Source organism: Triticum dicoccoides, chromosome 7B, assembly GCF_002162155.2.
Source record: "Triticum dicoccoides isolate Atlit2015 ecotype Zavitan chromosome 7B, WEW_v2.0, whole genome shotgun sequence".
In the NCBI taxonomy this organism is placed as follows: domain Eukaryota; kingdom Viridiplantae; phylum Streptophyta; class Magnoliopsida; order Poales; family Poaceae; genus Triticum; species Triticum dicoccoides.
Window position 1 is genome coordinate 468079758 of NC_041393.1, and position 72089 is coordinate 468151846.

Genomic DNA, 72089 nt, shown 5'->3' on the forward strand with positions numbered 1-72089 from the left:
TATCCTTTTGTCATGCCATCTTTTAACGTTTTCTTTAAATAGTTTGGCATTCTCATAGGCTTGGGTTCTCCATTCATCAAGTGAGCTAATGTCAAATAGCCTCTTCTCACCAGCAAGTTTGAAAGCATAGTTGAGCTCTGAATGGCCCAATATGCCTTATGTTCTAGTTTGAGAGGTAAGTGACATGCTTTTCCATAAACCATTTTATACGGAGACATACCCATAGGATTTTTATATGCAATTCTATAGGCCCATAATGCATCATCAAGTTTCTTGGACCAATTCTTTCCAGATCTATTAACAGTATTTTGCAAAATTAATATGAGCTCTCTATTACTCAGTTCTACTTGACCACTAGACTGTGGGTGGTATGGACATGCAATTCTATGATTAACATCATACTTAGCAAGCATTTTACGAAAGGCACCATGAATAAAATGTGAACCACCATCAGTCATTAAGTATCTAGGGACCCCAAACCTCGGAAAAATAACTTCTTTAAGCATCTTAATAGAGGTGTTATGATCAACACTACTAGTTGGAATAGCTTCTACCCACTTATTAACGTAATCAACATCAACTAAAATATGTGTATACCCGTTAGAGGAAGGAAACGGTCCCATATAATCAAAGCCCCAAACATCAAATGGTTCAATAACAAGCGAATAGTTCATAGGCATTTCTTGACGTCTACTAATATTACCAATTCTTTTACATTCATCACAAGACAAGACAAACTTAGAAGCATCTTTGAAGAGAGTAGGCCAATAAAAGCCAGATTGTAATACCTTATGTGCAGTTCTATCTCTAGCATGGTGCCCTCCATAAGCCTCGGAGTGACACTTGCATAGGATCTGTTCCTGTTCATACTCAGGTACACAACGTCTAATAACACCATCTACTCCTTCTTTATAAAGGTGTGGGTCATCCCAGAAGTAATGTCTTAGATCATAGAAAAACTTTTTCTTTTGCTGATATGTGAAACTACGTGGTATAAATTTAGCAACAATGTAATTAGCATAATCAGCATACCATGGAGCAGTACGAGAAGCATTTATGACAGCTAATTGTTCATCATGAAAGCTATCATCAATAGGTAGTGGGTCATCAAGAACATTCTCTAACCTAGACAAGTTGTCTGCAACGGGGTTCTCATCTCCCTTTCTATCAATAATATGCAAATCAAATTCTTGTAACAAGAGAACCCATCTAATAAGTCTAGGTTTAGCATCCTTCTTTTCCATAAGATATTTAATAGCAGCATGATCAATGTGAACAGTTACTTTTGAATCAACAATATAAGGTCTGAACTTATCACAAGCAAATACAACTGCTAAAAATTCTTTTTCAGTAGTAGCATAATTTCTCTGGGCACTGTCTAGAGTTTTACTAGCATATTGAATGACATTTAATTTCTTATCAACTCTTTGTCCTAGAACAACACCTACAGCATAATCACTAGCATCACACATAATTTCAAAGGGTAAATTCCAATCAGGTGGCTGAACAATAGGTGCAGAAATCAAAGCTTTCTTAAGTATTTCAAATGCTTCTACACAATCATCATCAAAGACAAAAGGAATATCTTTTCGTAAAAGGTTGGTCAGAGGCCTAGAAATTTTTGAGAAGTCCTTAATGAACCTCCTATAAAAACCAGCATGACCAAGGAAGCTTCTTATACCTTTAATGTCCTTGGGACACGGCATCTTTTCAATAGCATCAACTTTAGCTTTATCAACTTCAATACCTCTTTCAGAAATTTTATGCTCCAAGACAATACCTTCATTAACCATAAAGTGACACTTCTCCCAATTCAAGAAAAGATTAGTTTCTTCACATCTCTGCAAAACTCGATCAAGGTTGCTCAAGCAATCATCAAAAGAAGTTCCATATACAGAGAAATCATCCATGAAAATCTCAACAATCTTTTCACAAAAATCAGAGAATATAGCCATCATGCATCTTTGAAAGGTAGCAGGTGCATTACATAAACCAAAAGGCATACGTCTATAACCAAAGGTACCGAAGGGCAAGTAAAAGTGGTCTTTTCTTGATCCTCTTTTGACATAGGTATTTGAGAGAAACCAGAATAACCATCTAGAAAGCAAAAATGTGGATGTTTGGATAATCTTTCTAGCATTTGATCAATAAAAGGTAAAGGGTAATGATCCTTTTTAGTAGCTTTATTTAGTTTACGGAAATCAATTACCATCCTATAACCTGTAACAATTCTTTGTGGGATCAATTCATCTTTATCATTAGGAACAACGGTAGTACCTCCCTTCTTGGGGAGACAATGGACAGGACTTACCCACTGACTATCAGCAACGGGATAGATTATACCTGCCTCCAGAAGTTTTAGTATTTCTTTTCTTACCACTTCTTTCATCTTAGGATTTAACCGTCGTTGGTGATCAACAACTGGTTTAGCGTCTTTCTCCAATTTAATTTTGTGTTGGCATAAAGTGGGACTAATGCCCTTAAGATCATCAAGAGTATATCCAATAGCAGCACAGTGCTTCTTTAGAGTTTTCAATAATTTATTCTCTTCATGCTCTAAAAGGTTAGCACTAATAATAACAGGGTATATCTTTTTCTCATCAAGATAAGCATATTTAAGAGTATCAGGTAATGGTTTAAGCTCAAACACGGGATCACCCTTGGGTGGAGGAGGATCCCCTAGGATTTCAATAGGAAAGTTGTGTTTCAAAATAGGTCCCTATTTAAAGAATACTTCATATATTTCCCTTCTTTCATTCATAAACATATCATTTCCATGGTCGAACAAATATTGTTCTAAAGGATCATTAGAAGGCACGGCAATAGAAGCAATACCAATAATTTCATCTTTACTAGGCAATTCCTCATCACGGGGTTGTCTACGAAATTTAGCAAAATTAAACTCATGAGACATATCTCCCAAACCAATAGTAACAACATCCTTTTTCGCAGTCTATCCTAGCATTAATAGTATTCAAGAAGGGTCTACCAAATATAATGGGACAAAAGTTATCTTGTGGGGAACCAAGAACAAGAAAATCAGTAGAATATTTAACTTTCCCGCACAAGACTTCAACATCTCTAACAATCCCAACTGGTGAAATAGTATCTCTATTGGCAAGCTTAATTGTAATGTCAATCTCCTCTATCTCACCAGGTGCAGTATCATGCATAATTTCTTTGTATAAAGAATGAGGTATTGCACTTGCACTAGCTCCCATATCACACAAGCCATGATAACAATGATCTCCTATTTTAACAGAAATAACAGGCATGCCTACAATAGGTCTATGCTTATTTTTAGCATCGGGTCTAGCAATTCCAGCAGCTTCATCACAGAAGTAAATAACATGCCCATCAATATTATCAGCCAAGAGATCTTTAACCATAGCAATACTAGGTTCACCTTTAATTTGCTCAGGGGGTTTGGGTGTCCTAATATTACTTTTGTTGACCACAGTTGAAGCTTTAGCATGACCCTTTATTATAATAGGGAAAGGTGGTTTCTCAATATAAGCAGTAGGAACAACAGGATCAACATTATAAGTGATAGTCTTTTCTTCAACTTTAATAGGTGCAACTACTTTTACTTCAATGGGAGGATTATATTTAAACCACTTCCTTAGAGAGATCAACATGAGTAGCAAAGGATTCACAGAAAGAAGCTACTATCTCAGAGTCAAGTCCATATTTAGTGCTAAATTCATGGAAAACATCGGTATCCATAAAAGATTTAACACAATCAAACTTAGGTGTTATACCTGACTCCTTACCTTCGTCGAGGTCTCAATCTTAAGAGTTGCGTTTAATTTTTTCCAATAAATCCCATTTGAATTAAATAGTCTTCATCATGAAGGAACCAGTACAAGAAGTATCGAGCATGGAGCGATTATTGAGAGAAATCCGAGCATAAAAAATTTGAATAATCATTTCTCTTGAGAGCTCATGATTGGGGCATGAATATAACATTGACTTAAGCCTCCACCAAGCTTGAGCGATGCTTTCTCCTTCGCGAGGCCAAAAATTATATATATAATTACGATCACGATGAACAAGATGCATAGGATAAAACTTCTGATGAAATTCCAATTTCAATCGGTTGTAGTTCCATGATCCCATATCATCACATAGTCTAAACCATGTCAATGCCTTTACCTTCAAAGATAAAGGGAAGATCTTCTTCTTGATAACATCCTCGGGCATACTTGCAAGCTTAAATAATCCACAAACTTCATCCACATAGATTAGGTGAAAATTGGGATGCAATGTTCCATCTCCTGTAAAAAGATTAGCTAGCAGTTTCTCTATCATACCCGAAGGAAATTCAAAGTAAACATTTTCAGTAGGTTTAGTAGGTTGAGGAGCAACTTTTTTCTCTACTGGTCGGGGTGAAGATACCCCGAACAAGCCACTCAAAGAATTACTTTCCATAGTAACAAGTGACAGTAAATTTCAGCACACTATATAAATTTTTCCTCACCAAATTCCACCTACCAAAGGCGTAGTGTTTCTCGCAAAAAAAACCAAAGGCGCAGTGTCCAGCGAATCGAAGTTTTTGTTTCGGTTTTATTGATTGTAGGACAACCGCAATACCAAGAGGGTCAAGGTGGTTAAGTGACGGCGTGAGAACACTCCAACATAAAACACTAGCCTTCCTACACCTACCTGTTGGGGAATGTTGCATAAAATAAATTTTTTCCTACGTTCACCAAGATCAATCTATGAGTTCATCCAGCAACGAGAGAGGGGAGTGCATCTACATACCCTTGTAGATCGCGAGCGGAAGCGTTCAAGAGAACGGGGTTGAGGGAGTCGTTCACGTCGTGATCCAAATCACCGGAGATCCTAGCGCCGAACGGACGGCACCTCCCCATTCAACACACGTATGGTCAGCGTGACGTCTCCTCCTTCTTGATCCAGCAAGGGGGAAGGAGAGGTTGATGAAGATCCAGCAGCACGACAATGTGGTGGTGGATGCAGCAGGGTTCCGGCAGGGCTTCGCCAAGCGTCTGCGGGAAGGGAGAGGTGTAGCAAGGGGGAAGGGAGGCGCCAAGATGCAGGGTGCGGCTGCCCTCCCTCCACCCATATTTATATAGGGTCCCCGAGGGGGGGCGCCGGCCCTAGGAGATGGGATCTCCTAGGGGGGCGGCGGCCAAGGGGGGAACTTGCCCCCCAAGGCAAGTGGAGGCGCCCCCTCCCCTAGGGTTCCCAACCCTAGGCACAGGGGGGCCCAAGGGGGGGCACACCAGCCCACCAGGGGCTGGTTCCCCTCCCACTTCAGCCCATGGGGCCCACCGGGATAGGTGGACCCACCCGGTGGACCCCCGGGACCCTTCCGGTGGTCCCGGTACAATACAGGTGACCCCCGAAACTCTCCCGATGGCCGAAACAGCACTTCCTATATATAATTCTTCACCTCCGGACCATTCCGGAACTCTTCGTGACATCCCGGATCTCATCCAGGACTCCGAATAACTTTCGGTTTGCTGCATACTAATATCTCTACAACCCTAGCGTCACTGAACCTTAACTGTGTAGACCCTACGGGTTCGGGAGATATGCAGACATGACCGAGACACCTCCCCGGTCAATAACCAACAGCGGGATCTGGATACCCATGTTGGCTCCCACATACTCCTCGATGATCTCATCAGATGAACCACGATGTCGAGGATTTAATCAATCCCGTACACAATTCCCTTTGTCAATCGGTACGTTACTTGCCCGAGACTCGATCGTCGGTATCCCAATACCTCATTCAGTCTCGTTACCGGCAAGTCACTTTATCGTACCGTAATGCATGATCCCGTGACCAGACACTTGGTCACATTGAGCTCATTATGATGATGCATTACCGAGTGGGCCCAGAGATACCTCTCCGTCATACGGAGTGACAAATCCCAGTCTCGATTCGTGCCAACCCAACAGACACTTTCGGAGATACCCGTAGTGCATCTTTATAGCCACCCAGTTACGTTGTGACGTTTGGTACACCCAAAGCACTCCTACGGTATCCGGGAGTTGCACAATCTCATGGTCTAAGGAAATGATACTTGACACTTGGAAAAGCTCTAGCTAAACGAACTACACGATCTTCGAGCTATGCTTAGGATTGGGTTTTGTCCATCACATCATTCTCCTAATGATGTGATCCCGTTATCAATGACATCCAACGCCCATAGTCAGGAAACCATGACTATCTGTTGATCAATGAGCTAGTCTACTAGAGGCTCACTAGGGACTTGTTGTGGTCTATGCATTCACATGTGTATTACGATTTCCGGATAACACAGTTATAACATGAATAATAGACAATTATCATGAACACAGAAATATAATAATAACCATTTATTATTGCCTCTAGGGCATATTTCCAACAGTCTCCCACTTGCACTAGAGTCAATAATCTAGTTACATTGTGATGTATCGAACACCCATTGCGTCGTGGTGTTGAGAGGTTTAGTCAAAGGATCTGCTACATTCAGGTCCGTATGTACTTTACAAATATCTATGTCTCCATCTTGAACATTTTCACGGATGGAGTTGAAGCGACACTTGATGTGCCTGGTCTTCTTGTGAAACCTGGGCTCCTTGGCAAGTGCAATAGCTCCAGTGTTGTCACAGAAGAGTGTAATCGGCCCCGACGCATTGGGTATGACTCCTAGGTCAGTGATGAACTCCTTCACCCAGATTGCTTCATGTGCTGCCTCCGAGGCTGCCATGTACTCCGCTTCACATGTAGATCCCGCCATGACGCTCTGCTTGCAACTGCACCAGCTTACTGCCCCACCATTCAAAATATACATGTATCCGGTTTGTGACTTAGAGTCATCCAGATCTGTGTCGAAGCTAGCGTCGATGTAACCCTTTACGACGAGCTCTTCGTCACCTCCATATACGAGAAACATGTCCTTAGTTCTTTTCAGGTACTTAAGGATGTTCTTGACCGCTGTCCAGTGTTCCTTGCCGGGATTACTTTGGTACCTTCCTACCAAACTTACGGCAAGGTTTATATCAGGTCTGGTACAGGTCATGGCATACATGATAGACCCTATGGCTGATGCATAGGGGATGACACTCATCTCTTCTTTATCTTCTGCCGTGGTCGGGCATTGAGCCGAGCTCAATTTCACACCTTGCAACACAGGCAAGAACCCCTTCTTGGACTGATCCATATTGAACTTCTTCAATATCTTATCAAGGTATGTGCTTTGTGAAAGACCTATGAGTCGTCTCGATCTATCTCTATAGATTTTGATGCCTAATATGTAAGCAGCTTCTCCAAGGTCCTTCATTGAAAAACACTTATTCAAGTAGGCCTTTATGCTGTCCAAAAGTTCTATATCATTTCCCATCAAGAGTATGTCATCCACATATAATATGAGAAATGCTACAGAACTCCCACTCACTTTCTTGTAAACGCAGGCTTCTCCATAAGTCTGCATAAACCCAAACGCTTTAATCATCTCATTAAAGCGAATGTTCCAACTCCGAGATGCTTGCACCAGCCCATAGATGGAGTGTTGGAGCTTGCATACCATGTTAGCATTCTTAGGGTCGACAAAACCTTCCGGCTGCATCATATACAGTTCTTCCTTAAGATGACCGTTAAGGAATGCCGTTTTGACGTCCATTTGCCGTATCTCATAATCATAGTATGCGGCAATTGCTAACATAATTCGGACGGACTTCAGCTTCGCTATGGGAGAGAATGTCTCATCGTAGTCAATCCCTTGAACTTGTCGATAACCCTTAGCGACAAGTCGAGCCTTATATATGGTGACATTACCATCCGCGTCCGTCTTCTTCTTAAAGATCCATTTGTTTTCTATCGCTCGCCGATCATCGGGCAGGTCTGTCAAAGTCCACACTTTGTTTTCATACATGGATCCTATCTCGGATTGCATGGCTTCAAGCCATTTGTTGGAATTTGGGCCCGTCATCGCTTCTTCATAGTTCGAAGGTTCACCGTTGTCCAACAACATGATTTCTAAGACAGGGTTGCCGTACCACTCTGGTGCGGAACGTGTCCTTGTGGACCTTCGAAGTTCAGTAAGAGCTTGATTCGAAGTATCTTGATCATCATCATTAACCTCCTCTCTTGTCATTGCAGGCACCACAGGAACATCTTCCTGAGCTGCGCTACTCACCGGTTCAAGAGGTAGTACTTCATCAAGTTCCACTTTCCTCCTACTTAATTCTTTCGAGAGAAACTCTTTCTCCAGAAAGGACCCGTTCTTGGCAACAAAGATCTTGCCCTTGGATCTTAAGTAGAAAGTATACCCAATGGTTTCCTTAGGGTATCCTATGAAGACGCATTTTTCCGATGGTGTCGTCTCAACGGATTTAGACGGTGCCCTATTTAAAGTGAATGTAGTTGTCTCTAGAGCGTATCCCCAGAATGATAGCGGTAAATCGGTAAGTGACATCATAGATCGCACCATATCCAATAGAGTGCGATTACGACGTTCGGACACACCATTTCGCTGAGGTGTTCCAGGCAGCGTGAGTTGTGAAATGATTCCACATTTCCTTAAGTGCGTACCAAATTCGTGACTTAAATATTCACCCCCACGATCTGATCGTAAGAACTTTATCTTTCTGTCACGTTGATTCTCTACCTCATTCTGAAATTCCTTGAACTTTTCAAAGGTCTCAGACTTGTGCTTCATCAAGTAGACATACCCATATCTACTCAAGTCATTAGTGAGAGTGAGAACATAACGATATCCTCCGCGAGCCTCAACGCTCATTGGACCGCACACATCAGTATGTATGATTTCCAATAAGTTGGTTGCTCGCTCCATTGTTCCGGAGAACGGAGTCTTGGTCATCTTGCCCATGAGGCATGGCTCGCATGTGTCAAATGATTCATAATCTAGAGACTCTAAAAGTCCATCAGCATGGAGCTTCTTCATGCGTTTGACACCAATGTGACCAAGGCGGCAGTGCCACAAGTATGTGGGTCTATCGTTATCAACTTTACATCTTTTAGTATTCACACTATGAATATGTGTAACATTACACTCGAGATTCATTAAGAATAAACCATTCACCAACGGGGCATGACCATAAAACATATCATTCATATAAATAGTACAACCATTATTCTCGGATTTAAATGAGTAGCCATCTCGAATTAAACGAGATCCTGATACAATGTTCATGCTCAAAGCTGGTACTAAATAACAATTATTGAGGTTCAAAATTAATCCCGTAGGTAAATTTAGAGGTAGCGTGCCGACGGCGATCACATCGACCTTGGAACCATTCCCGACGCGCATCGTCACCTCGTCCTTCGCCAACCTCCGCTTATTCCGCAGCTCCTGCTTTGAGTTACAAATGTGAGCAACCGCACCGGTATCGAATACCCAGGAGCTACTACGAGCACTGGTAAGGTACACATCAATTACATGTATATCACATATACCTTTGGTTTTGCCGGCCTTCTTGTCCGCTAAGTACTTGGGGCAGTTCCGCTTCCAGTGTCCGCTTCCCTTGCAATAAAAGCACTCAGTTTCAGGCTTGGGTCCATTACTTGACTTCTTCCTGGCAACTGGCTTTTCGGGCACGACAACTCCCTTGCCGTCCTTCTTGAAGTTCTTCTCGCCCTTGCCTTTCTTGAACTTAGTGGTTTTATTCACCATCAACACTTGATGTTCCTTTTTGATCTCCACCTCCGCTGATTTCAGCATTGAATATACCTCAGGAATGGTCATCTCCATCCCCTGCATATTGAAGTTCATCACAAAGCTCTTGTAGCTTGGTGGGAGCGACTGGAGGATTCTGTCGACCACCGCGTCATCCGGGAGATTAACTCCCAGTTGAGATAAGCGGTTGTGCAACCCAGACATTTTGAGTATGTGCTCGCTGACAGAACCATTCTCCTCCATCTTACAACTGTAGAACTTGTCGGAGACTTCATATCTCTCAACCCGGGCATGAGCTTGGAAAACCATTCTTAGCTCTTGGAACATCTCATATGCTCCGTGTTGCTCGCTTTTGGAGCCCCGGTTCTAAGCTGTAAAGCATGCCGCACTGAACCAGGGAGTAATCATCACTACGCGACTGCCAAGCGTTCATAACGTCTTGAGTTGCTAGGAAAATGGGTGCTTCACCTAGCGGTGCATCTAGGACATATGCTTTCTTGGCAGCTATGAGGATGATCCTCAAGTTCCGGACCCAGTCCGTATAGTTGCTGCCATCGTCTTTCAGCTTGGTTTTCTCTAGGAACGCGTTGAAGTTGAGGGCAACATTAGCGTGGGCCATTTGATCTACAAGACATATTGCAAAGATTTTAGACTAAGTTCATGATAATTAAGTTCATCTAATCAAATAATGAACTCCCACTCAGATAGACATCCCTCTAGTCATCTAAGTGATCCATGATCCGAGTCAACTAGCCCGTGTCCGATCATCACGTGAGACAGACTAGTTATCATTGGTGAACATCTTCATGTTGATCATATCTTCTATACGACTCATGTTCGACCTTTCGGTCTTCCGTGTTCCGAGGCCATGTCTGTACATGCTAGGCTCGTCAAGTTAACCTAAGTGTATTGCGTGTGTAAATCTGGCTTACACCCGTTGTATTCGAACATTAGGATCTATCACACCCGATCATCACGTGGTGCTTCGAAACAACGAACCTTCGCAACGGTGCATAGTTAGGGGGAAAACTTTTCTTGAAATTAATATGAGGGATCATCTTATTTACTACCGTCGTTCTAAGTAAACAAGATGAAAAACATGATAAACATCACATGCGATCAAATAGTGACATGATATGGCCAATATCATATTGCTCCTTTGATCTCCATCTTCGGGGCGCCATGATCATCTTCGTCATCGGCATGACACCATGATCTCCATCATCATGATCTTCATCATCGTGTCTTCATGAAGTTGTCACGCGAACGACTACTTCTACTTCTATGGCTAACGCGTTTAGCAATAAAGTAAAGTAGTTTACATGGTGTTCTTCAATGACACGTAGGTCATACAAAAAATAAAGACAACTCCTATGGCTCCTGCCGGTTGTCATACTCATCGACATGCAAGTCGTGATTCCTATTACAAGAACATGATCATCTCATACATCACATATATCATTCATCATTCATCACAACTTTGGCCATATCACATCACAAAACACTTGCTGCAAAAACAAGTTAGACATCCTCTAATTGTTGTTGCAAGTTTTTACGTGGCTTCTATAGGTGATCTAGCAAGAACGTTTTCTTACCTACGTTAAAGCCACAACGTGATCTGCCAACTTCTATTTACCCTTCATAAGGAACCTTTTCATCGAATCCGCTCCAACTAAAGTGGGAGAGACAGACACCCGCTAGCCACCTTATGCAACTAGTGCATGTCAGTCGGTGGAACCTGTCTCACGTAAGCATACGTGTAAGGTCGGTTCGGGCCGCTTCATCCCACAATACCGCTGAAGCAAAATAAGACTAGTAGTGGCAAGAAAGTTGTCAACATCTACGCCCACAACAAATTGTGTTCTACTCGTGCAAAGAGAACTACGCAAAGACCTAGCTCATGATGCCACTGTTGGGGAACGTTGCATAAAATAAAAAATTTCCTACGTTCACCAAGATATATCTATGAGTTCATCCAGCAACGAGAGAGGGGAGTGCATCTACATACCCTTGTAGATCGCGAGCGGAAGCGTTCAAGAGAACGGGGTTGAGGGAGTCGTTCACGTCGTGATCCAAATCACCGGAGATCCTAGCGCCGAACGGACGACACCTCCGCGTTCAACACACGTACGGTCAGTGTGACGTCTCCTCCTTCTTGATCCAGCAAGGGGGAAGGAGAGGTTGATGAAGATCCAGCAGCACGACGGCGTGGTGGTCGATGCAGCAGGGTTCCGGCAGGGCTTCGCCAAACGTCTGTGGGAAGGGAGAGGTTTAGCAAGGGGGAAGGGAGGCGCCAAGATGCAGGGTGCGGCTGCCCTCCCTCCCCCCTCTTTATATAGGGTCCCCGGGGGGCGGCCCTATGAGATGGGATCTCCTAGGGGGGCGGCGGCAAAGGGGGGAACTTGCCCCCCAAGGCAAGTGGAGGCGCCCCCTCCCCTAGGGTTCCCAGCCCTAGGCGCAGGGGGGCCCAAGGGGGGGCGCACCAGCCCACCAGGGGCTGGTTCCCCTCCCACTTCAGCCCATGGGGCCCTCCGGGATAGGTGGGCCCACCCGGTGGACCCCCGGGACCCTTCCGGTGGTCCCGTACAATACCGGTGACCCCCGAAACTCTCCCGATGGCCGAAACAGCACTTCCTATATATAATTCTTCACCTCCGGACCATTCCGAAACTCCTCGTGATGTCCGGGATTTCATCCGAGACTCCGAACAACTTTCGGTTTGCTGCATACTAATATCTCTACAACCCTAGCGTCACTGAACCTTAAGTGTGTAGACCCTACGGGTTCGGGAGATATGCAGACATGACCGAGATGCCTCTCCGGTCAATAACCAACAGCGGGATCTAGATACCCATGTTGGCTCCCACATACTCCTCGATGATCTCATCGGATGAACCACGATGTCGAGGATTCAATCAATCCCGTACACAATTCCCTTTGTCAATCGGTACGTTACTTGCCCGAGACTCGATCGTCGGTATCCCAATACCTCGTTCAGTCTCGTTACCGGCAAGTCACTTTACTCGTACCGTAATGCATGATCCCGTGACCAGACACTTGGTCACATTGAGCTCATTATGATGATGCATTACCGAGTGGGCCCAGAGATACCTCTCCGTCATACGGAGTGACAAATCCTAGCCTCGATTCGTGCCAACCCAACAGACACTTTCGGAGATACCCGTAGTGCATCTTTATAGCCACCCAGTTACGTTGTGACGTTTGGTACACCCAAAGCACTACTACGGTATCCGGGAGTTGCACAATCTCATGGTCTAAGGAAATGATACTTGACACTTGGAAAAGCTCTAGCTAAACGAACTACACGATCTTCGAGCTATGCTTAGGATTGGGTCTTGTCCATCACATCATTCACCTAATGATGTGATCCCGTTATCAATGACATCCAATGCCCATAGTTAGGAAACCATGACTATCTGTTGATCAACGAGCTAGTCTACTAGAGGCTCACTAGAGACTTGTTGTGGTCTATGCATTCACACGTGTATTACGATTTCCGGATAACACAGTTATAGCATGAATAATAGACAATTATCATGAACACGGGAATATAATAATAACCATTTATTATTGCCTCTAGGGCATATTTCCAACACTACCACAAAAAAGTGCTCTTCGTTCTAACCCAGTGGATGGGCACCTAACCCAGTGGCAAGAGCACAGTTGTGTGCCTTGGCAGACCCAAGCTCGGATCATGTGGAGCGAACTTTGTCTCACACCTTCCTTCTTAATAATAATGTCACGGGTCTCCTCCCTTGTTGGTCTAATATACCCTCAATGCCCAGATGGATGTGTCCAAAGTTTTTGGACACCCCATGTGCACGGAGTCCGTTGTCAGATAACGGTCATTTTGTGAGGGGCACCCATCTTCCACCTTCAACCCTAACCCTTTTGCCTTGAGAGCTGCCATCATTTTCAAACCTTCATTTTGCTCTTATCTTTCTCTGTCCCTCTACCCAAACACTTTGATACTTTGAGGATTGAGGGAGCAAAATCTGATTTACAACTTGCCAAACCAATTCGTGTTCCCCTTAAGATTTATTTATCAATAACTTGTTACTCTTGGAGCTTGGGCTTCTAGTTAGTCATGATTCCTCTAAAAGTTTCCTCGCTTGTGGTGTGGCCCGGAGACGTATGTAAAGGCATGGTGGTCATCTTCAAGACCAATTACGAGTGATTCGAGGCTCATCCATTGGGGTGACTGATGACCCACAAGTATAGGGGATCTATCGTAGTCCTTTCGATAAGTAAGAGTGTCGAACCCAACGAGGAGCAGAAGGAAATGACAAGCGGTTTTCAGTAAGGTATTCTCTGCAAGCACTGAAATTATCGGTAACGGATAGTTTTGTGATAAGATAATTTGTAACGGGTAGCAAGTAATAAAAGTAAACAAGGTGCAGCAAGGTGGCCCAATCCTTTTTGTAGCAAAGGATAAGCCTGGAAAAACTCTTATATAAAGGAAAACGCTCCCGAGGACATATGGGAATTATCGTCAAGCTAGTTTTCATCACGCTCATATGACTCGCGTTCGTTACTTTGATAATTTGGTATGTGAGTGGACCGGTGCTTGGGTACTGCCCTTCCTTGGACAAGCATCCCACTTATGATTAACTCCTATTGCAAGCATCCGCAACTACAAAAGAAGTATTAAGGTAAACCTAATCATAGCATGAAACGTATGGATCCAAATCAGCCCCTAAGAAAGCAACGCATAAACTAGGGTTTAAGCTTCTGTCACTCTAGCAACCTATCATCTACTTATTACTTCCCAATGCCTTCCTCTAGGCCCAAACAATGGTGAAGTGTCATGTAGTCGAGTTCACATAACACCACTAGAGGAAAGACAACATACATCTCATGAAAATATCGAACGAATACCAAATTCACATGACTACTTATAGCAAGACTTCTCCCATGTCCTCAGGAACAAACGTAACTACTCACAAATAATATTCATGTTCATAATTAGAGGAGTATTAATATGCATAAAGGATTTGAACATGTGATCTTCCACCAAACAAACCAACTAGCATCAACTACAAGGAGTAATCAACACTACTAGCAACCCACAGGTACCAATCTGAGGTTTTGATACAAAGATTGGATACAAGAGATGAACTAGGGTTTGAGATGAGATGGTGCTGGTGAAGATGTTGATGGAGATTGACCCCCTCCCGATAAGAGGGTCGTTAGTGATGACGATGTTGATGATTTCCCCCTCCCGAAAGCTTGCTTATGATTTTTTCTAGGGTAAAAGACTCCATATAGTAGAAGATGGACACCGGAGGCCTGCCAGGAGGCGCACGAGGAAGGGGGAGCGCCCCCCACCCTCGTGGATGGTGGGTGGCCCCCCGCTGGTACTTTCTTCGCTCAATATTTTTATTAATTCCAAAAGTAACTTCCATGGAGTTTCAAGACTTTTGGAGTTGTGCAGAATAGGTCTCAAATATTTGCTCCTTTTCCAGCCCAGAATTCAAGCTGCCGGCATTCTCCCTCTTCATGTAAACCTTGTAAAACAAGAGAGAAAATGCATAAGTATTGTGACATAATGTGTAATAATAGCCCACAATGCAATAAATATCAATATAAAAGCATGATGCAAAATGGACGTATCAGTGACTCGAGGAGAATACAGTGAGCCACTTGATGACGCTCTGGAGCCTTGGCACCGACAATGCTCCAACAAAGACCATCACTTTCTCAAGGAAGTGTGAACTCCGGGATAAAATCCGCGTCCCTGGCTCACTTATGGTTATTCTTTTCTTGCACTTTAATTTGCATTGTATACTTGTGGGCTTGCTAATTACTATACTGTTATACAACTCAAATTGCTTTGAACTTGCTTGTGATATAGGTTGTGTTTGCTTTCTATAGAACCTTATTTGTGCGCAGATCCCTAAACTGATAATTAAGCTTAAAATTTACAACCTCCTATTCACCCCTCCCCTCCAGTGGACCGTATCGGTCGTTTCACCTTCCCCTCCTCTCTCCCTCGTTGCCACCAGAGGAGGGCATCGGCAAGGCTGTGGGCCGCACATGACGGTAACGACGATGACCGTGTCACTCTGTCCCATCATTATGTTTGAAACTCATACGTGAACATTAGCAGATGTGAAGATAAAACTCAGAGGTGGAAGCAACATAGAAGTAACTTGGAGTGATATATAGAATTATCATTATATTTGAAATTTGCCCTAAAATGATACGTGGACTTGGTCAACTAGTATTACGGCTTCTTTTTTTTCTTTCTTTTGCGGTTCAAACTTGGGAGCTTTATTCAACAAAAGAGCTCCTGGCATCATGGTGATTATCATGGCTTCCTCGTCAGCGTGGACTTTGCTAGTAAATACTCCATGGTTACACGTATACAGTACATGGATTCGTTTGCCTTTCCTGTTCTAGCAGTTCTCTTTTTCTACTCAACAGGGTTGGATTCTATTCCAAAATCGAAAAGAAAAACGGGGGTTGGATTCCTTGAGCACTACTCAACCAGACGGAGGATTGGATTCCAAGCTCCAAAGTCCCAATCCCCGTCGATCCCCACTTCCCAGAGTCCTCGTGTCCACCCACGAACCCCTGGAGGCCCACCCGCACACGGCACCCCAGAAACGAATCGCCGCCGTCCATCCCTCCCAACCCTAAATCCGGCGGCCAGGACTCCTCCACGCCTCCCATTATCGCCCCCCACCCCCCTCCACCTATATAGTCCCAACCCGCCAGCCCAACCCGAGCCCAGAAACCGCAGACCGCACCACCACCGCTCCCCATCTCGATCTAAAACCGAGGGTTTCGTCTAGCTCCGTCGCCGCGACCCAAGCCAGAGCCAGCCCGCCATGCCGAAGAACAAGGGTAAGGGAGGCAAGAACCGCAAGAGGGGAAAGAACGAGGCCGACGACGACAAGCGCGAGCTGGTGTTCAAGGAGGACGGCCAGGAGTACGCGCAGGTGACGCGGATGCTCGGCAACGGCCGCTGCGAGGCCATCTGCGTCGATGGCACCAAGCGCCTCTGCCACATCCGGGGCAAGATGCACAAGAAGGTCTGGATCGCCGCCGGGGACATCGTCCTCGTCGGCCTCCGCGACTACCAGGACGACAAGGCCGACGTCATCCTCAAGTACATGAACGACGAGGCCCGCCTGCTCAAGGCCTACGGGGAGCTCCCCGACACGCTCCGCCTCAACGAGGGCGTCGACGTCGACGGCCCGGAGGAGGGCGAGGGCGACAGCGACTACATCCAATTCGAGGACGAGGACATCGACAAGATCTAAGCTTTTTCTCCTCCTCCTCATCCCTCGCTCGATATACTTTGTGTTCTATTCTGTCCTAGTAGCGTCCGTGTCTGTCTGTGTCGGTCGGTGGGCTGTTGTGGATTGATGGATTTGGTAACGAGAAATCGTTGTGATTTGAGGTGCTTAAATAATTGTCGGATTATAGTGTTCGTCGTATTATTATGCTTTGCAACAAGCCATCTGATGATTATTATGTTGTTGATATTGTTTTGTTCTCCTTGATTGGTTTGCCGTAATTTGGGAACTTGCTGAGATTGGCAGGACTCTACTTGAACTAATCTGGTTGCACATTAGCGTCCTTTATTTACTTCTTCCTCTTCAAAAGAACTATTTTCTGTTTACTGATTGAAGTTCAAGGAACAAACTATTTAGACCAACTTATGATATGTTGCTGATGCTATCATGCAATGATGATCATGTTACTAGTTTTATGCTTTGTGTTCTTTCTGCTAATTGCGCCCAACGGATTGGCAAAGGCAAAAGAGTAGGATCAGCAATCACCTGTGATTTTCATTTAATCCTAGCGGGTGTCCAAAATATCTCGAAGCAGGGATATACCTGTACAGAAGGACAATTGATGTTCTGTTTACTGATTGACGGTCAGGGGACAAAGGTCTTAGTTATGAATATCGTGTTGCTGATGCCATTATGTGATGATGATCATGTCTGCCTTGCGTTCTTTCTGCAATTGGATTTGCTATTCATTCATAACAATTCAGTTCTTAGGACCTTCCTAGTCTAATTTAACCTTAAGTAGTTTCCATAAAGATTTGAACTAACTTATGATACTATCATGTTGGTAATGCCATGATGATATGTTACTATATTTCTGTTTTGTTCTTCTTTCTTTGTGCCCACGGATTGGCAAACGCAAAAGAGTAGGATCAGCATTCAACTGATTCTTTCATTTAACCGCAGTGGATGTGGATGTCCAAATATAAGGTAGTATGTGTCTCAAAACAGGGATATACCAGTAGTTGTCAAAAGGACAATTGATGTTCTGTTTACTGATTGAAATTCAGAGGACAAAGGATATTTTTAGTTATGACTATCCTGTTACTGATGTTTTATGCCTGTGGTTCGGCTACAGGGTATGTACGATGGTTGATAATCTAGAGATAGACAAAAAAATATGGTGTGCAATGGCCGTCCGTATGTATAGTTCATACTGAAATTTCCTTCCAAAAACAGGAAGTAGCATCCTTGTCCAGGTTTAATGTTATTAACTGTAAATTGAAGGAAAAGGGGATTTTTTGTGCATGTCGAAAGAACAATGCTTACTGGACAAGTTTAATGTTACCTCACTTTGTGATACTATGATGTTGCTGATGCTATTATGTGACGATGATCATGTTACGGTTGGATTGGCTGATAATTCGAGGGATGGTAGCCGGTCCTTGTAGCGACAAGGGCATGCCCATAGGAAGGCTGAGTTACAAATAGTGTCGATAAATGTTTATGATCGGGAGATATGATCGGGAGATATTGTGTACTTCATTGTGCTTGTGAATGGTGATACGCATTACTCGGCACAAATACAGCACTTCAACTCCATATAAATATGGAAGTAATGCAGTCATTAAGTTTCAGGTAGAACAGTCAAATACAGCATCGATGTCAAAAAAAAAAAGGTCCTGCTGGATATATGGTGAATCGAATCGATACATATAATCAATATCCACTTCAAACACAATTTCCTTCAAGTCCTTCATCAACCAGCAGTTAAAAATATTTTCATATCACTAACACATGAGTGCACAGAGAAGGTACCCATCTCGGGTTACATTGGACGAAAGCACCCAATCTGCAATTGCTATCATCAGCGGAAGGATGAAGTCGTACCATTGGAAAGAGGTGTAGAAGTAATCTCCATGGTGTTTCTTAGGCTACTTATAATGTGAGAAAGATAAAGTACATTTGTAATACAACATAACAGCTTGAATAGGTAAAGATCAGAGAATATCATACACGAACACTTTACAAATAAAGACACAGGGCTTGATCAGGGTAAATGCATACAACTGGAGAGAGGTACACTCGTGCATTCCATCTAAAGTACACAGGTGATTCCTGGAAACAAGAATTAGACAATCGGCGCCTATTGAGCACGCGACGGGTAAGACGTGTAATGTCTTCATTAGCCCGAAGGAATGTCGTCTTGGACTGGGCAAACGGAAAGGGGACAAGCGTTCAGTATTTCAGAGTGCAGACGATGAATGAATAATCTCATAGAGGATGCAAAAGAAAAAATTTCTCATAGAGGGGGGAAGGGGCGAGAAAGACTCACTGCTGAGTATGAACCCCTGGAGCAAGCTCTGAGCTTTGTCGGCCTGCTCGGGGGTACCAGATATTCGAACAACTTTTTCCATGACTCCAGGTCTATCTTCAGCAAGCGTGACGGATGCACCGGACATCTGTTACCAACAGAGTTTAGAAAGTGAGAATGGTGTAGATCTGTCATATCCGTCTTTAGCTTGCTTAAAATTTTTCAGGATATACAGCACCTCGCTTATTTGGGCAAGCTTGCTTCCAGCCCTCATGCTGAGGCTTGCAACTGCACTCTGGGGTATGACAACTTCTAATGTGCTTCTAGTCACTAGGGGGACAGCAAATCTGATGGGCAGAAAAGTAAGGTGGTCATGGATCAACAAAGCAGAGAAACTGACAACGATGATACTGACTTACCACTTTATACATTAGCAAAAAAAAAAACTTACCGCTTTGTATTAGTTTGTCTTATATCATCATTAATGCTGCTCCCTTGCTCAAACGACCCACTTGCACTAAGTCCACTATCCTGCGATTGAAAATTTCATATGTATGGTCCACACATAATCATCAGAATGCAGGCATAGGAAAAAACTAGAAGAGGAATACACACACTAGCTATTGCACACAGTACAAATATTCACATCATATAGCACAAAATTCCCTATGATTATTAGTCATTTAGGTAACTGTTTTGCTCTGCCATGAAGAATGCAAGGTTGTACAACCCTAGTCAACTTAACAGTAAATTGATGTGGGACGCACAACAAAACCCATTTTGAAAGACGCGGATAGAATATACTAATATAGCCATAACTGAAAGACGGGAGATCCATACAGTAGCAAAGAAAAGACATCAGGGGTACAAGTACTTGAAGGGAAATCATCATTTGTTGCATGAGTTTCAGAGATACCTTTGAGTGCCACGAAGTTGCCATTTGTGGTGCCTGTTGGTAGATAGGCATTGGAAGGTCATTTCCAGCATATAGTCCTCGAGGTGAGCCTTTTGCTGGAGAAATGGATCCATGTACATTAATGCTGCCCATTTGGATAGGAGCAGACATCTCACGGTATATGTAACTTCGTAGTTTCGAAGTTACTTGCATGAGAGCATTCCGAGCAGCTCGAATCTCTCCTACAATCTGTAAAAACATAATGAGGTGAGCCTCACTAATAAATGGCCAATGAACTTTCAAACTCAAGTATTATAAATTTTACATTCAAGGAGGAAACAAACAACATTAGCATCAAACTTCACAATTCCTCATGATCAAGAAGCAAGTAAAAAACAGACCAATTCCAGCTTGGTTCAGAAAACGAAGAACGACAAGATCTGGCTGTATTTCAGCAAAGTTTGCTCTTAACTTATTGACAGAGAAAGTCCCTCCCTCCCAAATAATTGACATGCACTCAAAAAGAATACATTTATATACAGCCATGCAGGTGTTTGTACATGGATCCACGCTACCTGGTTAAATTCTCAAATATAGCAGAAGTGAATGCGCACTGCCCATGAATACTAACCTGTATGAGTTCATCAGATTCCAGGGCACAAGAAGGAAGTTCTTCTCTTGGTAATATCTGTATATTTGCGCTAGTTTGTCTCTGTATATCAGATAATGATCCATCCCTCCCCTCAAAGCAAGCAATTTCGCTTGAAGGGACAAGTAACCTCGTTGTGATAATGTTATCCTTGTCAGGGCCAAGATCCACGATAAAGGTTTGGATGTGCAGCAATGCTTCTTGAGCTGGGAAAAGCTCATGGTCTGGGCCCTATATATACAAAAAGGACACGTTAAGAATATCGAAGTGAAAGCCATGAGGGAAACAAGCGATCCCCCAAATTTCAGTTACAGATGATGGTTGATACAAACTGTCAGGCCAAAAAATACTTCAACTAAAATAACTTTTAGTATTCAGAATGAACAGAGATTAAAGTATACATGCATCACGACAGAAGGCCAAACTAAGGTTACACGCAAGCAGATACTGTTGTCATGGGCGGAGCTACACTAGGAAATGGGTGTACATATGTACACGCATTAATTTTGGTTTTCACCCGAAGAACATGTAGATACAAGCGTAACAAGAGTATTTTGTATATATCAGTTAGTTCTAATTAAGTAAGGTAACATTGATCTTGAATTATGTACACCCACTTTTGTAAATGTGGCTCCGCCACTGACTGTTGTGACCATTCGGCAAAGATACGAGGTGCCTTTTTTTCAACTCGAGTTGCGCCGCAGCTTTGAAGATTGGTAACATAATAGATAAGGAAAACGTTTAAAACTAACCGAGTGATTTTTGGTTGCCATAAACCGCGTCGCGACGCGTCTTATCGACTCGATCGTGCGGTGCTCGTCTCTCGCACAACTCGCGTCAGTCACCAACCACCCAACCTTATTTCCTTATCTTCCGCGAGCATGAGCCACCCATTATTCTCTTCAAAACGTGATCCACTTTCTTCGTCTCTAACCTCTTGTTCTTCTCCCTGTGAGCTTTGCTGCCCAAGCTGCTCAAAAATATACGATGCAAAGATGGCGGCCATGTTGAAACACAACACATTGGACGTTGTGATCAAACACTCGCGACGCTGCAGAGATGCTGCGACGCTGCACCCGTCGACGGTTGCCGGTGCTGTGATGCAGCGTTCGGCGGTGCTGTGACACGGCGCTCATCATCGTCCGCCGGCGCTGCAATGCAGCCCTCGCTGGCGTTGCGCTGCTATGCGGCCTGTGGTGGTTGCCGGTGCTGCAATGCAGCGTTCGACGGTGCTGTGACGTGACGGTCGTCGGCTGCTGGTGCTACAACGCAGCCCTCGCCGGTGCTGCCAGTGCTGTCGGCGCCCCAACGATGCTCCATCGCAGGAGCAACGACCCCCAGCGATGTTGCATTGCAGATCCACCGCGGCACCGGCTCTATCGCAGCAGCGGCGACCACCGGCGATGTTTCATTGCAGCTCCACTGCGACACCGGCTGTGCTACGGCCGCCTGCAATCGCCGCTCGCCACATCTATGATGACGTCTTTCTGCGATGGAGCGGTTTTTGTCTGTGTTGCAAAAGATGCTGCGGAGGCGACGAGCATGCTGTGATGTGGGGGAGGAACTGACGACCTTGATAGCGTATCTAACGGCAGGTTGATGGGTAGCAGCCACCAATAGATAATTGAACAACCTAATTAGCTAACATATCATAGTATGATTTAAACTAGACGACTTCTCAACTCCCATGACTGGAGGAAAACACAAATTACGCGAGTTGACGAATAGCTGACCCTCGAACTCTCACCAGGTAATCCTAAAGTCAAAGAATGTTCGAGTAAGGTAATTCCCGATTAGTAACCCAGTAACTAATGTTACTTTTGATCAGCTAGCTAGCCGTGTATGAGAATTGAACATGTTGTGTTGTGCATGAGTAATTTAACCACAAAACCTGCTTAGTCTAACTGACATGTGAAGTACTGATTAACTAACACGCATCAAATGGATTTTTCATTTCATTTAATTATTATTAATGTGCATCAAAAAGAGTAATAAGTATAGTGGAACTACACAAATTTCCTGACGTAGACTTCAACACATAGTGATAACATAGTACAGCCTTATCGTGAACCATGAAACAATTTACTTCCGCCAGTCCAAGAGAGATCCTGCTTCTGTAAGTATGCTAGTTCAGTTCTTTGACATCTGATCATTGTTAGTTTACACCCACTTGCCCAGCAATTTGAAAACACAATGGTTGTGGAAGTAATAAATTTTAAAGTTCATAATCATGCCTTCTGTTCAAACTGATGTAACAAAAGAACTAATAGTTGCACAGGTCCAAACTGATGTAAAATTTTAAAGTTCATAATCATGCCTTCTGTTCCAGCATTTCTATAAATCACTTTGCAGGCAGAGATAGGCGAAAGAATATTAGATGATGCAGCTGTGCATGGTACCCCACGACGAGGTGAATCACCGGAAAGGCAGATGAAGTGATGGCTGGTGGTCTTTTGTTTGCTCTGCCAATGTTGGATTTGGATGGATGATGCTGTGGCTGTTTTAGTTCCTGCTCTTGTTCTGTATTTGCCAGTTCGGCCTTTGGATCTGTATTTCTATTAGCACTTCTTTCTAGTCTAGGCATTGCTATGGTGTTGTCAGTTTTTTTCACCATAATCAATATTCTGATTGCAGGCATAGATAGTGGGTTTCCTGACGATGCCCGAGCTCGCTAGTTCCCCTCTCTGCTCCCTCCTGTTATCTCTATCTGTGGAACTGTGTATTTCCGTTATGAAAATTAATGGAAAGGGGGGAGTAAAAAAGGCGAAAGAATATTACATGGTGTTTTGTAGCTCTGAAGTCGGCATGTTCACTAATCATGATGGGCTAATCTGAGGATGTCATGTGTTAACACTTGGCTAAGGCCTATTCCATGATTTTTTCCCCAAAATATGCATAAATTTTGTTCCATAATATCTTGAGATCTTTGATTAAATCTTGCATTTTCTAAAAGCAAGGGAGTAATGATCCAACAGCTTTCCACACGTCTAAAATGATTTCTAGCAAGCAAAGTGAAATTGTGTTATTTCAGGAGATACCAGGATCATACCGGCCCTGATACCCATTTGGCAATGGTGCATTGATTATCAGATGATATATTGAGTGTAAAATTCCACTAGCAGCTTAGGATTGGATGAACATGGTTGTTTTCAAGTCATTTTTAGTGTGAAAGCACCACAGAATATAGTTTTGAAGATACTTATCATCACGATATCAACAAAGTTTAAGAATCTAGCAGTTTAGCACAGATCTTTTCTATCAGGATTAAAAGAATGCCAATGAGTTCACTTCTAGAGTGATCAAACCAAGTCCATATGTTGATAGAGTTCTAACTTCTCGGCCTGGAAAAAATGTGCCAGTTTTTAACACAAGTTCTGTTGGATGTCCCGGCGAGGTCCAGTGCCCTGAGATTAGGACGCAGGTTGGTGATGCTTCAGCGGTTGAGCCAAGGACAGAGTGCTATTCAGAGGGTTTGACCAAGAGAGGAGGAAGATTGGAGATAACTTTTGAATTGCCGTTTAACATACCATTATAATAAAGGGAACGCCTAACAGATTGAACTAGAGATATGATGCAAACTCACTCTTTTAAGGTAAAAAAACTTATGTCCTAACTTAAACCTAACCTAAATTCTTATGTCAGGCTGACCCTGACCAGTGCACTGGCCGTTACTGCCCTGCCAGAATGATCCAAGTGAACTATTGGCTGATATGTTCGAAAATGCTACTTTCAAGTTTCATCTTTCCACGGCGACATTATCTTGGTATCTTTTAGGTACCAACACAACCAAACCACATGTGATGTCTAGTAGCATGGGTAGTATACGAAAACACCCTCATTAAATATTAAAATTTTAGAACAATACATAGGGTGATAAATTAGAGGGAAATAAGTAGTGCCATTTACCTCTCTCGATGTAATGATTAGAGTCCTTTCATCAGATCCAGCAATAAGATCAGTAAGCCTAACATCAACACCAACTTCAGCCTGTAACATATCTATTATTCCATCTCGTGATCCAACCAAACTGCTAGCCTTGTCATTCGGGCAAAGGATTCGAAATATGATTTCATCGAATGGAATCTCTGGATGTTCATTGAACTTGCTACCATTTGAATCAAACTCATATCCTGGTGGCTCCATGCTACCATTATTTCTAATTTGATCAAATCGAGGATAAGGTTCTTCAAATGCAGGCATCTGCTGACCACCACCCAGGTATTCATCAGCCTGAGAAATGCGATGTTCGGGTGAATTTCGTCCACGAAGAAAGGGACCACGATCACGGTGTAAGCTTTCCTTTAAACGGTCAGAGATGATCGCTACAGCCTTTTTAACACAATTTCCTTCTCCAACAACCTGTAACAACAACATCATGAGAATAATACACATGACAATGACAGCTTACGGTGAAAACAAAGACCGGGAACCAAAAAAGTAATTCAACCTGCCATGCATCTAAAATTACAATCATAATCTCAATATGATGTTTTCCTCTCGAGAAAATACAAAGGCTGCGCCTCGATGCATTGATAGATTGATAAGAGTTGAACTGTACAAGCCTAAAACTAGGCCAAACACATGGCCACTCAAGACAAGACCACAACCAACGGTAGCAAGACAGGCATTACAACCGACGCCACCAAACAACCCTGGCCTAGATGCCATCTTCACAAGTGCACGGGACGCAGCCCCCGCCACAGGGAGAGAGGATCCTACTCTACGAAGAAGGGCAGAATTGGGCCGCTCCTGCTTTGGAGAAGTCAATAAGTCGATGGCATTAAGAAACATATGATGTCCATATAGTTCTCCACCAAGCAACCAGCAGACTAGAGTCACTTATTTAAATTTGACGTGTGAGGATTCAAACCTATTTCGAGGAATATAAATCTTCAGCCAGTGACTACCTGGAACAGTTAGTGGGTGGATGTGTCATGTTTAAGCCAGCATTAGAAGTTTAATAACCAGAAAAGGATCCAGAATGAATACATAGCTACCAGCCGACAACAATTCTTGAGCAGGACACGTCTTGGGAATGGGTGGTCAGTCAATGGAATTGTGAGAGCTATAAACAAAAAGGTCAAAGGTCACTATGAAAACCTAATTTCGAGGTACATAGCAGATGACACATTCACCCACTAATGAGAGGAGTTGAAAACTCATTTGTTTGATTAGTGTTTGGTATTGTGCTCCCTATAAGCTTTCTTGGTACGACAGCTTATGGAGAGATATAAGGAGCAAAAGAAGGACTTGCATATGGTGTTCATTGACTTGGAGAAGGCCTATGATAAGATAACGCAGAATGTCATGTGGTGGGCCTTGGAGAAACACAAAGTCCCAGCAAAGTACATTACCCTCATCAAGGACATGTACGATAATGTTGTGACAAGTGTTCGAACAAGTGATGTCGACACTGATGACTTCCCGATTAAGATAGGACTGCATCAGGGGTCAGCTTTGAGCCCTTATCTTTTTGCATTGGTGATGGATGAGGTCACAAGGGATATACAAGGAGATATCCCATGGTGTATGCTCTTTGCGGATGATGTGGTGCTAGTTGACGATAGTCGGGCGGGGGTAAATAGGAAGTTAGAGTTATGGAGACAAACCTTGGAATCGAAAGGGTTTAGGCTTAGTAGGACTAAAACCGAGTACATGATGTGCGGTTTCAGTACTACTAGGTGTGAGGAGGAGGAGGTTAGCCTTGATGGTCAGGTGGTACCTCAGAAGGACACCTTTCGGTATTTGGGGTCAATGCTGCAGGAGGATGTGGGTATTGATGAAGATGTGAACCATCGGATCAAAGCCGGATGGATGAAGTGGCGCCAAGCTTCTGGCATTCTCTGTGATAAGAGAGTGCCACAAAAGCTAAAAGGCAAGTTCTACAGGACGGCGGTTCGACCCGCAATGTTGTATGGCGCTGAGTGTTGGCCGACTAAAAGGCGACATGTTCAACAGTTAGGTGTGGCGGAGATGCGTATGTCGAGATGGATGTGTGGCCACACGAGGAAGGATCGAGTCCGGAATGATGATATACGAGATAGAGTTGGGGTAGCACCAATTGAAGAGAAGCTTGTCCAACATCGTCTGAGATGGTTTGGGCATATCCAGCGCAGGCCTCCAGAAGCTCCAGTGCATAGCGGATGGCTAAAGCGTGCGGAGAATGTCAAGAGAGGGCGGGGTAGACCGAATTTGACATGGGAGGAGTCCGTTAAGAGAGACCTGAAGGATTGGGGTATCACCGAAGAGCTAGCTATGGACAGGGGTGCATGGAAGCTTGCTATCCATGTGCCAGAGCCATGAGTTGGTTGCGAGATCTTATGGGTTTCACCTCTAGCCTACCCCAACTTGCTTGGGACTAAAGGCTTTGTTGTTGTTGTTGTTGTAGTGTTTGGTATTGTGCTTCTTATATTGCTTGCACAAGAGGAATATTCAGGCTTGTTTAGGAAATGAACTAATTCACTTTTTCCCTGTACATAGAAGCAAACCAACTTGAGATATCTTAACTAACTCGGGAGAAGGAATAAACACGCAGGAAGGTAGATGAGAATGGCTCGTAGCAGAATAACATGATTGCACACAATATTCTCCTTGTTTTATCTCCCCACATGATGGTTTTCTCCTGAGTGATTCAATGCAGCAATGCCCATGGAGAAAGACATTCACAACTTATCTACAATCTGAATAGCACTCGACCAATTATGAAACTGAATCTTGATTTTTTTTTATTTTTTTTTGCAGGGTCAGAATCTTGATTGATATCTCTTCAGTCCCAAAGTACTTGAAAACATGGATGCAGAAATCTGTGCACTGGCTTACTTCCCGCGCCTCCTCACACAGAACCAATACTTTTCAATGGAAGGGCAACCATGGCACTACAAGCCACATACAAATGTCATCATGGAAACCAAATCTCAAGGTACACAGCATGAGGCATTACCCACTAACTTAAGAGTAGTTGAACATTCATATGTTTGATTTGTCTTCGGTCCAAGTCTTCTCCAACACTTAACATAATTGTTAACCCACATTTGTTTCCTTTTTTTAGTTCAGCTAATAGTTTCGAATGGTGCAGTGCTAATGCTATATCCAATCAAAACACCAACTGTTAATGCTCTCTTATCAGAAGAAGAATTGAAATATTTTACAACATTATAGCAGGCACCATACCTGCACAACCTCCTCCGACAACGATACACATCGAGGCATGTTCTGCTCGCGAGGCAGGATCCTGATGTGCGTCTTGGTCTCGGACCTCATCTGCTCAATGATCTTGCCACCCTTGCCAAGCAGGCATCCCACATGCTGCCGTGGCACGATGAGCCGGGTGGTCACCTTACCCCGGTCCCTGGCGTCCTTGCCCCTGGGCCCGTACTCGCCGTCCTCATCGCCGTCGTCAGGCTGCGTCTCCAGGATCCGCCGGTGCACCATGAGGAGCGCCTCCTGCGCCGGCGAAAACATCGGCGGGCGGCCATCCGCCTCGCGTGGCACGCCGTCGGTCGTCTCGATGACGCGGACAGGGTCCCCGGGGAAGGGCGGGTGGATAGTGATGATCGCGCCGCTGTCATCCTGGGCGTTGTTAATGAAGCTGGCGGGGAAGCCGTAGGTCTTGGACTCCGGGCACAGGATGCGGAAGGAGGTGGTCTGGCCGGGACCCCCGCCCCCCGCCGCCGCGGAGGAAGCGGGCGGCGGCGGGGGCGGGAGAGGGGGCGGTGCGGCGTCAGGGGGGAGGAAGCCGCCGCGGCGGTCGGAGGCGCCGCCGCCGCCACCTCCGGGTGGTCCGCGGCGGTGGTAGTTGGCGTTAGGGTTCGGGCCCCCGCCCCCGCCGCGGCGGTCGAAGCGGGGCTTGGAGCGGGGCGGCGGGGAGTCCTGGTCGTAGTGGTACCCGCGCTTGGAGCGGGAGCGATCCATTGCTGGGATTCCGGAGCTTCGCGTTCGTTTTTCGGTTCTCGTTCGATTTGATTTGAATCCCGTTGGATCGACGCGATGCGATGCGATTCGGATTTAGGGTTTAGAGAGGTTGGGGAAGGGAGGGGAGTTGGCTGACAGGGAACGCGCCATGGGATGGTAGGCAGAGGATGGGAGCGGTGCGCGGTCGGATCCAGACATCCGGATTCCCCACACAAGCTCACTATACTATACGTATAAATTTAGTGCTATTTTTATTTTATTTTAAAAAACTTTGATCTATCCAATCAACTTAGTAACATATACTAGATCACTAAATGAGAAGTTTTACAGTATGTGGACCGTGCCTTACATTTTCAATATTGATGGTAGTTTGTGTTATTATGACTGACTAGCTAAATTGTCATGTGTTGCCACTGAGTAAAAAAATACTGTACAAATCATTCAGATATATGTTATATTCCGTTCGTCTTAAAATAAGTGTCTCAAGTTTAATACATTTATTTTGGGACGGAGGGAGTATATTATTTTATGTGACACGTGTTTTCCAATTTGTATGACGACTTGTTTAATGCTTGAAAATCACCATGTCTCCTTACCCCTATTCTTTCCCTGCGAAAAGATAAAACAATACCTTCCGCTTGGCCCCTCTTACCCCTCGGACTGCCATTGCCTTTATCCCTTGCTCTAGCATTGTTATCGCTTCAAATTCTATCATCTTGGGAGAGATGATAGTGTGTTGTGATATCTCTGATTAATAAATGAGATGCTTCTAACTAATCATGAGAGGTAATGGCATATCGAATAAAAGCAGTTCGATGCAAAAAGGTTGACAATGTTGGCTAGTGATTGGTTATCAATTTTCTTCCTGGCCTAAAAAATGTCAAGATCGCCAAATATTGGTAATACCAAATGTTGGCATCAAACTAATTAGGCTCCCAATGGCAATGCTTGTCTCTCCTTATTCTTCAACGGCAACAAAGACAACACTTTTATGCTCGTAAGAAATGTAAAGAAAAAAAAGAATATATCTGAGAAAATCAAACAGAAACAAACCATGGTTAACTAAAATGACCTGATGTAGGATAGAACCCTAGATGCCCGATCTTTCACGATTGGAGGAGATCCTACGAAGAACACAAAGAACGCGAGGAGAAATCACGAGGGGAAACACGAGAGAATCACTCAAACCAACAAGATAGGATCACACATGTGCTAGATCCTCGAAACACAAAGAGACACACGGCCTGAATCCAACAAAGGACGATACACGTAGCTAGTTCATCTCCGTGAGGAGGCCTTGAGGGTCATCCCATGAATGGGGTCTTGAATCCAAGACGGATCTTCCCCGAAGAGGTCGCGGCCTCTCACGAGGAGTAGATCCGTATGGATGAGCAAAGCTCTATCTCAAATATGAGCTATCACAATGCTAACCCAAGTATGAAGCTAAGGGACAAGTATATATAGTCCAAGGGGTAAGTTGGGGATACATGGGGTGAAACCCCTTTCACAACGCACAGGCAGGGCGGTAGTACCGATCATGGGGGAGGTTGTACCGCTGGGAGCCCAGGTGCGGGTTCCTGTAGGTGTTTCCGGATGTGCTTAGCGGTTGTACCGGTGTTTGGAGCGGTTGTACCGGTTTGATGGCTGTTACGGGGATAAACCGGTGTTGTACTGGCCTTGCACCACTTGATCACAAAAGCTGGACCGGTAGTTGGGCGGTAGTCGAGCGGTTGTACCGCCCGGGCGGTAGTTGGGCGGTACATGGGCGGTTGTACCGGCCTTTCTGCGTTGGACAAATTGCCTTCATGCTCTTGGTGTCCGTCTTGCACCATTCCTTCTCCTTGTTGGTTCCTTGGTACCTAAGCACACAAAGTGTCTTTGTTTGAGGTAGTAGCCATGTCTCATGTGGGTCCAAGGGAAATTCAACAAGGAGAGAGTTCACCTTATGTCCAATGGCACATGCTAGGGCTCTCATCGTAGGTGCACTTGGGGCTTGGGGAGTAGTTTAAGTGAACGTGGGGATGACCATAGGATGCTCCGCATCATCTCCCCTCCCTTGGGAAAGATCCGACTTCGGATCAAAAACCTCATCACCATGGAAACGGTTGCTGTGGACGGACTTGTAGTTGGACGGAGTGGAAGTCATGGCGCAATCCAAGTACTTCAAGATGCCGTCGGGATGGTATACATGCAAAACGAGCAAACACAAGTGACACTCGAAAATACAATGGTTAGCGCACACAAGGTGTCCATCAAGTAAGCATGAGGTTGTCCAATGGAATTGTTCACGAAAAGGCACGGTATGCTTATCCAAATGATGTAAAATGACATGTAAAGCATTTATGTTGTCAAATTCATTCGAGGCATGCACAAAGGTGTTGTGATGTATGCGACCATTGTGCAAAACGATGTCATAATGGGACGGTGTATCAAAAGCATGAACATGGTAATTGGTGCTCAATGTGAGTATGTGATCATGCAATTGATAGTGGGCAATGTGATCATTATGGATGAATATGCCATCAAGAAAGATCACAACAAATTTGCTAAGGAAATGCACAAGCTCATATATCATGGATGACATGGAAATAGATGCAACAAGGCAAGCATAATGTGAGTCAATCCATTCATAGGGTGCAAACTTGCGGTGAGTATGATATGTCCATCGAGCATGACATGTGGGAGCACGATCAACAAATATGGAGGTGTGACTGCAATGTGCCAAAGGAGTGTTGATGTACCAATGCTCGATGTCGTGGCATGAGTGGAAGTCCGAAGGTGCATCCAATAAGTCTGAGCGCTCCTCAACTTGAAGGTCCAAATTGTCCATCTCCAGTGTTGCTCCTCCATCCAATGGATGTAACATGTAGGCAAGAAGGAGACAACAATGAAATAATGACCCATCTAATATGCATATTTGAGGATGGCTCAAAGGGAAAGAGTTCACCTTTATGAGGATGTCGAATATGTTGGTGTCGTGCATCGTGTATGCCTTCGCATGACCAAGTTGTCGCATGATGGTACCGCCTTGTGGATCCTTCAAAACGAAAGAACATGACAAACACTCAGAAAAACAAATGAGGTTAGCGGAAGTGCAAAACCTATCATTCGTGTGGTAAGATAACCAACAAGTGTATGCATCATGCCCATCATAAGAAAGGACAAGGGAGCATTTCATAGTATGGAGGCATATGATGCGAGAACAACCAAAAGCATTAAGCTCAATCAAACAAGCATGCATCACAAGTAAGGTGTCAAAGTCTCCAAGATTAATAAGTATAGTATGGTTGCACTCACTATAAGTGGATATGAGAGAGGCAACTAATGGACACAAGAGACAATGAGAAAGATATATCATGTGAGAGGCATGAACATATATGTCATCAACCAAGAAAACGAGTAAGAGTGGAACATGGGTGATGCAACATAGCAAGCAATCATAGCGATCAAGTCAAGCAAGCTAGTAGTGCGAAGATGCAACATACTAGAGGGAATCATGGCAAGCATGTCATGTATGCAAAAAGTGGGCCTGGATAATGCACATGACATATCACAAGCATGAAAGCAAGATATGAGGAAAATATCAACATTGTATTGGCAAGAAGTCCTATGTAAATAGTAATGGAACATCATGACTCTCCCAACACAAGAATCAACAATAGCATGAAGCACATGGTAAACATGCCAATAGCAATAAGGATCTCCACCAAGCATGCAAATAAACATAGGAGTAGCATAATGTTGAATCATGGGTAGATGCAAGCAAGGGTCACAATTGCATGGCAAAGGCATAGAAGCAAGTATAACATGCAAAGTGAACACGATAAAATGGGCATAAGGTGACAAGTGATATATAGCCCATAGCCGTGTGAGAGCCAAGTAGAAGAGATGCGCATAGTCCTTGCGTGAAGGGGACGATGGTGAGGATAGTCCACGGGATCCCAAGTCATCATTGCTCTCAAGAGCTCGTTTCTCAACTCATGGGATTGTGAGGTTGACGAGTGTTCATAAGTACCTACACAAAACAAAGGCAAAGGAAAAATTGTGTGTGCATGGTATATGTACACATCATCCATCATGATGCGCACGTGCTTGTGTTGGTTAGCACAAAATGTCCAATGCTCAAATAAATGAGATGTGTGATATAGAAACATGTCATCCATCATGAGAGGTTTGTTATTATGTATGGCATAATGGAGACTCAAAGGATGTAATGCATCATGAGATATATGTAGAGCATTGTTATTCATGGAATGCATATGGTGCACGCAATCATGGGAATCATGCAAAGTATGGAATGCATCAAAATCTCCTAATATGTATGAGGAAACTATGGGGGTCCCCTCATGAGCATTAATGGAAACATCACATGGAGAATATTGAGAACATCTAAAACAATGCATATCCGAAACAATGTGTTTATGGCATGGTATAGTAGATGCATTGCACAAATTATGTAAAGGAAGCATGTCAATATCATCACAAGAGAAACTAAAGCCAATGACCATCATCTCGTCATCTATGCCATAACTGCAAATAGGATTTATTTGAATGGGGCATGCATAGTTACTATGTTGAGATTGAAATGATGCAATATGGGAGATCACACTCATAGCATATGACAAGTTTAAAGGATTATCAAACATGATGTTACCAAAAGAATTTTCACATGATATCCTATGGAGCATAGCATCACAACTAGGCAACTCAACATGCTCATCATCGTATTCATCATAAATAGGTAAGTCATGACATGAGGGAGTCGCACTAGCATGAAGCATGGGAATAGGTGGGTCAACATCATGCAAGCAATCATTGGTACGATAGTCCGCTAGTGGGACAAGATAAGCACCATCACCTATGTTACCTTTGGAGCATTGCTCATGTGTTGTAGGTGAGGTGTTGAAGACCAAGTCGTGGTCAACTTCATCTTGATGGAACCATGTGGGGGGTGCATCATCGTCCATCATGGCCATAGTCGTCTCCATTGGAGGGATGGACTTGTCGAGGATAGGCATGTCGCCATGTAGGAGACCTAGCACCAAAGAAAACACACTCGGAGTAGAGGTTAAATTGTTAGAAATCATAGTGGCCTCACGTGTCGTGTCAACTACCTCACTCACTAAGTGTTGTTGCTCACTCCCTCCCTCAAGGATGCTCTCACTCATATGGTTGGTGGAGTCACTCAAATGGCGCTCAACCTCACATAGGATGTGTGGCATGCTCTCATGTGTGGGGCTAGTGGTGGTCACACTCATCCTCTCATAGGAAATGCTCTCAATGTCACATATGGTGGAGTCACTCATGTCACTCATGTGGTAGTGGCTCTCCTCACATGGAAATTGTGGCATCTTGACATATGTGGATGTCAAAGAGATGTAGGTGCAAATGTCTCCATGTGCGGTCGCGTAGCTTGACTCGGAGTATGAGTCCAATATGGGCGCCGTCTTGATGTTGTTGAATAGGTTCGCGCTCGTCGCCGTGGTTGAAGGGGATGGCCCTTGCTCGACCTTCTTGTCACCGTCTTGGTGTTGGAGGCCCATATGATGTGGCACCTCGTAGCTCGTCTCCATGACCGAAGGGAAATTCCCATGCTCGGCCATCTTCCTTGAGGGGCTTCCAGAGATGGAAGTGTCGCCCTCGCTCGTAGGTGGTCGCCTTGTTGTTGAAGATGTCGATGTAGGAGAACTCATGGGAAGTAGGCCAAGATGCCGTACGTCCAAAGGAGAAGATGCCTTGAGAGCACTTGGCGAAGATGCCGAAGTGGTGGTGGTAGCCGTAGCTCCGTCTTGGTGGTACTCGTCTCGCGGTCTTCTCTTTTGCTCATGAAGCTTGGACTTGGCGTGAACTAGGGCTTGTTGGGAATTATGCATTTGTGCTTGTGGAGCATCTTCATGATGATTATGTCGTTGTCGTGCTTGAGCTCGTAGTAGATGTCATTCGTCGTCGTCATGCACATGTTGCTTGCAGGTGACTTTCTCTTCATGACGATGTTGATCATGAACGCGATGGTGTTTGCCATGGATATGTGGACGTGGACGAATTGCGCTTGCATCACATGGGTGCTCCGAAGATGATTGACTTGCTCGCCGCCGCCTTGAAGATGACAAAGGGGAAGTAGACTTGACTAAGGCCCGAATCTCCTCCATCCTTGCATCTTGCTCCTCCATTTGTGCGGAAAGCTTGTTGTCGAAGTAGTCTCTTGTATGTGTCGATGGCGAGGTTGTCGATGCACTCTCGCAATCTTGATTGTGCGCCTTACATTTGTCATTGTAGATCGAGGATGGATGCTTTGGTGATGTAGTTGTTCATGTCGTCGTTGTTGTCGAAGACCGGAGATGAAATGCCTTGCCTATCCATCACAAGACTCGAGCAAATATGAGTGGAAGAAAGGAGAGAACTATACCAAATGTACCTTGACCGATGTTGAAAATGGATCAATGATCACTCAATGATGTAACAAGGAAATAGCACAATTGGTACGATCTCGTCAATTTCTCACACCTACACAAGTAAGGCTTTGGGTGGAGCTCGGTGAGGATAGTGGCAAGAAAAAATTGATGCAAAATGTTTTTTTGAGGGTTGGGACAGTAGGAAAGGCTCCTACCGCATATATATTGAGTGTAAAAAAAACTGTTACATGGTGGTAATTACAAAGTGGGGAAGTGAGTCAGGACTAAGCTACAAGCCTACAAGGTTAATGAGAGTCCTGGGTTAGAGTTTGCAGAATGGAAGAGACAACATGTCTCTTATGTTTTAGCAATCTATATTGTAGGTTACTAAAGTCATTTTTTGAACCGAACCCACCATGAGTCCATGGAAGGCACCACATGCCTAAAATAGTTATTGTTGCGCTCTTTCCAGAGACTCCAAGCAGCAACCAAAAAGATTTCCATGACCATCTTGCGCGGGTGTTGAGTCTTCATTTGTTCAATAAGATCCAGCCTGTGGCCAACCGTTCCCCACCCAATGTTTAGGCGTTGCCAACAAACTTTGCTAAAGGTGCAATGGAGGAAAAGGTGTGCCATCGTTTCTTCAACGTGATGACCACACAATAGACAATCAAGGTTGGATCCAATGTTATAATGCCTTCGTTTCAGCATGTTGCTTGTGTTGAGACGATCAGAATGAAGGAAATATGCCCTAGAGGCAATAATAAAGTTATTATTTATTTCCTCATATCATGATAAATGTTTATTATTCATGCTACAATTGTATTAACCGGAAACATGATACATGTGTGAATACATAGACAAACACATAGTCACTAGTATGCCTCTACTTGACTAGCTCATTAATCAAAGATGGTTATGTTTCCTGACCATAGACATGTGTTGTCATTTGATTAATGGGATCACATCATTAGAAGAATAATGTGATTGACATGACCCATTCCGTTAGCCTAGCACTTGATCGTTTAGTATACTGCTATTGCTTTCTTCATGACTTATACAAAGTTCCTACAACTATGAGATTGTGCAACTCCCGTTTACCGGAAGAACACTTTGTGTGCTACCAAACGTCACAACGTAACTGGGTGATTATAAAGGTGCTCTACAGGTGTTTCCGAAGGTACATGTTGAGTTGGCATAATTCGAGATTAGGATTTGTCACTCCGATCGTCGGAGAGGTATCTCTGGGCCCTCTCGGTAATACTCAACACCTAAGCCTTGCAAGCATGTAACTAATGAGTTAGTTATGAGATGACGTATTACGGAACGAGTAAAGAGACTTGCCGGTAACGAGATTGAACTAGGTATTGGATACCGACGATCAAATCTCGGGCAAGTAACATACCGATGACAAAGGGAACAAAGTATGATGTTATGCGGTTTGACCGATAAAGATCTTCGTAGAATATGTAGGAACCAATATGGGCATCCAGGTCCCGCTATTGGTTATTGCCCGAGAATGGTTTTAGGTCATGTCTACATAGTTCTTGAACCCGTAGGGTCCGCACGCTTAACGTTTCGATGACAGTTTTATTATGAGTTTATAAGTTTTGATGTACCGAAGTTTGTTCGGAGTCCCGGATGTGATCACGGACATGACGAGGAGTCTCGGAATGGTCGAGACATAAAGATTGATATATTGGACGACTATATTCGGACACCGGAAGTGTTCCGGGTGATTTCGGAGAAAACCGGAGTGCCGGAGGGGTTACCGGAACCCCCCGGGGAAGTATTGGGCCTTAGTGGGCCTGAGGGAAGAGAGAGGGCAGCAGCCCAGGAGGTGGCGCGCTCCCTCCCAAGGGGAGTCCGAATTGGACTAGGGGAGGGGGGCGCGGCCCCTCTTTCCCTCTCCCTCTCCCCCTCTTTCCTTCCCCCTTCCTCCTTCCTAGTTGGACTAGGAAAGGGGAGTCCTACTCCCAGTAGGAGGAGGACTCCCCCCTCCTTGGCGCGCCCCAAGGGCCGGCCGGCCTCCCCCCTTGCTCCTTTATATACGGGGGCAGGGGGGCACCCCAAAGACACACAAGTTGATCTACGGATCGTTCCTTAGCCGTGTGCGGTGCCCCCTTCCACCATATTCCACCTCGGTCATATCATCGCAAAGCTTAGGCGAAGCCCTGCGCCGGTAGAACATCAAGATCGTCACCACGCCGTCGTGCTGACGGAACTCTCCCTCGACACTCGGCTGGATCGGAGTTCGAGGGACGTCATCGAGCTGAACGTGTGCTGAACTCGGAGGCTCCGTACGTTCGGTGCTTGGATCGGTCGGATCATGAAGATGTACGACTACATCAACCGCGTTGTGCTAACGCTTCCGCTTACGGTCTACGAGGGTACGTAGACGAACACTCTCCCCTCTCGTTGCTATATCATCACCATGATCTTGCGTGTGCGTAGGAATTTTTTTGAAATTACTACGTTCCCCAACAGTGGCATCCGAGCCAGGTTTTATGCGTTGATGTTATATGCACGAGTAGAACACAAGTGAGTTGTGGACGATATAAGTCATACTGCCTACCAGCATGTCATACTTTGGTTCAGCGGTATTGTGAGATGAAGCGGCCCGGACCGACATTACGCGTACGCTTACGCGAGACTGGTTTCACCGTTACGAGCACTTGTGCTTAAAGGTGGCTGGCGGGTGTCTGTCTCTCTCACTTCAGTTGAACCGAGTGTGGCTACGCCCGGTCCTTGTGAAGGTTAAAACGGAGTCTATTTGACAAACTATCGTTGTGGTTTTGATGCGTAGGTAAGAACGGTTCTTGCTAAGCCCGTAGCAGTCACGTAAAATTTGCAACAACAAAGTAGAGGACGTCTAACTTGTTTTTGCAGGGCATGTTGTGATGTGATATGGTCAAGACGTGATGCTATATTTTATTATATGAGATGATCATGTTTTGTAACCGAAGTTATCGGCAACTGGCAGGAGCCATATGGTTGTCGCTTTATTGTATGAAATGCAAACGCCCTATAATTGCTTTACTTTATCACTAAGCGGTAGCAATAGTCGTAGAAGCAATAGATGGCGTAACGACAATGATGCTACGATGGAGATCAAGGTGTCGCGCCGGTGACGATGGTGATCACAAAGGTGCTTCGAAGATGGAGATCACAAGCACAAGATGATGATGGCCATATCATATCACTTATATTGATTGCATGTGATGTTTATCCTTTATGCATCTTATCTTGCTTTGTTTGACGGTAGCATTTTAAGATGATCTCTCACTAAAATTATCAAGAAGTGTTCTCCCTGAGTATGCACTGTTGCCAAAGTTCGTCGTGCCGAGATACCACATGATGATCGGGTGTGATAAGCTCTACGTCCATCTACAACGGGTGCAAGCCAGTTTTGCACACGCAGAATACTCAGGTTAAACTTGACGAGCCTAGCATATGCAGATATGGCCTCGGAACATAGAGACCGAAAGGTTGAGCGTGAATCATATAGTAGATATGATCAACATAGTGATGTTCACCATTGAAAACTACTCCATCTCACGTGATGATCGGTTATGGTTTAGTTGATTTGGATCACGTGATCACTTAGATGACTAGAGAGATGTTTGTCTAAGTGGGAGTTCTTAAGTAATATGATTAATTGAACTTAAATTTATCATGAACTTAGTACCTAATAGTATCTTGCTTGTTTATGTTTGTTTGTAGATAGATGGCTCGTGCTGTTGTTCCGTTGAATTTTAATGCGTTCCTTGAGAAAGCAAAGTTGAAAGATGATGGTAGCAATTACACGGACTGGGTCCGTAACCTGAGGATTATCCTCATTGCTGCACAGAAGAGTTACGTCCTGGAAGCACCGCTGGGTGCCAGGCCTGCTGCTGATGCAACTGACGACGTTAAGAACGTCTGGCAGAGCAAAGCCGATGACTACTCTATAGTTCAGTGTGCCATGCTTTACGGCTTGGAACCGGGTCTTCAACGACGTTTTGAACGTCATGGAGCATATGAGATGTTCCAGGAGTTGAAGTTAATATTTCAAGCAAATGCCCGGATTGAGAGATATGAAGTCTCCAATAAGTTCTACAGTTGCAAGATGGAGGAGAATAGTTCTGTCAGTGAACACATACTCAGAATGTCTGGGTATAACAATCACTTGATTCAACTGGGAGTTAATCTTCCTGATGATAGTGTCATTGACAGAATTCTCCAATCACTGCCACCAAGCTACAAGAGCTTTGTGATGAACTATAATATGCAAGGGATGAACAAGACTATTCCCGAGCTCTTCGCGATGCTGAAAGCCGCGGAGGTAGAAATCAAGAAGGAGCATCAAGTGTTGATGGTCAATAAGACCACTAGTTTCAAGAAGAAGGGCAAAGGGAAGAAAAAGGGGAACTTCAAGAATAACGGCAAGCAAGTTTCTGCTCAAGAGAAGAAACCCAAGTCTGGACCTAAGCCTGAAACTGAGTGCTTCTACTGCAAGCAGACTGGACACTGGAAGCGGAACTGCCCCAAGTATTTGGCAGATAAGAAGGATGGCAAAGTGAGCAAAGGTATATGTGATATACATGTTATTGATGTGTACCTAACTAGAGCTCGTAGTAGCACCTGGGTATTTGATACTGGTTCTGTTGCTAATATTTGCAACTCGAAACAAGGACTACGGAATAAGCGAGCACTGGCCAAGGACGAGGTGACGATGCGCGTGGGAAACGGTTCCAAAGTCGATGTGATCGCGGTCGGCACGCTACCTCTACATCTACCTTCGAGATTAGTTTTAGACCTGAATAATTGTTATTTGGTGCCAGCGTTGAGCATGAACATTATATCTGGATCTTGTTTGATGTGAGACGATTATTCATTTAAATCAGAGAATAATGGTTGTTCTATTTATATGAGTAATATCTTTTATGGTCATGCACCCTTGAAGAGTGGTCTGTTTTTATTAAATCTCGATAGTAGTGATACACATATTCATAATGTTGAAGCCAAAAGATGCAGAGTTGATAATGATAGTGCAACTTATTTGTGGCACTGCCGTTTAGGTCATATCGGTGTAAAACGCATGAAGAAACTCCATACTGATGTACTTCTGGAATCACTTGATTATGAATCACTTGGTACTTGCGAACCATGCCTCATGGGCAAGATGACTAAAACACCGTTCTCCGGAACTATGGAGAGAGCAACAGATTTGTTGGAAATCATACATACAGATGTATGTGGACCGATGAATGTTGAGGCTCGTGGCGGATATCGTTATTTTCTCACCTTCACAGATGATTTGAGCAGATATGGGTATATCTACTTAATGAAGCACAAATCTGAAACATTTGAAAAGTTCAAAGAATTTCAGAGTGAAGTGGAAAATCATCGTAACAAGAAAATAAAGTTTCTACGATCTGATCGTGGAGGAGAATATTTGAGTTACGAGTTTGGTTTACATTTGAAACAATGCGGAATAGTTTCGCAACTCACACCACCTGGAACACCACAACGAAATGGTGTGTCCGAACGTCGTAATCGTACTTTACTTGATATGGTGCGATCTATGATGTCTCTTACCGATTTACCGCTATCGTTTTGGGGTTATGCTTTAGAGACGGCCGCATTCACGTTAAATAGGGCACCATCTAAATCCGTTGAAACAACGCCTTATGAACTATGGTTTAGCAAGAAACCAAAGTTGTCGTTTCTTAAAGTTTGGGGCTGCGATGCTTATGTGAAGAAACTTCAACCAGATAAGCTCGAACCCAAATCGGAGAAATGTGTCTTCATAGGATACCCAAAAGAGACTGTTGGGTACACCTTCTATCACATATCCGAAGGCAAGACATTCGTTGCTAAGAATGGATCATTTCTAGAGAAGGAGTTTCTCTCGAAAGAAGTGAGTGGGAAGAAAGTAGAACTTGATGAGATAACTGTATCTACTCCCTTATTGGAAAGTAGTTCATCACGAGAACCGGTTCCTGTGACGACTACACCAATTAGTGAGGAAGCTAATGATATTGATCATGAAACTTCAGATCAAGTTTCTACTGAACCTCGTAGGTCTACCAGAGTAAGATCCGCACCAGAGTGGTACGGTAATCCTATTCTGGAAGTCATGTTACTTGACCATGATGAACCTACGAACTATGAGGAAGCGATGATGAGCCCAGATTCCGCAAAATGGCTAGAGGCCATGAAATCTGAGATGGGATCCATGTATGAAAACAAAGTATGGACTTTGGTTGACTTGCCCGATGATCGGCAAGCCATTGAGAATAAATGGATTTTTAAGAAGAAGACTGACGCTGATGGTAATGTTACTGTCTATAAAGCTCGACTTGTTGCGAAAGGTTTTTGACAAGTTCAAGGGGTTGACTATGATGAGACTTTCTCACCCGTAGCGATGCTTAAGTCTGTCCGAATCATGTTGGCTATTGCTGCATTTCATGATTATGAAATTTGGCAAATGGATGTCAAGACTGCATTCTTGAATGGATTTCTAGAAGAAGAGTTGTATATGATGCAGCCGGAAGGTTTTTTGATCCAAAAGGTGCTGACAAAGTGTGCAAGCTCCAGCGTTCCATTTATGGACTGGTGCAAGCATCTCGGAGTTGGAATAAACGCTTTGATAGTGTGATCAAAGCATATGGTTTTATATAGACTTTTGGAGAAGCCTGTATTTACAAGAAAGTGAGTGGGAGCTCTGTAGCATTTCTAGTTTTATATGTTGATGACATATTATTAATTGGAAATGATATAGAATTTCTGGATAGCATAAAAGGATACTTGAATAAAAGTTTTTCAATGAAAGACCTCGGGGAAGCTGCTTACATATTGGGCATCAAGATCTATAGAGATAGATCAAGACGCTTAATAGGACTTTCACAAAGCACATACCTTGACAAAATTTTGAAAAAGTTCAAAATGGATCAGACAAAGAAAGGATTCTTGCCTGTACTACAAGGTGTGAAGTTGAGTCAAACTCAATGCCCGACCACAGCAGAAGATAGAGAGAAAATGAAAAATGTTCCCTATGCTTCAGCCATAGGCTCTATCATGTATGCAATGCTGTGTACCAGACCTGACGTATGCTTAGCAATAAGTTTGGCAGGAAGGTACCAAAGTAATCCAGGAGTGGATCACTGGACAACGGTCAAGAACATCCTGAAATACCTGAAAAGGACTAAGGATATGTTTCTCGTATATGGAGGTGACAAAGAGCTAGTCGTAAATGGTTACGTCGATGCAAGCTTTGACACTGATCCGGACGATTCTAAATCGCAAAACGGATACGTGTTTTTATTAAACGGTGGAGCTGTAAGTTGGTGCAGTTCTAAACAAAGCGTCGTGGCGGGATCTACATGTGAAGCGGAGTATATAGCTGCTTCTGAAGCAGCAAATGAAGGAGTCTGGATGAAGGAGTTCATTTCCGATCTAGGTGTCATACCTAGTGCATCGGGACCAATGAAGATCTTCTGTGACAATAATGGTGCCATTGCCTTGGCAAAGGAATCCAGATTTCACAAGAGGACCAAGCACATCAAGAGACGCTTCAATTCCATTCGGGACCAAGTCCAAGTGGGAGACATAGAGATTTGCAAGATACATACGGATCTGAATGTTGCAGACCCGTTTACTAAGCCTCTCTCACGAGCAAAACATGATCAGCACCAAGACTCCATGGGTGTTAGAATCATTACTATGTAATCTAGATTATTGACTCTAGTGCAAGTGGGAGACTGAAGGAAATATGCCCTAGAGGCAATAATAAAGTTATTATTTATTTCCTCATATCATGATAAATGTTTATTATTCATGCTAGAATTGTATTAACCGAAAACATGATACATGTGTGAATACATAGAGAAACACATAGTCACTAGTATGCCTCTACTTGACTAGCTCATTAATCAAAGATGGTTATGTTTCCTGACCATAGACATGTGTTGTCATTTGATTAATGGGATCACATCATTAGAAGAATAATGTGATTGACATGACCCATTCCGTTAGCCTAGCACTTGATCGTTTAGTATACTGCTATTGCTTTCTTCATGACTTATACAAAGTTCCTACAACTATGAGATTGTGCAACTCCCATTTACCGGAAGAACACTTTGTGTGCTACCAAACGTCACAACGTAACTGGGTGATTATAAAGGTGCTCTACAGGTGTTTCCGAAGGTACATGTTGAGTTGGCATAATTCGAGATTAGGATTTGTCACTCCGATCGTCGGAGAGGTATCTCTGGGCCCTCTCGGTAATACTCATCACCTAAGACTTGCAAGCATGTAACTAATGAGTTAGTTATGAGATGACGTATTACGGAACGAGTAAAGAGACTTGCCGGTAACGAGATTGAACTAGGTATTGGATACCGACGATCAAATCTCGGGCAAGTAACATACCGATGACAAAGGGAACAAAGTATGATGTTATGCGGTTTGACCGATAAAGATCTTCGTAGAATATGTAGGAACCAATATGAGCATCCAGGTCCCGCTATTGGTTATTGACCGAGAATGGTTTTAGGTCATGTCTACATAGTTCTTGAACCCGTAGGGTCCGCACGCTTAACGTTTCGATGACAGTTTTATTATGAGTTTATAAGTTTTGATGTACCGAAGTTTGTTCGGAGTCCCGGATGTGATCACGGACATGACGAGGAGTCTAGGAATGGTCGAGACATAAAGATTGATATATTGGACGACTATATTCGGACACCGGAAGTGTTCCGGGTGATTTCGGAGAAAACCGGAGTGCCGGAGGGGTTACCGGAACCCCCCGGGGAAGTATTGGGCCTTAGTGGGCCTGAGGGAAGAGAGAGGGCAGCAGCCCAGGAGGTGGCGCGCCCCCTCCCAAGGGGAGTCCGAATTGGACTAGGGGAGGGGGGCGCGGCCCCTCTTTCCCTCTCCCTCTCCCCCTCTTTCCTCCCCCCTTCCTCCTTCCTAGTTGGACTAGGAAAGGGGAGTCCTACTCCCAGTAGGAGGAGGACTCCCCCCTCCTTGGCGCGCCCCAAGGGCCGGCCGGCCTCCCCCCTTGCTCCTTTATATACGGGGGCAGGGGGCACCCCAAAGACACACAAGTTGATCTACGGATCGTTCCTTAGCCGTGTGCGGTGCCCCCTTCCACCATATTCCACCTCGGTCATATCGTCGCGAAGCTTAGGCGAAGCCCTGCGCCGGTAGAACATCAAGATCGTCACCACACCGTCGTGCTGACGGAACTCTCCCTCGACACTCGGCTGGATCGGAGTTCGAGGGACGTCATCGAGCTGAACGTGTGCTGAACTCGGAGGCTCCGTACGTTCGGTGCTTGGATCGGTCGGATCGTGAAGACGTACGACTACATCAACCGCGTTGTGCTAACGCTTCCGCTTACAGTCTATGAGGGTACGTAGACGAACACTCTCCCCTCTCGTTGCTATATCATCACCATGATCTTGCGTGTGCGTAGGAATTTTTTTGAAATTACTACGTTCCCCAACACAGAAAGCAGGAACCAACCAAAGACTTTGATTTTCGGGGTGCACTTGGTGCACCAGAGCCACTGATAAGCCACATGAGCCACCATGTCATGAAAGAAAAACTGGTAGTATGCGGCAGTTTTGAAGATAGTGGCCCCCCAGCAATAGGCCCAAACATCCTCATGATCATCAAGGGATATATCCGCAACATCAAGCTGTAGAAGCTTTAGCTCATCATGGGCTTGTACGGACAGGGGGAGCTGAAAGGTTTCATGCAGGGTGGCGGTCGTCAAGAAATCCCAGACCGAAAGATCTTCACAATGGACATACGAGAATGCCCTAGGGTACTTGTCGGCATAAACATCATTATTCCAATTGTCCTTCCAAAACAGCGCAAACTTACCGTTGTTGACTTGAACATGGGAGATACCACGATATATTGGCATGAGTTGAACGAGATCTCGCCACCAAAAGGAGCCACAAATATCTACTGCATGGGGGATTGAGTCCATGTAGTACGTCTCCCAAACCAACTGCACCCAAGGAATGTCCAGTTTGTTGAAGAATTTATGAAGGAATTTCAGAAGTAGGCCATCATTTTGAACCTTCAAGTCAAGAATACCGAGGCCACCACTTGTTTTAGGACGGCAGACCATGGGCCAAGCAGCTAGAGAGTTGTGTTTATCACCATCAGCTGTCTTTTTTAACCAGAGGCAATGCCTACGAATTTTGTCCAATTGGGCAATGATTTTCTGAGGTAGACGCAGAGTGCCCATCCGATATATGGCCACTGAGGTAATGAGTGAGTTAAGCAACACCAACCTGCCAGCATGGGACATGAGAGACATGGCAGCAGTAATTTTTCGTTCTGCTTTACACACAAATGGTGTTAAATCCAGGACCGTAGGACGAGTGGTCCCTGATGAGGATACAAGCCTGGGGTAGGGTCATAGGCCTGACCTATACGTCCTACCCAAGGTCACACTACAAAAAAATACACTTCCGTGATGATACGTGTTTGTCACAGTAGGTCGCATTTTTTGTCATGCATGTGCATCCATGACAAATTTATGACAGAATCAATATAGTCATACATGTGATGTCGTAGAAGTGTTCCATGACATTACCAAAATTATCATCATGGAAGTGTCCACTTCCATGACGATAAATCGCGCGTCACAGAAGTGCTTTCGTCAAGGGTGACCGACACGTGGCATCCACCGTAACGGAACACCGTTAAGCTATTGGGTCGGGTTTTGGATCCGATAACCCGTTAACAGCCCCGACCAATGGGGATTTTCCATGTGTAAAATCATCATTGGCTGGTGGAAACACGTGTCGGCTCACCATTGGGACAGATGTCATCCACTCATTGGACAGAAGGCGCCTATGATACGTCGACACGTGACACGGCCCAATAGAGGCCCATTCCTGTGAAAAGGCTGGCCCATTTGACTTGGTCAAAAGGTGGCGGGCCAGCCCATGTAAAGCCTGTTAACGGTCTGTTCGCATATAGCCCATTTACAGCCCGCTAACCCAAGGCCCATTACGCCCTATCCGAATTAGGCTCAGTAGCGTCATCTGGGCCACCCAATATGATTCCAGCCCGTTTTCACTTCTGGCCCATGGATGGCCCATGACGTCTTTCGGCCCATATGAGGCCCTATGTAACTCCTGGCCTATTAACGACCCGTGGTGAAACTGGCCCGTAATGAACAGTGTATTACTTTACACCCATTAACGGCCCGTGGTGAAACTGGCCCGTAATGAACAATGTATCACTTTATACCCATTAAGGGCCCGTTATTCCGTTGGGCCATTTCCATCCCATGTTATCTTTCGGCCTTCTCAGAGCCCATTTATTCTTGGGCTCATTTCCAGCATTCGTTTACTTATGGCCCATTACTGTCATTTTCTGCTTATGGGCCAAATCCAGCCCGTGGTTACAATCAGCCCATTTGTGGTTCGTTAACACGTTGGGCCGTTTTCATAGCGTCATGAAATACGGCCTATTAACGATGGCCCGTTATGGTCGGCCCATGAACGGACGATTCCAACTCTAGCCCAATTACCGCCATAATGCGGCCTGTTATTGGCCCATGTTTGGCCAATCGATCATACTGCCCGTATAAGGCCCATTGATGATACGGCCCGTAGAAGGCCCATTGTTTCTGCGGCCCGTAGAAGGCCCATTGTTTCTACGGCCCGTGGAGGGCCCACTGTTTATACGGCCCGTAGAAGGCCCACTATTTCTATGGCCCGCAGGTGCAGTGTCACTACAGTAAATATTAGCCCATGGTTATTGTGGCCTAGTTTTAAAAAATAGGTTGTTGCAGCCACTAGCAAACCGTAGAAAAAGAACTGCACTAACTACAAGCAAACAAATAAACAAGACAACAAGGAAATAAATAAGCAAGCAACTTACACTAGGCTATCACGGCTATTACACATATTACATCCACTGGGCATCAAAGTTCGCCACCAGTGCAAATATAGGGAACACAGTAGCATATAAACGCCGCAGCAAAACAAGTCCAGAACTGAAACCACTTCAGAAGAGCTCAAGAAACAATATCCTAGGTACCCATAATGCTGGCAAGATGCTTAGCAAGCTTATTAACTTTCTCTTGTTTGGAGCTTAAGTCCTCCAGCGCTTGCTGTTGCACTAGAAAGTATGCATCTGAATTCTGCAGGGACTTCCTCAGTCCTTCGGCTTCCTGTCGCATAACATCTGATCGATGTCTTTCAACTTGAAGTTGAGACTCAAGAAGCCGAACTGATTCAGGCAACGAGTTCGAAGAGCTGGTGCCAGCAGTGGTAGCCAGTAACTCGAACACTACATCAAGACAGGACTTTGGGGTTGTCTCAGTGTCCTCAATATAGTTTTTATCAACTTTCTTGGAGACCAACAGGGATGTCTCAGTATCTTGAACCTTATCTGCATTACTTCCTTTACCATTGCATAATAGGGTACTCTTCTCCAATATTTTATCCGCGTTCTAAAAGCGAAACAAACAAACATATCTCAGGTTTACAATGTAGTATATGAAACTCACTTTGGTAAACCAGTTCAGTAGTAAGGTGGACAGGATAACAGCATGAAACAAACATATATCTATGTAGTATGGTCACTGTATGGTCTATATCATTCTAGTTTATGTTGCCAAATCAAGATAGATACAGTTCGAATCATATCTATTTAAGACAAAGCAACATAGACAGAATATAAGTGTGGGAAACTGCACAGCAATAATAACAGTTGTAATGTGCATGGCATGAGAACATAATTGTTTATTCAATTGAAACTGAAATCAACATAGAGCAAGTTACAACAGCAAACAGCCAAACACGTTGAGAAACAGGTCTAAAACATACCTGTTGCGCCATTGGAGTTTCAATTGCATCCTTCAAATTTGAAATTGGTTGGTATTAGTAAATACAGTGATGCAAGAGCAAAGTAGTATGAACCATAGCTACGGAACCTGACCTGAGAACAATTCTTCTTCTGCTTTAAGCGTTGACTTCCGGTTCGGAGTGGTGGTCCTCGTGATTTGGGCACTGCAGTTGCCTTACTAACTGCTCGTGTTTGGGTGCTCTGTGGTGGAGACGGTGCTGTGTCAACGGGAACTGGGTGTCTATCTGCTGGGGTTGGGGTTAGAAGGGGCGTAGCTGGTTCTCTATCCAACTGGGTAGGGGTACAATCTGCATGAGTGTGGGTTATGTGTGGTGGGGCTGATTCTTGGGCAAGTACAACCGTGGTTCTATCTGCATCGACAGGTAGCACGATCTTTTCTGAAGACCGTGTTTTTACTCCCACAGATACTGCCATCACTCCCTCCAATTGAAATGGCTTATAAACAAGAAAAGTAATTGAATGTACAGACATTGTAAGATAGACAGGTGCAATGGATAGTAGGGAAGAAAACAGGGCATGAAATAATTCACATTTATGTTGTCTAAGCAAACAGAATAGCAGGACATATTTTCACATATATGATGGCTAATTAAACAGGATAGCATGACACAATTTCACATGTATGATGGCTAACTAAACAGGATAGAATGACATACTTCAAAATATGATGACTATGTAAACAGGATGACATGATATAACTATACGATGTGTCTATTAAAGTGGTTGGCATGCCATAAATCACAAACATGCTGTCGATGGAAACATGATGGCATGATATAATTCACGGATAAAATGACATAATTTAAAATATGACGACTATGTAAACAGGATGAGATGATATAACTATATTATGTCTTTAGAAAATGGGTTGGCATGCCATAATTCAGATACATGCTGTCTATGTAAACATCATGGCATGACATAACTCAAATATATGATTTATATACTAAGGAAGTGAGCAGAGGGCAATTGCATATATGATGTGTCAACTAAGGAGATGGCATTCAATATTGTGTATATGATGTAAAAAATAAGCATTGCAATACAACATATGCATTATATGAGTAATATAACCCTGCCAACTTTGAGCATACACCTCAGGGGGATAATAGGACTGGTCATCTGCCTCTGAATCCTCCTCTGAAGAGCTATCTGTAACCAGCAAGATATCTGCTTCAGCAGGTAGCATTGTCTGCTCTGAAGACCTTGTTTTCACTCCAGATTTCTCCATCACCAATTCAAATGCTGATGCACAGAAAGAGCAGTTGAAAATACAAACATTGTCGACAAAAGCAATGAGAAATACAAAAAAAGGACGGCATGATATAATTCACATATATGACGCTTGCCTAAACATCATGGCATTGCATAATTCACATACATAATGCCTTGCAACAAGATAACATTGCATAATTCACATATATAATGTCTTGCAACAAGATGGCATTGCATAATTCACATATATGGTAATTAGACACTAAACAGGTGGCATTCACACAAAGCATGTCTAAACTAAGCAAATGACATAGCAATGCAAGATACCATACGCACGATATGAGTAACATAACCCTGCCAAGTTAGGGCATGCATCTCAGGGGGGAAATATGACTGATCATCTGTCTCTGAATCCTCCTTTGAGGAGCTATCAGTAACCAGCAAGACATGCGCTTCGTCAGATAGCATTGTCTGCTCTGAAGACCTTGTTTCCACTCCAGATTTTTCCATGACCGTGCCGAATGGCTGATGCACAGGAAGAGTAATTGAATGTACTAAAATTGTTGACAAATTTAACACATAATAAAAAAATGATGGCATGATATAATTCACATATAAGATGACTGGCTAACCAGGGTGGCATTGCAAAATTCACATATATGATGCCTGGCTAGACAAGATGGCATTGCATGATTCACATATATGATAAAGAAACAAAACAAATGGCATTGACACAAAGCATGTCTAAACTAAGCAGATGACATCTTTAATGTATACAGTAAGCAATGCAAGGCACCATATGCATGATATTACCAACATCAGCATGCCAAGTTAGAGTGAAGACCTCATGGGGTAAATAGGAGTGGTCTTCTCCTTCTGAATCCCCCTCAGAACAGTTATCTTCCTCTTGATTACGATCCGAAATGGGTGGAGGGGGGGCTGCCTTTGCGCCCACCATGGAACGACGTCTGCATGAAATTTTATTGCCATGCAAGGCTCGTCTCTTTTGCTCTACATGATCAGTTCCATTGTGTACAATAACTGGCATGCATAGGAATAAAACATAGTGAGATTATGTAAGGAGTGCATGCACAAATCCAGAGTGATGGTAGCAAACTGTGGATAGACCCAAAACCAATGATAGCAGGCAGATAATAGCTTTAGTTAAAAAATACAGATAATGGCTCCTTTAATGTTTGTTTGCACCCAACATGAAACTCATAGTAGACACCGGAGATTAACCAGATAGTAGACAGATAGTACTGATTGCTGCCCCAATATGTACCCCACAACCATTTAAAAACTCAAGTTTCAACATTAGTTTGGACCTGACTCGGAGTCTAATAGGTGAACACGATGATAATGTCGCATGTCATCATATTAAGCGACGCATAACGTAAGCAGACATGGAAGAGTGCGACCTCTCTTGCGGACCCGTGTAGTCCTCAAGGTCATCTGCTTAGTTGATGATGGTAATGCAGTTGTCGTGGCTGCCGGCGGCGGGGAAGAAGATCTGAGGCGGCGAAAGACAGTCTGGAGAGCGGATCCCTGCTGTGGTGAACCCTTCCATCGTTGGAGCAGCTGAGCTAGGGTGGAACACAGCGCCGCAGGAGCAGGACAAACCACACAGGTTTTCTTTGACACATATATGTAACAGAAGTAATTGAGTAAGGGCTTGTTTGAATTTGAGGATTCTAACAATGCAGGGATAGGAAATAGACAGGAATATGATAGAAATGCACGTGCAAAACAGAGAATTTAAAAACACAGGATTTCGGCCAATCTGGGTGTTTGATTCACAACAATTGGAAGATCACAGGATGCAAAAAAGCATGGTGAGATTAAGTCAAACCACAAGAAAATCTACGGTTATAATGCTATTATGCTACTATCTCTTAGTCTTGTGCTTGATGAATAGGAATATGAAAAGGAGGAGAAGTGGAATTAGAATTCCTATGATTTTTCTTTCAAGGAGACACTAAAGGAACAAATCCTACAGTTTTCCTTTGCTCCATTCCTTTGCACCAAATTCATGAAAAGTAGTACCATAGGAAACTTTCCAATTCCTATGTTTTTCATTCACTTTTCCTTTCAAGCACTGGTGATTCTAGTAGGCAGGCTTGAGCAAGGAAAATCCTACACAAAAAAATGTTTTTGTGCTACTTCTATTACTTTGGACCCAGGCCACTGCCATACTAGCTCAACTCCCAGGCCCATCGACAAATGCACAGCTCAAACGCGCAGAGATAAATAATGATGGCGTTCAAGAGAGTCCATCACGGATAGCTAAGTTGCCTGGTACCTCACTGCTTGTCATATAGTAGGATAAAATAATCGTATTTCCCGTTACTACGAGTGCTCAGTGGACAATATATATAACATGTAGACTAAAAAAGAGATGCAACAAGTGTACAACCTCTTTGGCGAAGCCATGTCGATCTCAGCGTGATTGGGTTGGTCGGTGAGGATGCTCCGGCTGACTTTGCTGTTAGAGGAGGGGAAGAAGATCTTAGGCGTCTGGAGATGGAGCCCGAGGTACTGCTCCGCTGTGATGGAGGGTTTCATCGTTGGAGCAGCTCCGGTGAGTTGTACGACGCCGAGGCTGAAGCAGGACAAGAGAGACAACGAACAACGTTAACCTGAGTGGAATTCTAATAGCATCTCCAATACATGACGTAAAATACATAACCGCAAAGTGCTAGATGTAAAATACATCTGCCGCTCATCTCTGAACTTAACTGTCGAAACTGAACTTAACTGTCGAAACTGAACCTAACTGTCGAAACTGAATTTTGCTGTCGAAACTGAATTTTGCTGTCGAAACTGAACGCACTAGCAAGGTGAGGCTACACATCGGTCGACTGAATTTTTCATCTCTGGTCAGTTGATTTTGCAGCCGTTGGATACGAAATCAAGGTCCTGCGGTTCATCTTCAACCTCCACCCCCCCGAGCCGCCAGCCACCACCGGCCAAACAGCAGCCCCCCGCCGCCCGCGGCCGGTGGTGCGCCGCCCTGCCCGCCCCGAAAACACTCCCCACCGCTGGTCCGCCGCCGCCCTGACCATCCCTCTAGGCCCCCCCGTGCCAAGCTTTTTCTCCGGTGATCCCCACACCACCGCCCCGCCAATGCCCCGCCACCGCCGGCGACCATCGCCCCCATCCTGAACCCTAAGATAGATAGTGGGGTACCTCTCCGGCGAGCCCCCCTCCCCGCTGCGGCTGGTTCTTCCTTCACCCTGGCGAGCCCACCCCTTGGAAATCGACTGACCCAAAAGTCGATTCAGTCGACTGAAGTGTAGCCAAATCGGAGCAGCATCGCAAGCAAGAGCAAGAGTGAGAGCAGCAGCGCGAGCAAGAGCAATAACAAGAGCAGACCAGGCAGGGGATCGAGAGCAAGAGCAGAGCAGCAGCGCGAGCGAGAGCTAAAGCAGCAGCAGCTCCTACTGGTGTGGACGTCGCCGTCGAGGGAGCGACGCCGTGGAGGAAGTGGCCGGCGACGCCGCCGTGGATGGAGCCGCGCCGTGTCGACTCGGGACCGAGCACCGGCAGCACCGTGAGATCGAATCAAGAAGAAAATGCGGTGATTAGTGTACAACCTCTTTGGTGGCGCCGATTAGGCCGCAGCTTCATCCGAGGAAACGGTGATGATGATGCTCTTCCGGTGGTGTAGGTGAAGACGGCGGTGTGGGAATGGAGGTGGCGCGAAAGACGAGGGGAACGTCGGGGCAGCTCCTTGGAGGTGGAGGACGGGGTGGCTGAACCGGTGGGACGATGAGATCGACGATGGATCCTCATCCAGTACGGTGGATGAGGGACGTTGGGGTGTTGCTGTGGACGACGTCGTCGGGGAAGAAGCTCCGGCTGGGTGGCGGATGGAGCAGGGTGTGGGGTTTCGTCGCGGGTTTTCGCGGCCTTGGTGTACGAATGGGTGGACGGATGGGATGGCAGTGGAGAACCATGGCTTAGAGACGCGCTTGTCCGAAATGTGGGGTAAGTTACGAAAGTACCCCCCACTGATTTGAGGCGGTTCTTTTGGTTCAGGGGTACCACGGGCATTTCGCATGTCGGGATTTCACAGGAGGTGGGAGTTTTCGCGCGCGTTGTAATTTCGGAATAGCAAGGCGCGGGTTGAGATGGAGGGAGTTGTCGGAGCACAACGAGACAAAGATATATCTTAAATATTTCGGGCTAACAAGGCGCGGGTTGAAGAGGCGGGAGTTTCACAGCACGATAGACAGAGACGCTAGCTTCAATTTTCGGCATAACAAGGCGCGGCTTGAAATTTCGGAAGAACAAGCTTAACGTGTACCCCTAAAAAAAGACAATTTGCACCTCAACACGCACAACACACACACAAACACCATTTAGACTAGAGTAAGGTACACGTGCATTGCACGCATGAGATTTGGCAACCAAATTATGAATAAATACCACATTGTAGCATGCAAGCTTTGAGTCATATATGCATGATGTAGATGTTCGTTTAATTCTTATAGTTCATTTCATTCAAAATCATCTAGTTTTTATAAGAAAGCTAATCTATTTTATGATTCATGGAATTGTGCGTTGTAAGACATAAAGTAAAAACAAATAATGGCAAATCATGTAGAAAAACATTTGGGCAATTATGATACGGAAGATTCTAGAAGAAACAAGAAGTGCTTGTGTTTTGATGTTTGTGCATTATGCTTAAGTTCAACCATGGAGTCTTCTAGATTATACATGTGGCGAAATCTGGTGGAATCTAGATGATATCCAACGGCCAATAGTGCTCAAATTTGCCATCTTTAGACCTTTGGATTCGCCTCATCCAACGACCATCTTTCAAAGTTAAAGTTACCCGCTCACAATATAAAAAATATATATAATATATATATGGGTATAGATATAGATATGTGATGTGAAAGCCGCCATCATCTCCAATTACATGCACGGATGCGACATGGGCAAATGATGTCTGCCATCGGTATCTCAAATTCAAATCAGTCTGACCTTGTTCAATGTGTATACATTACAACATGCTCGTTTCCAAAGCACACCGCGCAGATCTCTGTTATATTCATGCATGCATGGGTTTCAAACATCAGGATCTCTTATTCAAATATTTGAATTCAACTTTACATTGATTATGACCTCACCTATTCTTTTACAACCACACAGTAGTCTTCTCTTTATAATTGTACCACTAACTTTCTCTCGTGCATGCATGCACACACACTACCAGTCGGCATTACCTATCGCACGCATGCAATCTTTTTCTTCAGGTCGGTCTCCCATGAAGGCACACACCCACACACATCCCCCTCTCCCTTATACCGGGCATTCTTTATCTCTCACGCATGCATGCGCAACGATCGATGTTCCTCTATGTATGTGTGTATATAGCTAGGTCTTTCATAGTTTTCCACACAAACCGATCAATCGATATATCCAGTGAGGTCTCACCCTCTTTCCCACGTCCACATCGATCAATCTATACCTATCCCATGTCCACATCGATCAATCTATACCTCTCTATATAGGATTAACATAAATAGCTAATACACCCACATTAATTATATATCCAACCCCCACTCATCATCCATGCCTTCCGCTTCATCTCTCAGATGCGTGCACAATGGCGAAGACAGGGGGCAGTAAGGGCCCTGTCCCCCCTAACATCACTATATATCGAGGCTAATATGAATGTGATCATTAGACAATTGCTGCTAAAAAGGTTTAATTTCATGAATTGACCCTCCTCGTAAAGGATTAACAATGCTTGGCCCCCTAGCTCATTTATTTTTCATAGCTCCGCCACTGCGTGCAACAGCGTACGTGTTCGCCCCCTCTCTCTAAATATCGATCTCGCACTTGTGCATTCCTTCATAGTCTCCCTCCACTCGGCCCCTCGCACCATCTTCTAGCCCCCCACCGGATTTTGCCACATGTACAATCTAGCAGACTCCATGGTTGAACTTAAGCATAATGCACAAACCTCAAAACAACAATGGTTCCCTTTTGTTCTAGAATCTTCCGTATCATAACTGCCCAAACTTTTGTTCTAGTTGAATTGCCATTATTTGTTTTTTACTTTATGCTTTACAACACACAATTCCATGAATCATAAAATAGATTAAGGGCTTCTTTGATTCAAAGGATTCCCAAAGGAATTTTGAAGGATTCTAATCATTAGGAATTTTTCCTATCTTGGTTGTTTGATTCGTAGGATTGTAAACCATAGGAATTTTTCCATATGATTCATTTGCACTAGATTTCATAGAAAACATCCCATCCACTCAAACCTCTTTGAAAGAATTCTGCGTTTTTTCTATGCACAATCAAACACTCGTACAATCCCGTAGGATTCAATACGACATTCCACTATAATCCCATGTTTTTCCTATTCACGCATTCTTAGCTTTTTTATAAAAACTAATTTGATTTTGAATGAGATGAACTATAAGAATTAAACGAAGGGCTACATCACGCATATATGACTAAGAGCTTACATGCTATAGTGTGGTATTTATTCATAATTTGGTTGCAAAATCTGATGCGTGCAATGCACGTGTAAATTACTAGTACTTCAAGTATGTGCAAAACACGTAAATTAGAATACCAATGGCACGCTACACAGTGTCTCTCTTACAGTTCATGAAGCCACATGGCACATGTGGAGGCGTTGTCGCAACCTCCTTGCGTGGATTGATCATAGTGACGTGCTGCTGGTTCCAGAAGAATGTACCTGAGCCACACTAGCGGTACATGCACGAAGCGAAGATGTGCACGCATGCCACACACGCACTCATTCCCTCGCACGCACACGCGGGTACACGGGCGGATGCAATTTTGTACCAAGATCCACCCCATGTGATAATTTGACGCGTGTAAAGTTGTTCACTTCATTGATGGTCAATTAATACAGCGCATGCAAATTGAGTGGACGTGAGGGCGGAAGAAAGACATTATTACTCCACTGCGCGCATGCGAGTAATTAAATCATGGGTTACTAGTAGTACTTCCATTGGTCTCCTTCGTATTTTGTGCCAAATTTTGACAGTAACATAATATTTACGCATTTGAGCAGTGTAGTCTACTTGAAATTTATGTTCCACTAAACTCATCGGGAGCCGTTTCGGGCCTCGAAACCAAAACCATCAATTAATCTTTACCTTGTTCCCTTCACATTCGAAAGCCTGCTCACACCTACTAGTACTACGTACCAAACCTGAACGTGTTCCCACTATGCAGGTATTAGTACTACTAGTGCTAGTACTTAGGTTATAAAAAGGGGAACTACCTAACCGAAAATTACTCTACCTTTCCTCCTCATAAGTGCTTCTTCTTCGTCCGTCGTTGCCATGGTCGGTGAGCCGAGCTCTAGGTCGAGAACTACTCATAACAAGGGAGCGGCAACCAAGGCCGCGGAAAAAAAAGAGAGGGCTCGCCGCCACGCAGAGACCTCGAAAGCTCACGGGCAGGCGATGGCTCCCAGGAGCGCCCTAGCTGCGGAGGCGAACATGCCGAGCCGGCGGAGCTGGAGTCGTTATCCCTCGACGGCATGCCCGATCAGCTCAATAAGCACCTCAATAAGCAGAAGGAGTTCATCCAAGGCTTGACGGAGTTGCTGAAGGAGTGCCTCGACGACATGCCCGCTGAGCTCAATCAGCAGGGTGAGTTGACCGCCGGCTTGGTGATGCTGCTGAAGAAGAGCATTGCCTCGGAGAAGAAGGCGACCGGCGAAATCCTGCAACTTCAGGAGGACAAGGCGAAGCTCTGCCACAAGATCGACCTGTTGAAGGAGAAGAACGCCGGCTGGAAGAAGCTGCATGAGAGTAGTAGTTCCTCGATGAAGATGCTGCAGGCCCTCATCATGGAACAGAAGGAGGAGTTGGCGAAGCTCTGCATCGAGCACCCAGCTGCTGTCAAGGTACGTAATGCGGCTGAGGGAGTCCTGGACTAGGGGGTGTCCGGACAGCCGGACTATCATCGTCCGCCGGACTCCAAGACTACGAAGATACAAGATTGAAGACTCCGTCCCGTGTCCGGATGGGACTTTCCTTGGCGTGGAAGGCAAGCTTGGCGATACGGATATGTAGATCTTCTACCATTGTAACCGACTCTGTGTAACCCTAGCCTCCTCCGGTGTCTATATAAACCGGAGGGCTTTAGTCCGTAGGACAACATACATTACAACAATCATACCATAGGCTAGCTTTAGGGTTTAGCCTCCTTGATCTCGTGGTAGATCCACTCTTGTACTACCCATATCATCAATATTAATCAAGCAGGACGTAAGGTTTTACCTCCATCGAGAGGGCCCGAACCTGGGTAAAACATCGTGTCCCTCGTCTCCTGTTACCATCCGCCTAGACACACAGTTCGGGACCCCCTACCCGAGATCCGCCGTTTTTGACACCGACATTGGTGCTTTCATTGAGAGTTCCTCTGTGTCGTCACCGATAGGCCCGATGGCATCTTCAACCAACGATGCTGTCCAGGGTGAGACCTTTCTCCCCGGACAGATCTTCGTATTCGGCGGCTTCGCACTGCGGGCTAATTCGTTTGGTCATCTGGAGCAGATCGAAAGCTACGCCCCTGGCCGTCAGGCCAGATTCGGAAGCCTAAACTTCACGGCCGATGTCTGCGGAGACTTGATCTTCGACGGACTCGAGCCACAGCCAAGCGCGCCGCACTGTGACGATGGGCATGATCTAGCTCTGCCACCGAACAGTGCCTTGGTGGCCGCACGCGAATCCGCTTCGGCCATTAGTCCGGAGCCGATTGCCCAGATAGAGGATCGGTGGATGGACACCGCCTCGGGGGCTTCAACTTCCACGGCGATGGAGCCGAACACTAATCTTGTCCCTCGCAAGACTCGTGATTCCGAGGTGCCGGACTCCTTGCCGGACTCTGAACCTCCCACGCCCCTACCAACCAAATCGGATTGGGCGCCGGTTATGGAATTCACCGCCACGGACATCTTCCAATACTCGCCTTTTGGCGACATCCTGAATTCACTAAAGCATCTCTCGTTATCAGGAGAGCCCTGGCCGGACTATGGCCAGGATGGTTGGGATACGGACAACGAAGAAATTCAGAGCCCACCCACCACCCACTTAGTAGCCACTGTCGACGATTTAACCGACATGCTAGACTACGACTCCGAAGACATCGATGCTATGGACGAAGATGCCGGAGACGAACAGGAACCAGCGCCTACAGGGCACTGGAAGACCACCTCGTCATATGACATATACATGGTGGATACCCCAAAAGACGGGGACGACGAAGAAACAGCGGAGGCAGATTCTTTAAAGAAACAGCCCAAGCGCCGGCGTCAGTGGCGCCGCTCTAAATCCCGCCACAGCAAGAATGCAGATTCCGGCACAGGAGATAATAATACCCCAGAAAGTGCCGAAGACAACCCCCTCCAGCAAGACTCAGCGCAGGAGGATGCAAAAGCAAGCCCTCACGAGAGGGTGGCAGACGAAGAGGTTGAGGATTACAACTATATGCCTCCCTCCGAAGACGAGGCAAGCCTCAACGATGACGAATTCGTCGTGCCCGAGGATCCCGTCGAACAAGAGCGTTTTAAACGCAGGCTTATCGCCACGGCAAACAGCCTAAAGAAAAAGCAGCAACAGCTTCAAGCTGATCAGGACCTGCTGGCCGATCGATGGACCGAGGTCCTCGCGGCCGAAGAGTATAAACTCGAACGCCCCTCCAAAAGCTATCCAAGACGCAAGCTGCTCCCCCGATTAGAGGAGGAAGCATACATACCTCCATCACCAGTGCATGATACAGCTGACCGACCACCCCGCGGTCGTGACAGAGAGGCATCCAGGCCCCCAACCAATACCGTACCCCGACATCACTCCAAAAGTACGAAGCCAAGAGGGAACGCGCCGGACTTGCGAGATATATTGGAGGACAAAGCAAGGCAATCCAGATCCATCTACGGATCACGTGGGCGCCCCACGACCCATGACGAATACCGTCGCACCGGATATAATAACCCCGGCCGGGCCGAACACGGCAGACAGCGCTCTCTCGAGCTGCGCTGTGATATTGCTCAATACAGAGGCGCCGCACACCCGCTATGCTTCACTGACGAAGTGATGGATCATCAAATCCCTGAAGGGTTTAAACCCGTAAACATTGAATCCTACGATGGCACAACAGACCCCGCGGTTTGGATCGAAGATTATCTTCTCCACATCCATATGGCCCGCGGCGACGATCTCCACGCCATCAAGTATCTCCCACTCAAGCTTAAAGGACCAGCTCGGCATTGGCTTAACAGCTTGCCCGCAGAGTCAATTGGGTGTTGGGAAGACCTGGAAGCCGCATTCCTTGATAACTTCCAGGGTACGTATGTGCGACCACCAGACGCCGATGACCTAAGCCACATCATTCAGCAGCCAGACGAATCGGCCAGACAATTCTGGACACGGTTCTTGACGAAGAAAAATCAAATCGTCGACTGTCTGGTTGCAGAGGCCCTTGCAGCCTTCAAGCATAACATCCGCGACGAATGGCTAGCCCGACACCTGGGACAGAGGAAAAGCCGAAATCTATGGCAGCCCTCACATCATTAATGATTCGCTTCTGCGCGGGAGAGGATAGCTGGCTAGCCCGCAGCAACAATGTCCGTAAAAATTCTGGCAGTCCGGATACTAAGGACAACAACGGCAGGTCACGTCGAAACAAAAACAAACGCCGCATTAACGGTGACGACAAGGAGGATACGACAGTCAACACCGAATTCTGAGGCTCTAAACCCGGTCAACGGAAGAAGCCATTCAAAAGAACCACTCCAGGTCCGTCCAATTTGGACCGAATACTCGACCGCTTATGCCAGATACATGGCACCCCTGAAAAACCAGCCAATCACACTAATAGAGATTGCTGGGTGTTCAAGCAGGCAGGCAAGTTAATTGCCGAAAGCAATGACAAGGGGCTAAACAGCGACGACGAGGAAGAGACCCGACCGCTGAACAATAGAGGACAGAAGGGTTTTCCCCCACAAGTGCGGACGGTAAACATGATTTACGCAACCCATATACCCAAGAGGAAGAGGAAGCGCGCACTAAGGGACGTCTATGCGATGGAGCCAGTCGCCCTGAAGTTCAATCCATGGTCCTCTTGTCTGATCACTTTCGATCGAAGAGACCATCCGACCAGCATACGCCATGGCGGATTCGCCGCATTGGTTTTAGACCCAATCGTCGATGGATTTCACCTCACGAGAGTCCTGATGGACGGTGGTAGTAGCCTGAACCTGCTTTATCAGGATACAATAAGCAAAATGGGCATAGACCCCTCAAGGATTAAACCTACAAAGGCAACCTTTAAAGGTGTCATACCAGGTGTGGAAGCCAACTGTACAGGCTCAGTAACACTGGAAGTGGTCTTCGGATCCCCAGACAATTTCCGGAGCGAGGAGTTAATCTTCGACATAGTCCCGTTTCGCAGCGGCTATCACGCTCTGCTCGGACGAACCGCGTTTGCAAAATTCAACGCGGTGCGGCATTATGCATACCTCAAGCTCAAGATGCCAGGCCCTCGGGGAGTCATCACGGTCAACGGGAATACAGAACGCTCCCTCCGAACGGAGGAACATACAGCGGCCCTCGCGGCAGAAGTACAGAGCAGCCTCTTAAGGCAATTCTCGAGTTCGGCCGTTAAACGGCCGGATACAGTAAAACGCGCCCGAAGCAATACCAACCAAGACCACCTGGCGCGATCAGAGCACGCATAGCAATGTGGCCCCAACCCCCGCCCGCGCATGATCGCAAGAATAACACTCTGCGTACATCATTACGCTTTGGAGATACCATGGGCGCAGGGGAAGGGGCACGATCGCAATGGACCCAGAGTGCGGTTCGACCACACCAGGGGCTCGCAAGTGTGCCCCCCCTTTTTTTATCTATTATTTTACTTCTTTGTGTACACAGGACTCCAGTAACCAGAGGCCCTGTCCGGCGGCGAACCTGCCGAACTCGTGATGCAACAGTCAGGGACGAAAGAAGGCTACGACGAACACTCAGGTGGTCTCAATTACGAGCATTAAATTCGATTATATACACCAAGTCCGCAGCTCACTCCTGGAGGGGGACATGTTTACTTAGTCCAAATCCCTTGCTTACCGCACTATTTGTATCAGTCCGCACTCATAGCAGACTTCCTTTAATAAATAATGCAGCACTTTTCAACTGCAATCACATTACCTTATATATATATATATATGTTCATTATATGACATCTTGCACCCGTATATTTTGGTACGGCCGAATACACCAGGGGCTTATGTTCCCCGCATTATGGTGTGATAAGTCCGAACACTTTCACAAGTGCGGCACCCCGAACTTATAGCATTATATGAATCGGCTCCGAATCATGTCTTGGGTCAATAGTTGGGTTTGCCCGGCTCCCACGTTTTGGTGCCTTACGTTCCGTTCTGTCGGCTAAGGTGGCACTGGGAGAACCACTGCGATTGCGCCCCGGTTGAGCCGGGCGAGCGCCTCAGTGGAGAAAGCTAAAACTGACTGGCATGATAAGGCGAGAGACTGGTCGCTGTTCGAGAGGTTTTTTCGGGTCCTTAAAGACCCACGCCGCTTCGAGCGAAGTTCCGGGCAATGTCCGACGAAGGCGTGGATAGCGCCCCGGATTCGGCCTTCCGAATACCAGGGGCTTCGCCGAAATTTAAAATTATAGAATTCTATGGCTAAGTGAGAGTGTTCAAGCATTATAAGTTCGGTTGCCTTGTTCGCTGTGTTGAGCGCCTCCCTAGATGGACCCAAAAATGGGAACAAGAGCGCTCAAGGTTATCCCGAACACCCCAGCACTCGTGGCTTGGGGGCTGAAGCCAACGACTTGCCATCTCTCAGATTTTATAAACGGCCGCACAGAAGGTAATATTTTAAATTAAACAAGCGTTGCTTAATGCGCACATGAACAAAGTTTCAGCGCACAGGATAATACATAACGAGTTTACTCAAAGATTACATTTCCGGGGCACTCATCCGCAATATCGCGGGCTCCCTTCAAGACAGTTTTATAATACATTTCAGGCGTACGATACTCCTTACCCGGCGGCGGTGGGTCCGTGAGAAGCTTCTCCGCATCCAACTTGCCCCAATGCACCTTTGTGCGGGCAAGGGCCCGACGAGCACCTTCAATACAGGCGGAGCTCTTGACGACCTCCACCCAGGGGCATGCATCCACCAGCCGCCGCACGAGGCCAAAGTAGCTCCCAGGCATGGCCTGTCCAGGCCACAGCCGGACTATAAGGCCCTTCATGGCCTCCTCAGCTACCTTGTGGAGTTCGACCAGCTGCTTCAGCTGGTCGCTTGGGGGCACCGGGTGTCTGGCCTCAGCGTACTGAGACCAGAAGACTTTCTCCGTCGAGCTCCCCTCCTCGCCACGATAGAATACGGCGGCATCGGACGCACTACGCGGCAGATCTGCAAACGCCCCTGGAGAGCTCCGAATGCGGGTAAGTGTCAGGTATTTAACATTAACATGCTTGCTTTGCATGAAAAATGCCTTACCCGCCGCTATCTTCTTCACATCTTCAACCTCCTGAAGGGCCTTACGGGCCTCGGCCTTGGCGAACTTGGCACTTTCGAGAGCCGAGGCAAGCTCGGACTCTCGAGTCTTGGAGTCACGCTCCAAACTCTCATGCTTCTCCATGAGAGCCTGGAGCTCTTGCCGTACTTCCGCCACCCGTGCCTCCTGCTTCTCTCGCTCTTCCCGCTCCGCGGCCGCACTGCGTTTGGCCGCGGACACGGCCTCCTTCAGGGCTGCCACCTCGTTCGTGGCCCCTGCAATACCCATATTATCCTTGTTAATTTTATTTGCAACCAAAATCCTTTTTTGTAAGGTAACTATTCAAAGTGGTGTGACTCACCTTCTTTGTCCTCGAGCTGCTTCTTGGCATGGCCGAGCTCTTGCTCGGACCGCTCGAGATCCTTCTTCAACACATCGACCTCCGCCGATAGTGCGGCAGAGGTCAGCAGCGCAGCCTGCAAGCCCATATTGACATATTTTAAGCAACCCTGCGTATATCTTGTTAGATCCTCAGTCCGGCTTTTCTTTTCGAACACCAAACTGAGCATCAGGGGCTACTGTCTATGCGGTATTACATTACATAATTTTAACTTCTTACCTCAAAGCCTGTTAGAAGGCTGCTGCAGGCTTCGGTCAGCCCGCTTTTGGCGAGCTGAACCTTTTGAATCACCGCACTCATGATAGTGCGGTGTTCTTCCTCGATGGAAGCGCCTTTAAGCGCCTCCAGCAAGTTATCCGGCGCCTCCGGTTGGACGGAGGTCGCCGGTGTCACGGTCTTGCCCTTCTTTCGAAGGGGCCGCCCGCCGGACTCTGGAACCACTACGGGTTCCGATGTAGAGTCCGACACAAAGTCCGGGAGGTAGCCTGACGTCGCCTCCAGAGCCTCCTCCTGACGGGTCCTTCTCTGGGATCCCACCTCGGCGTCCTTGTTGGCGCGGGGAGTAGAGGCGGTCGGAAGTGAATCCACATCCGACGGGGCCAACGACCCGCTCGATGAAGCGGGGAGATCATCATCGGCCGGGCTACGGACAGAACGCGGCATTAGAAGGACACTACGCGACACGAAAGAAATTGCACACCAAGGATCCGGATACTTACGATCTTGCCGGACGCCTGGCCCTTGGAGGCCACTCATCCTCGCCAACGATGGTGTTGGCGAAACTGTCCGGGGGGATAGTCCTCCCCCTCTTGGACCCTTCGGCCTCCCCTATTGGGGAAGCCTTCCTCTTCTTCTCTCCCTCCTCTGGGAGAGAGTCCTCCTCCTCCTCCTCGTCTTCGGGGGAGGAGTCCGCCTCGTCGTCGGACGCTTGATTGCGGGAACTCTTTCGAGTCCCCGCGGCCACCTTCTTGGCCTTCTTCTCCGGCACCACGTGCGGTGCCGGAACCAGCAGCCCTGCTAAACGGGCGTTCTCTGGGTCTTCTGGCATGGGAGCCGGGCTGATGAGCTGCTTGGCCTTCTCCATCCATTCCTGTCAAAGGAAAAGAGAAATTGAAACCCTCTTAGAATCGGTTTAATTACCACAAGTGTCCCGTAACGGGGTTGAATCACTTACCTCGTTAGCTGGATGCTGCGAGCGAAATCCGCGATCTTCCGTCGCGGATGCGGGGGGCTTCGGCGCCCTTAAACAGCACCCTCCAGGCGCCTTCGTATGTCGTATCGAAGAGCCCGCTCAGCGCCTGGTGCTGTTCCGGATTGAACTCCCACAGATTGAATGCCCGTTCTTGGCATGGGAGAATCCGGCGGATGAGCATGACTTGGACCACGTCGACGAGCCTGAGCTTATTGCTCACCAGCTTCTGGATGCAGGCTCGGAGTCCTGTCACCTCCTTCGGATTGCCCCACAGCAAGCCCTTCTCTTTCCAGGAGGTGAGCTGCGTGGGGACGCCAGATCTAAACTCGGGGGCCACAGCCATGTAGGCTTGCGCGACTCGGTGATGTAGAACCACCCTGATTGCCACCCCTTGACGGAGTCCACGAAGGCCCCTTCGAGCCAAAGGACATTGGGCAACTTACCCAACATGGCGCCTCCGCATTCCGCTTGTGTGCCCTTCACAACCTTCGGCTTGATGTTGAAGGTCTTGAGCCACAGGCCGAAGTGGGGCCGGATGCAGAGGAAGGCCTCGCACACGACGATAAACGCCGAGATGTTGAGGATGAAGTTCGACACCAGATCATGGAAATCCAGGCCATAGTAAAACATGATCCCCCGGACGAATGGGTGCAGTGGAAAGCCCAGTCCGTGGAGGAAGTGGGGAAGGAAGACGACCCTCTCATGGGGCCCAGGGGTAGGGATGAGCTGCCCCTCGTCGGGCAGCCGATGCGCGATATCGCCGGAAAGGTATCCGGCGCTGCGCAGTTTGGTGATGTGCTCCTCCTTAACAGTGGAGGCCAACCATTTGCCTCCCACTCCGGACATATTCGGAGAAGGTCGGGGCGAGATGCGCGAGCTTGGGCGTTGGAGCTTGAGTACGCGGAGATGGATAAGCAAAGGAGGAAGAAGGCGTAGGTGAGAAGGTAAATCCTTATCCCTTATATATAGGCGGACGAAAACTATGCATCCCCACCGGCCTGATAAAACTCGCTTATCTCCCAAGCGCCACCATCAATGGCGCGGTTGGGTTACCCACGACCGTATTGATGAGATTCCCGGAATAAGGGGAACACGATCTCTGCTTCGACAAGACGTGCCAAGGAAACCGCTTCGCTAAACGTGCTGAGGTGGTATAGTAAAAAACGATTCAAACAAAGGCTTGGTAGCGGCGTGATGTCACGCCGCATAATACGTCAGCAGATTGGACTGGTGTACATTTTATTCTCTCTACGGTGGAATGTGGAATTTACTTTGCAGAGCCGGACACTATCCTGGTGTTCATGATCTTCTCTGGATTATTCAAGGGAGGAACCCGCCTTGCAATGCCGAACATTATGCGCGCTGGACTTATCGTCATTGAAGCCTGGTTCAGGGGCTACTGAGGGAGTCCTGGACTAGGGGGTGTCCGGACAGCCGGACTATCATCGTCCTCCAGACTCCAAGACTACGAAGATACAAGATTGAAGACTCCGTCCCGTGTCCGGATGGGACTTTCCTTGGCGTGGAAGGCAAGCTTGGCGATACGGATATGTAGATCTTCTACCATTGTAACCGACTCTGTGTAACCCTAGCCTCCTCCGGTGTCTATATAAACCGGAGGGCTTTAGTCCGTAGGACAACATACATTACAACAATCATACCATAGGCTAGCTTTAGGGTTTAGCCTCCTTGATCTCATGGTAGATCCACTCTTGTACTACCCATATCATCAATATTAATCAAGCAGGACGTAGGGTTTTACCTCCATCGAGAGGGCCCGAACCTGGGTAAAACATCGTGTCCCTCATCTCCTGTTACCATCCGCCTAGACGCACAGTTCGGGACCCCCTACCCGAGATCCGCCGGTTTTGACACCGACAGCGGCCGTGGAACAGATGATGAAGGCTCGCGTCGAGAAATCCCGCGTCATGGACAGAATGAAGAAGATGGCGGAGGAGACGCGCAAGGAGATGGAGGTCGTGGAGGCGATGAAGAAGCAGTTACGAATCTGCGGCGAATTAGATCATTTGGGGTGATAATCTTCCTTCTTCTTTTGCTGCTGTGTTTCATCTTTTGCTTCGGGTGTTTCACCGCACGTGTCATGTTCTCTGCGAGGCATGAATAGAACAATGGTTTTTGTTTTTTGAGGGAATGAATAGAACAATGCTAACAATGAGATGACTAGCAAATTAGATCATTTTTTATCGCCATATGGCACTGGGCTGCCGTGTTTCGTGCTCCTCCGTCGCAGTACTACTCCAGTGGAAAACTTGAGTATACTGCACGGTTCTTTGCTCCTCCTCGATCAGGTCATCGGCGCATTTATACGAGCAGTCAAATCACAAGGCCCGCCTTCCAGCAGTAATGAGCCGTCAAATCACAAAGGCCCTCGGCTCTCGTAAAACTGACCAAGCTAGACTGCCCCACCCTCTAGCCTTTTAAAAAATGTATACTTTTGTACAGCAGTAGTATCGATGGATTGCGCCATGGAGCAAAACTTGAAATAAAAAAAGGTGGTACATATAGAGAGCTTGTCGCCAAATTATGCATATAGTACTATTAAAAAGGCTACTCACAATAATGGTGTCCAGCACAACCCACCCCTCAAATAAAACTAAGCACCCTGGAATTCTTTGACAAAACTAAGCACCCTGAAATTCTTTGACAACTAAACTGCCGGCTATATGATGCTGGCCATATATATTGTACGTATATAATGTGAATAAACGAGTGGTAGTACTATACCAACTAAAAGATGAAATGTAAGAAATACTAGTATGTACTTACTGAAGAGTTAAAGTAACAAGAAGAAACATAACATAGTTCTGCTGGGGGCTCAGCACAACACACCCCTCAAATTAAATTAAGCACACCTGAAATTAAACTTTGCAACTATTCCAGTAGACACTGCATTAGAACCACCATGAGCAACGACACTACCACCTTACTCGGAGTCCTCTTCCACGTCCTCGACTTCGTCCTTGTCCCTCTTCCTCTTGGCCGATACTTCTTTGCTTGAACCACCAACTTGACTGTTGCTCTTCATCCAACCCTTGTAGATATTGAAACAAAGGTAGCCATCCATTGCAGCGTACTAGATGTGGTCTACATCTAGTACATTCCGCTGCCATGCATGACGATGAAACGTGTATGGAGTTTTCTCTAGTTTACCGTACGAAGGATGAACCATGGTTCCTGCCAGGGTCAGCATTGAAGGCTGACGAGAGGACACCAGCCGATTCTTTTGGAGGTCGAAGGTGTTGCCTACAATGAGGCCTATCCGACGCAGGACTTCTTTGTCGTTACCAAAGTCTACAATAACGAATTTGACTAGGTTGCTCTCGAGGAAGTCCTTAAAATCCTGGCACTCAACGTCGGCATGGCATATGTGGTAGACCAAGCATAAGTCATGCACGCAAACCTGGATCACGGCGGGCTTCTTCCTCTCTTCGTCCTTTAGATCCTTCTCTCGTCCCACGACTGTGGTGTACTCAACATCTAGCCCGGCGACCCACTCATCATGTGAGTCTTCGAACATGCGTCTGAAGCGAGAAAGGCATCCTTTCACCGTCGCGGAAGAACGGGTGTAGATGACGTCGAACTCATCGCCGGTGATGGTTCTAACCTTGTACTCACCGCCGATCAGGGAGATTTGGGACGCCATGGATTTGGGAGGAGGGTTAGGATTAGTGGAACTGCCGTAATGTGAATGGATGGGACGACTAGGAGCAAACCGCCGTAGTATTAAAGGACGTGCGGGGACGAGTAGGAGCGAACTGCCAGCGTGCGAATGGCAGGGTAGTGGCTTTCCATTCTCCCATGGTACGGGCTTCCGAGAGCCCTTGGATCGGAGATCGAACGGTTGCATGGCGTGATTCTAGACCAATGGGTGAATATCCTATCCTGGAGGGTTATTCTACAAATTTTCAGCAACTTAGCATGCGACCGTTTGATCTCAGATCCAAGGGCTGCCAGCAGCCTGTATCATGGTCGTGCCTACCACGACCGTCGCGTCGCTCGCACGGTCGCGCCCTTGGAGATTTAACACGGTGCGTTAGGCTATCTGATGTTGGCATGTCATACATAGTCATCACTTAGTCACTCATACTACAACAAGGTTGGCTATAAGGTTGGCTATAAGTGTTTTTTTTACTCCTCTCTATCTCTTTCTTCGTACTCCCTCCATCCCATAATATAAGAATATTTTTGACACTAGTGTAGTGCCAAAAACGTTCTTATGTTATGGGACACAGGGAGTACTAGTATTTATTGCATTTGCCAAGGAGTGACCTCTTCCAATAAAATGGTGTTGCTAAGTTTGCTTCATTTAATTAGCTATAGACTCAAAATTGTCTTTTCACCTAGGTACACGCGCTTAGCACCGTTTCTTCCTTGGGTCACCAAACTAGTCTCTCTCTTCTTGATTAACTTGCCACATCAGACTTTATGGCTATGTGGCAAGCTTAAGCACCTCTAGGAGCAAGTAAGGTGCCCGTCCATTGCACGGAAGAGTGAAATGCATTGATTGAGGTGTTGTTTATTTTGACAAAGGATGTGGGGGTCATCTCATGTGCAACCGGGTCGACGTGTCAAGCACCAAATAACAATGCAGAACAGCAGGGGGGACGCACCCCACTCGTACCGGCCCAGTGTTAGTAATGAGCAATGAGACGTCAAATCACAATGCCGCACCTTCCCAGACAGACGAAACAACCATTATTTCACACTTTGGTTCGACATCATCTCAAACCACGTACTAGTATTGCTTCTGCCTCAAGAGGGACACGCGCATATCCTTGGTACATCATGACACGTGGGACCGCATGACAGGCCATGCTCCCCCGCCAATCGCTGGGTAAAATCACCTCATTTTTACTATACTTCCTTCGGATCGGTTTACTACATGGCATGCACGTCATTCTAGGTTGAGAATTTAACTGGCCACACACACACACACACACATATATATATATGTGTGTGATGAACAGTACGCTAGCCTTTTAAAAATGTATACTTTTGTACAGTAATACTCCACTATCGATGGATTGCGCCATGGAGCAAAAATTGAAATTTTAAAAAAAGGTGGTACATATAGAGAGCGCTCGTCGCCAAATTATGCATATAGTACTATTAAAAAAGCTAGTACGTGCTTAATTGGGGTGCTAAATTCTATTAAAGAAATACTAGTACTAGTATGTACATATTGAAGAGTTAAAGTAACGAGAAGAAACATAACATAGTTCTGCTGGGGGCTCAGCACAACACACCCTTCAAATTAAACTAAGCACACCTGAAATTAAACTTTGCAACTAATCCGGTAGACACTACATTATAAGTTTAGAACCGCCATGAGCAACAACACTGCCACCTTACTCGGAGTCCTCGTCCACGTCCTCGACTTCGTCCTTGTCCCTCTTCCTCTTGGTCGATACTTCTTTGCTTGAACCGCCAACTTGGCTGTTGCTCTTCATCCAACCCTTGTAGATATTGAAACAAAGGTAGCCATCCATTGCAGCATAGTGGATGTGGTCTATATCTAGTACATTCCGTTGCCATGCATGACGATGAAACATGTAATGAGGTTTCTCCAGTTTGCGGTACGAAGGATGAACCATGGCTCCTGCCAGGGTCAGCATTGAGGGCTGACGAGAGGGCACCAGCCGATTCTTCTGGAGGTCGAAGGGGTTGCCTACAACAAGGCCTATCCGATGCAGGACTTCTTTGTCGTTCTTAAAGTCTACAGTAACGAATTTGACTGTTTTGTCCTCGAGGAAGTTCTTAAAATCCTGGCACTCAACGTCGGCATGGCATATGTGGTAGACCAAGCAAACGTTATGTACGCAAACCTGGATCACGACGGGCTTCTTCCTCTCTTCGTCCTTTAGATCCTTCTCTCGTCCCATGACTGTGGTGTACTCAACATCTAGCCCAGCGACCCACTCATCATGTGAGTTTTCGAACATGCGTCTGAAGCGAGAAAGGCATCCTTTCACCATCGCGGAAGTACGGGTGTAGATGACGTTGAACTCATCGCCGGTGATGGTTCTAACCTTGTACTCACCGCTGATCGGGGAGATTTGGGACGCCATGGATTTGGGAGGAGGGTTAGGATTAGTGGAACTGCCGTAATGTGAATGGACGGGACGACTAGGAGCGAACCGCCGTAGTATTAAAGGACGTGCGAGAAAGAGTAGCAGCGAACTGCCAGCTTGCGAACGGCAGGGTAGTGGCTTTCCATTCTCCCATGATACGGGCTTCCGAGAGCCCTTGGATCTGAGATCAAACGGTTGCATGGCGTGATTCTTGACCTATGGGTGAATATCCTATCCTGGAGGGTTATTCTTAAAATTTTCAGCAACTTAGCATGTGACCGTTTGATCTCAGATCCAAGGGCTGCCAGCAGCCCGTATCATGGTCGCGCCTACCACGACCATCGCGTCGCTCACGTGGTCGTGCCCTTGGAGATTTAGCATGGTGCGTTAGGCTATCTGATGTTGGCATGTCATACATAGTCATCACTTAGTCACTCATACTACAACAAGGTTGGCTATAAGTGTATTTTTTTACTCCTCTCAATCTCTTTCTTCGTACTCCCTCGGTCCCATAATATAAGAACATTTTTGACACTAGCTAGTGTAGTGTCAAAAACGTTCTTATATAATGGGACACAGGGAGTACTAGTATTTATTGCATTTGCCAAGGAGTGACCTCTTCCAATGAATTGGTGTTGCTAAGTTTGTTTCATTTAATTAGCTATAGACTCAAAATTGTCTTTTCACCTAGGTACACGTGCTTAGCACCGTTTCTTCCTTGGGTCACCAAACTAGTCTCTCTCTTCTTGATTAACTTGCCACATCAGACTTTATGCCTATGTGGCAAGCTTAAGCACCTATAGGAGCAAGTAAGTACAATAGTGCGCTTTGCCGCTTTACATGGCATTTTTGCATATGTGGAGGAAAGAGAGGCAAGGAAAAAGTGGAGAAGTGGGCTCTCATGCAAGAGCCAGCCTCTACTACTACATGGTGGAGCATTGGGAGAGGCACCTGTATGGAGGTGGTCAGGAATCAGGAGACTCACGCCGGTCGTAGTGCCGCAGTTAAAATGATAATGGCAAGTCAAATCACGGGGCCCCACCTGTCCAGCAGTAACTCGCTGTCAAATCACACAGCCCTACGTTTGCAACAGCCTACTCCCTCGTCTTCTCGCGTCTCTGTCGAACCGACTAGGCGGAACTGTCCTGCCGCCTACCGGGCAGGAAAAGCCCCGCCCTCGACTTTTAAACAGTATACAGTATACTAATTTTGTATCCATGGATTGCGCCCGCGCCGTCTAGAAAACGGCCGTACACATGTACGGAGTATACAGCACGCACGTCGCGTTCGCGTCGCACCCCTGACGGTCGGTCGGTCTAGCACGCTGCTCTCCGAATGGAACGCGCATCATATTGCGTTCGCACACACATGTGGGACGACAATTGAGAACCGACCATAGGCACACTCCCCGGCCCCGCAAGTCGGGTGACTTAATAGAAGAGGGAGACGAGCGATAGTACTAGAGAAGTGTTGTACTACGTTGGTGCCTGGACGATCCCTGCAAGACACGGAAGATCAGTTCGTCCATGCATGTGACCAGACTCCAGCAGACACGCCTGGATTGGCTATCGTCTACATATCATGCAGGCTGTGTTGTACATGGCTGTAGTTGTGGTGAGAAATCTAAAAAAGGTTTCTTGTCATCTCGCAAAATTATGTGTCATGTGCTTCGGATCACTGCGAGGGTTAAACA

General features: G+C 45.8%; 2 protein-coding genes across 2 annotated transcripts; one reads left to right on the forward strand and one right to left on the reverse strand.

The window, feature by feature from the left end:
- The first annotated feature begins 16387 nt into the window (after positions 1-16387).
- LOC119336634 (eukaryotic translation initiation factor 1A) lies at positions 16388-17175 on the forward strand. Its single transcript, XM_037608683.1, has one exon. It carries the CDS (start codon positions 16505-16507, stop codon positions 16937-16939), a length of 435 nt encoding a protein of 144 aa, XP_037464580.1. The 5' UTR covers positions 16388-16504; the 3' UTR covers positions 16940-17175.
- A 1478-nt stretch (positions 17176-18653) lies between these two features.
- Positions 18654-28869, reverse strand: LOC119337115 (RNA-binding KH domain-containing protein RCF3-like). Its single transcript, XM_037609226.1, has 8 exons — positions 27941-28869; positions 24677-25129; positions 20753-21001; positions 20143-20370; positions 19678-19757; positions 19465-19573; positions 19248-19374; positions 18654-19123 (listed from the first exon to the last, which is right to left on the reverse strand). The coding sequence occupies exons 1-8, from the start codon at positions 28679-28681 to the stop codon at positions 19098-19100; spliced, it is 2013 nt and encodes a 670-aa protein (XP_037465123.1). The 5' UTR covers positions 28682-28869; the 3' UTR covers positions 18654-19097.
- Positions 28870-72089: the final 43220 nt, after the last annotated feature.

What these genes read in the sequence shown, in the direction of transcription:
- LOC119336634 (XM_037608683.1), top strand. Translation starts at nt 16,505, where the DNA reads ATGCCGAAGAACAAGGGTAAGGGAGGCAAGAACCGCAAGAGGGGAAAG.
- LOC119337115 (XM_037609226.1), bottom strand. Translation starts at nt 28,681, where the DNA reads ATGGATCGCTCCCGCTCCAAGCGCGGGTACCACTACGACCAGGACTCC. An exon ending in AGACAAACTAATACAAAGCG is followed by an intron (nt 19,574 to 19,677) that starts GTAAGTTTTTTT and finishes TCTGCCCATCAG; the next exon opens with ATTTGCTGTCCCCCTAGTGA. An exon ending in AGCTTGCCCAAATAAGCGAG is followed by an intron (nt 19,375 to 19,464) that starts GTGCTGTATATC and finishes TGTTGGTAACAG; the next exon opens with ATGTCCGGTGCATCCGTCAC.